Source organism: Pinus tabuliformis, chromosome 6, assembly GCF_031772625.1.
Source record: "Pinus tabuliformis cultivar Carrire ecotype Pingquan chromosome 6, CPIR1, whole genome shotgun sequence".
Classification (NCBI taxonomy): Eukaryota; Viridiplantae; Streptophyta; class Pinopsida; order Pinales; family Pinaceae; genus Pinus; species Pinus tabuliformis.
The window spans coordinates 1491118668-1491190756 of NC_142292.1; the positions used below are offsets into that span (position 1 = coordinate 1491118668).

The window sequence follows — 72089 nt, forward strand, 5'->3', positions numbered from 1 at the left end:
AACATACACCAAAACTGTTTTCATGCGCCCACCAAAATTTGCTCCACAATTTTCTCCTGCAAAATAATTCAAATACCTCTTACAAATATGGTTGTTGTTTAAGGTAGTGGTTGGGATTAATATTTCCAACATAGTTATGTGTATGTGTGTATGAAGATAGAACAGAGTATAGGCTTTCACATATCAATGTAATACTGTAGTCTCTACCTATTTTGCAATATCAATTGAGATGAAATATGGAATTTCAACCCTGCAATGTTTTGTGTTGCCAGGTTCACAAAGGCCTCAATGAAGCCAACGAATAGGCCAATCAAAAAGGCCAACGCCCATTTGAGGATTAGGTACTGAGATATTTCTACTTTTGTTCTGGATCTCCAATCTTGCCTGAATAAATCGTTTTCGATAATTCTGCGCGTTAATACAAAAGGTAAAAATTATAAATACACAAAGCAAAAGAATGCAATTTTGGATCAAATTCAAAGAGCAAAAAAATGGATTCTTACTCATAATCCAAACTCTCTAAGGGTGAGAGCTGTGCTCCAACTAGAGCTATCTGAGAACTGGGATATGCAGCAGACCCAATACGTCTCCCATCTCTTTGTTTCAGAAAAGGCTGGCCTAACCCTTCTTCCGGCATTGTAACCGTGTTTTTCTCATGCTTCAGAGTCCTATTGTATCTATTGCTCACTAAATAATATTTCTCAATGCACATAACAAATTCATGTAGGTTTAGTTCTCTGAGGCGGTCGTTGTAGAAGGTAACAGATACCACGAATACATTCTCCACAACTGTGTGGATTGCAACGCCTAGTGGATCGAACTTGAGATCTGAAGCCAAGAGTTTTCAGATGATCTGAAGATCGAATTTTATCTGCCCAATAATCGATGAGACGTTCTGGTGGGCTTTCCCATTGAGTTGATAAAGCAATAAAAGAGGACATGAATATAACTTTATGTTCAGCTTTCTGTTTACAGCATATATCCACTAATGCATTTCTTTATCGATGTCGATGTTACGACAGAAGCTACTTTCCAACACCTAACAGCAAGTATCTTGTAATTTTTCCCAGTGAACTCAGGTAGATTTCGCAAGAGATCTAACAACAACAGATCAAATTTTACAGCCTTTGTGGTCTTCTTATTTCTTCCGTTCTCAGTTTCACACCAGCCAATATATTTTGGGAATGATTTTACCTCATATTGAATCTGGAGAAGTCAAATCCTCTGCCTTCAAACATAAAAATCACGGATCACATTTTGTAAGGCATTCCCAGACCTAAGAGAACATAGGTCTCTGTCTGTCCACATACTTACCAGTATACAGTATACCGAAAAATACTTCGTATCAAAACTCTAAACACACCTTGAACTCTCACAGTTCCTAAATATAACGATATGTTAATATAACTTTAAATATTTACATAGTTGACATTTGAAAATTATATTACCGTTAATTTATCTAAAAGACAGAAAAACATGGTAGCGATTGCAATGAAAATTATATTACCGTTAGTTTATCTAAAAGACAGAAAAACATGGTAGCGATTGCAAGGAATGCTTTCTTTAGATGGCAAAGATGTCTTCCACAGATCAATGACGTTTTATTTGGTCAAGCTTCATTGAAAACAAAAAGGTCGAAGGATTGAATTATTCTTAGAGATAAAGCTGTAAATTTTTGTATAATTATTAAATCTACACTCTGCTTTTATTATCATCTGACGTGCTTTTACTAATTGTTGTGTATTTGGAAAAACCAGCGTAATATTAATTTAACAATATGTCAGAGTTCAATTTACCCAGTTTTCTTAAGTTAATGGTTAATCTAGTTGATCCAATTGCTTTATGCAAAATAAAATTCAAATCTTATTATATTTTCGATTCAGAATTACAAGCGAAATAATGTTAATGGTTAATCTAGTTGATCCCATTGCTTTATGCAAAATAAAATTCAAATCTTATTATATTTTCGATTCAGAATTTTTTTTTTCCGAAGGTGGCAAAACCTATCAAACTCAGTGTCAAACCAACAGTGAGGACAGCCATCTCTGGCTGCTATCCGCGAATGTCGGTTTGACTCATCACTGTTATCAAGGAAAACCACGCCAGCTGTAATAACCCGGTCCGTAAGGGAGCAGGCTTTCACTCCTGCCAGATGCCTCTGGGTCTTGGGCCGTTAACCTGTTTCCTTACGTCCGAGGAAGACGAGCTCTTAGCCAAACAGAAGCAGTTTTACGGCATACTCCAGGCCGATTTTCGATTCAGAATTACAAGCCAAAGAGTTGAAGCTTTTTATAATATATGGAATTTATCTTTTTGTTTTAATTATTTTTTTAATATCGATTTATTTTATATAAAAATGTATTAGTTGTTTCATACCATCAAGGTGAACTTATATTAATTATTTCATACAATTAAATTAGAGTTATTGCAAACATATAAAATGACGTTGGATGTTCTTTCTTTGGACATGTTTCTCTAAACAAGCTTCATATTTACACCATTGAAAATGCATTGCATTCTTAGAGTTATTGTGAATATATAAAATGACGTTGGATGTTCTTTCTTTGGACATGTTTCTCTAAACAAGCTTCATATTTACACCATTGAAAATGCATTGCATTCTTAGAGTTATTGTGAATATATATAATGACGTTGGATGTTCTTTCTTTGGACATGTTTCTCTAAAAAAAAAGCTACATATTTACACCATTGAAAATGCATTGCATTTTTTGATTTTAAGTACTAACCACAGTTCCAATAGGCAATGGGATCACTAAGAGCATAGTGAAATTATTTTAGGAGTTTTGAATAGAAAATCCAATTACATTAATATTTTTTTAATTTTAATGAGGAAAATGTCAATGTTTAATGTATTATTATTTTAAATTTAAATAATTAGTGTTATTTGTAAATTTCTGAAAATATTTCTAGAGTTTTTATTTGACTATATATGGAATATTATTATGTATATGAGGCAACAAAAATTTAATGAAATCTTCTCCTATAAAAATTCAGTGTTTTTTTAATTTTTAATAAGAGAGGTTCAATCCATTTTTGCTAAGTAGCTGTCATATAGGTGAAAAAAATCCACAAGAAATAATGCTTAAATATCTATGAATTTAAGAGATTGTTAAAGCTAGAGTAAGAGATAAGATCAGACTGCTAAAAACAAATTGCTAAGTAATTGTAAAATTATTTTAAAATTCTCATTGTTATAATTAATTGTAAAAAAATGATTACTTAAGTAATTGTAAAATTATTTTAAAATTCTCATTGTTATAATTAATTGTAAAAAAATGATTACTTAAAAGGCTAGGATGAAATTAATCAATAAATATTATTAGTGTTCTAATGTATTTTTATTTTCAATATAAATAACTAATATGATTTGTAAATCTATATAGACATTTTTATCATCTCAGTTGAATAGTTAGTTCCCATTACTTTATATGGGGGTATTCTTAGGCATTTGAGACAAGAGAGGATTTAATAAAATCTCTCTTTATGAATAGTTTTTAATTTGTAGAGGTTATGTGAGTGAAAATATTTCAAAAAAAATTCTTAAAGATCCATGAATTGATTTTTGTGATAAAAAAAATATTGAAGAGTTTGAAGAAATATTTTTTATTATGTTTATGGGAATATAAAAAATTTCGTAAGTGTAAAAATAAAACATATCTTAATTTTTAAGGGTATTTAGCTATGATTCTTTGTACGAGTTCCAAATGAGAATAAGAGTAAGCCCTTTCTGCACGAAGTAAAATAGTGTAAATCAATTTAAATTTTCGGAATGTGTCATATAATCCTCTCTTGTGGGCTCTTAGTTCCGGAGCTCAGGCTGGTGGCAATTATTACTCTATATCTTTTTATAACAGAATTTTTAATGTTCAATAAGGAGAAATTTCAACAGAAGTATTTATCGTCTTAAAGAATTGACTGGATCACCAGCAGCTCATGGCGAGACTGGAACTGTTAATCGCTTCAAGAGCTTATTAAAGGTAATCAACTTTGTCCATTATTTTGAAAACACACTAAGATAGAAGATGTCTGATTAGCAGTGAATACTTTTAGTAATAACCTCCTTCACATGAAATTCGCTGAGGTTTAATGAATTTCAATCTTAATTTCCTCTGCTCTTTTCGGGCTGGATGATCATATCCAAAACCCAACCATTTTGGAAGCAAATAATCTCTAATCAAATTCAGTTTTTCTTCAATGAAAACTGTAAAACAATCAGAATATCATTACAATGATGCACCTTCAAAAGATTTCTATGAATGAATGCCAGTGCCACTATGAAGAAACAGAGTTAACGTCAGCCTCGGGATGCTCTGTAAATCCCAGAACTTATGAAGAATAGATTATTATCAGTTTCCAGGAGTTAGGATCCAGGTGCCCAGATCCATCTGATGCAAGAGAAGAACGCCACATTTTAGACTGGCCAATTTCAAATTAGGGCCTATATATCAGCACTGCGCAATAACATGGAAAATATAAAATTTTATAGGCTAGTTATCTACCAATTGGCTATTTTCCATCAAATTCTCAAGAAAAATTTGTAAAATTAATGTTCAGACTGCTATACTTCAATAAAAAGCTTATTAATAAAATAATATTTCAAAACATTACACCAATTTTTGTTTTAGAAATTTGCCCTCTACTTAATTTTGTATTTAAAAGATTGACCAAATTGTTACATTGATTTAAGTACTACTTGAAGTTTTTTCTAGGTACATTTCAGCTGAATTGTATGCTTCTTTATGCGTTACATAAAAGATTGCAACATTTTCTAGAACAGTATTACAAGTTCTCTCTCTGAAAACCTATCACCTTAGCGAACTCAAGGCTTAAATTATGCAAAATGTATCCTCCAAAAAAGTTTTCGGTAATGATATTACATCTGACACAATTATCTCTTCACAGCTCTTCAATTATTTTAGCTAGAAGTCACTTGGCTGCTGTTTTAATAGAGATGGCTATGCTCCGAACCTCTTTGGTTTCCTTTCTTCAAGATAAGGATGAAGGCCAAAGATATGGGCAGGCATAAAGTCATGCCGAGTTAGTATCCCAACAATTGGAGATCTCTGCAAAAGAAAGGAAACAAGAATGAGTACACACTACGGAAAATTATTAAACTGTAATGGCATGGACAGAAATGAGGAATAGTTAATGAATTCCAACGCAAAGCTACCAGTGATGCTTACTGTATGTCATTAAGGGTGTTCTCCAAACAGATTTGTAGTTGTACTTAACATAGTTCTTTTGAAAGATCAGGATAGAATGTGTAAAAACATGTGATATTGTTGATAAGCTGAAAGAGTGACAAAGACTATAAAATGTCTGGTAATTCTATCAATAAACACTTACCCCTGATTCTTTAGGCACCACACAGAGATGCCGCAAGCCTAGATGCTGGAAAAGGGAAAATGCCTTTGTCAATGATGAGGTCTCCACAACAGCGTACGGTGAGGTATTGCAGAATGTTGGGTATACGAACAATGTCCCACATTGATTAGAAGTGATTGAAGTGGGAAGGATCATGGGTATATAAGGATGAACAAATATCTCCATTGGAATGAGGCCTTTTGGGGTAAAGCCCAAAAACAAACCCATAAGGGCTTAGGCCCAAATTGGACAATATCATACCATTGTGGAGATATGTGGTGTCCTGAGACCCAACAAGTGGTATCAGAGCCAAGTTCGAGGTTACCCAAGTGGATGAATCCTCGGAATGTCGAAACAAAGATGGTGAGCCCCCGTAAGCCTGTGGATGAGCTCGGTTAAACAGGCGGTGTGCTCCGGATTCTTCATGGACGTGTCTTGCCTACCAACACGGTGAAGAGGAGTTGACCTGGGATGGAGCAAGCTCTCGAGACCGGTGGTGCTACCATGTAAGGCGTGAGCCACCAACGCATTGGAGCGGAGAATCCTGGTTGGTAGAGAGGGGAGAATCCTGTGGATGGTTTGAGGGGAGGCTCGATGGTCCTTTGTTCGAGGGGAGGATTGTTGGGTATACGAAAAATGTCCCACATTGATTAGAAGTGATTGAAGTGGGAAGGATCATGGGTATATAAGGATGAACAAATATCTCCATTGGAATGAGGCCTTTTGGGGTAAAGCCCAAAAACAAACCCATAAGGGCTTAGGCCCAAATTGGACAATATCATACCATTGTGGAGATATGTGGTGTCCTGAGACCCAACACAGAATGGATGTAAATCAACATACATTTCCCGTTCCTCTTCACTTATTTCTATGTCTTCAATCTTCAGACCTCTGCCTGAACCCTGTTTCGCAAAGTCCACAAAAGAGAATTTCTCCATTAATTCTCCAGAAACAATAAACTGTGAAGGTTGAAACTCTTTCCTCTTCAGCAAAACCAACAAATGTGACCTGAGGGCAAGCCCATGGAAGACTGGCTTTTCTAATAGTGGAGGTTCATCTATGACTGGGAAGCCATTGTGTCGAGTATTCATCAAAATCTGGACAATGTTTCCAACTTTCTCTATTCCAGACAAGGTTACCAAAGGACCTCTAACAACATCACCAGCAGTTAGGTTTCTCATATATGGTTCAGGATGTCTTTCCAAGAATGGAAACCCCTTCAAGTGCACAATCTTGTCATACACACTGCTGTTGAAGGAATCGGCTATTGTCTTTGATATTAGTAGGACCAACATAATAAAAGGGAGTAATAAAAGATTATTTGTTAGCTCCAAAAGAATAACACACAGTGAGACTGTCATCCTCATTGAGCCCCCAAGAAAAGAAGCTGCACCAAGCACAGCATAAAGCCCCTGATCAATGTCTGTGAAGGATCCAATCAGCTCTCCAAGGGAACGCCCATATGCAGAACCCATTGAAATTATGGGTATGAAGAGACCCGCTGGAAGTGCAAGGCCATATGTGAAGAGTCCCAGTGAAAAAATAGTTACAAAGTAAAGCATGAGTGATGATTGATGAAACTCATCTCCTGTGTCAGAGCTGAAGATATTTTTAATAGCACCATCATTTGTGTTGAAAAGCAAGCTCGCAAGGTCATTGTAATGACCTGCTGGACAATGAAATGGCTTGAAGTTTCCTTTAATGTTAGTGCTAGGACATTCTCCGCTGATCATTTTCGCTGTCGGACAAGGCTTGCATTTTGCTAGCCATGGAAGTCCAAATAGGCAACAAGATGTAAGGATGGAAACACCACAGGCAAGAAGAACTTTGGATATAGGTCCTTTCCTGCATCAAAGACATATACCAATGCTATTCATGAACACTCTGCACAAAGTCCACAGATTTTGCAAATTGGAAACCAGCTCTAAGACACTAAAACAATCACAGTATCTAAATCTACGTACTGATTGATGAGGGCGTAGAGCCTCAGAGTCTTCTCAAGAATGTAGTTGAAGACAGCTCCCAATATTCCTCCCATAACTCCAAGTATGACTACAGGAAGCAGATCAATAAACCGATACTCGACCTTCACAGAGCTCACATCAAACAATATCAAGCCACCATTTCCAAAGAGGCCACAGTTACCACTTTCACAATAATTTATGAATGCCTTCAGCACCACAGCAACCACTGCTGTCGTGAGAAATGTCCGCCAAAGAAGAGCACTCCGCCTCCTGAGAAAGCATTCAAAATCAATATCTTTGTTAAAACATAATCTTTCCTGTAAATTGAGATAGTCTCGCAGTTACTTGTGAGTCTATTTTAGAAAGTTGTTAATCCTAGATATTTCTACAAAGTTGTTAGTCTTAGAGTTCTTTTAAATCCTAGATATTTCTACACAGTTGTTAGTCTTAGAGTTCTTTTTAAGAAAGTTGTTTATCCTAAGATTTTCAGTATTGAGAATCCCATGAGTTTCCAATTCTTTTTCATTCCTTGCTCTGTTTGTGATTTTAACATGATATTTAACAGACGTAAATTGTGAAGGAGATAGATCAGAGCATGAGGTCAAGGGAAAGGTGAGTTGTCCCTCTATTAGCAGATCTACTAAGCTGTCGTTAATAAATTCAAGCCATTCCTTTAGAAGAGCCAAGTTGCTACTTTGCAGAGTTGCTAGCTCACGAGCAGCTTTCAGTATCTGTAAAGCCGCTACAGGGAAGACGCCCATCCTTGAGCCAGAACCATTTGCTTTTACTTCCACTAACTGCAGCTGCCGCTGCCTTGAGCTGCCATTATTGTTTCATTCTAGAGCACAAGGATTTGGTAAATGCTCGTAAATATGAAGAGCTGTGAAGGTCAGGTCTGAAGATTTTTGTCTAAAAGGTATGTTATTAAATTCACCTAAATCGTTGGTTTAATTGGCCTCACATGGATCAGTGGATCATTACGAAATTAATTGGCCTCACATGGATCACTGGATTATTAGATATTCCCAGTATACATCATATTCCTCATATTACTTATTGAGAACTTTATTTGGGAGGTATTTTTAAAGTGGGTATTAATTATATTGACCTATTTTGAAGTTATATCCTTTGCATTATAAAGATTATTAATTGTGCACTCTTCATCAAAGGGCAGTGTTGATTCAACTCTAGTTTTAACTAGCAACGTCGTGTAATCATAGGTTTGGATTCTTGTGAATTTGTTTTCTTTTCATTCTTGATTTTAAAGTGAATTTTGGCATTCTGTAAATTTAAAAATGGTATGTATAAGTAATATAGGGCAACATGAACCGGTTTTTATTGGTAAAACTTTTGAGGTTTTGTTTAAGAAAATGAATATTTTTCTACCAGTACAAGAAGGTTGGGAACTAATGGAGAATGGGTTCTTAGAGCCTAATAGGTCATGTATAATTCCTAGAAAATTAAATTGTAGAAATAAGAGAAAAAAAATAACAAGGTCAAGGTCTCGATCTAGGGTTTAGTGAATAACTCAATTTTTCCCAAAGTAATGGGAGAATCTAGTACAAAGTAACCCTGAAATATTTTGGAGTTAGCATATCAGCGTAGTGACAAAGTGAAGAATGTGAAGCTTCACACTCTAGCGAGAGAGTTTGAAACATTGAAAATGAAGGAGGCATAGAACATAGACTAATCCATGACAAGAGTAACCGGAGTTGTAAATAAGCTCAGGACTCATAGAAAGATTATTGTAGACCATAAAAATGTCGAAAATGATCTCAGAGTCTACCTATGAAGTTTGAGATGGTTTTCATTGTCATAGAATAGTCCAAAGATCTATTATAACTAATAGTAAAAGAATTAATTAGATATATTTTATCCCATGAATCAAGAATAAACATAGAAGGAGTCTATAGGAATTGTCTTCAGAGATTGAAGAATCCATTGGTAGAGGTAGAGACAGAGATCAAAGAGGAAGAATTAATTATCAAGCAAAGGGAAGAACTACACTAGAAAATTTAGGACAATCAAATTAGCCTCATCACTCTCAGAATTAGAGAGGAAGAGGTAGAAGATGAATGAACAAGTTCAAGGTACAATGTTACTATTGCAAAATATATGGACACGATGAAAGTTAACGCAGAAAGAAACAATTAGGTTTGAACAAGGGTGAAATACTATCTTCAATAATGAAGAAGGGACATATGAGTCAATATTCATTTCATTTCAAATCACTGAAGAAGATCACAACAAGTATCTTCAATTGTTGGATAGTGGTTGCAACAATCACATAGAGACGACAAAAAAACATCTTTTAGTATTGATAGCTATGTTCAATTTTAAATTACATTAGGAGATGAGTACTATGTCAAAACCCATTAGGATAATTTTGAGGTATAAAATGGGCCTTCTAAGGAAAACAATAAAATAATATTAAAAATTAATAAAATAAAAGTTATGAATTAAAATACAAAATTATACTTTTTTATTGTATTTTCTACTTATCTCCTTTTAGGTCTACTCACATTTCAAGTGCGTGCGCTCGTTGGACGTGGAATTAGATTTTGCATCCAACGAGTACCCACTCTACATATTCTTTAGTAGATTAACACCAAGAAAAATTCAAAAACATGTTCTTGCATGTATTTTGATTTTTTCTTAGTGTTGATCTGCTAAAAAATATGCAAAGTGGGTACTCGATCGATGCAAAATCTAATTCCCCATCCAATGAGTGTACACATTCGAAATTTGAGTAAAGCTATGAGGAGATAAGTCAGAAATATGATTAAAAAAATAGTTTTCTTCTTTTCCCTCCAAAATATTCTCCCTTGGGGATGACATCATTATCTAGAATCCTATTGGTTTTCTTAATGTTGATTTTATTAGTACATTATTCATTTTAAGGCCCACTTTTTTACCTCAAAACACCTCTAATGATATGCAAAGATGTTCCGCTTGTTATGACTAAGAAAAGTGAATAGAAATATATTCTTAATGCCTTTTATGTACCAAATCTTTGACACAATTTGTTAAGTATTAGATAGTTGAATCAACATGGTTATGATGTTAGATTCAAAGACTCCACATACACAATCTTAGATAAGTCACCCAGTAGAAGACTTGTTGCAAAGGTCCAAGTGACAAAGAATACAGTTTTTTCATTGATTCTAAGAAGCGTAAATCTATCACAATCATATGCACAAATTTCTCAAGCATGTATGAAACTTGGTAGTGGCATTTTAGTCACATAGATTTTAGGAGTCTTAATTTCTTACCAAAATATTCAATGAACAAACCATCACTTGCGAAAGTTTCATTCCTAGAAAACATGAAAGGGGAAATTTTCCAAAGGCCTCATGAAAAACCAAAGAACATATGGAACTTTTCCACATAGATCTATGTGGACCCATAGAAACTAAGTTCATTTGTGGAAGCTTTATTTCTTACATTTATTGATAATTTTAGCAGGAAAATTTGGGTGCATTTCCTCAAATATAAATCATAGACATTCACAATGTTCAAAGAATTTAAAGGGTATAGAAGAAAAGAAAAATGGCAAATATGTCAAAGTGCTTACATGAGATGGAGGACAAGAATGTCACTAAAGCTGTTTGTAGGATTTTGTATACAAGAAGGAATTAGAAGACAATTCACCAACATATATACTCCAAAACAAGATGGAGTAGTTGAACAAAATAATCATATCATTATGAACATGGAAAGTAGTATGCTAAAAAATGTAGTGAATTGTTCAAAGCCTACAAGTTGTATAATCTAGTCATTGAGAAAAGTGTGGTGAGAAAATATGTAAAATCCTTGGAGGAAAAATCTTGGAGTGATCTAAGAGAATGAAGCAATGGGTAGTACAAATCCATCTCTCAAAATAAATGAATAGGTGGGAAGTTTAGGGTAGCAAGTCCCTCCACCAATATTTCCAAGATTGCAACAAGTCCCTCCACCAAGATTGTCAAGATTACAGGTGTAAAGAAAAGAAGATGGTTCTTCTTCGAGTAGAGAGTTAGTAAATTCAGTGGGAACTCAAATAAATAGTCTATTTTCTAGCAGTGAGTCAGTAAATTTAGTAAGAAATTAGAAAACAAGGAGCTTAAAGGAAATATATAAGCAATGTGATGACATGTATCAGTGAGTTCATTTTTCCTTATTATCCCATCAGCCTACTTATTTTTAAGATGTAGTGAAAGAAGAGCATTGGATATAAGCCATGAATGAAGATATTGAAGCTATTGAAAGGAATGAGATATGGGATCTTATTGATCTCCCAACTAATAAAACTCAAATTGGTGTTAAGTGTGTGTATAAGACAAAAATAGATGAGAAGAGAAATATAAGGCAAGACTAGTTTCCAAAGGATTTGCTAAGTAAAAAAGTATTGAGTATGGTGAAACCTTTGCTCCAGTAGAAAATGGTAATTTTACCAGATGGATGTAATGTTAAATTTCTTGAATGGAAATCTAGAAGAGGAGGTGTATGTAGATCAACCACTTGGATTTGAAATAAAAGTCCCAGAGTACAAAGTGCACAAGTTGAAAAATGCCTTGTATGGCTTGAAGAAAGCTCCATGAGATTGTTATAATCAAATTGAATCTATTTACTCAATAATGGATTCAAAAGAAGCAACAATAAACCTACTCCCTATACCAAATCAAATCAATGTAATATATTGATAACATGGTATATACAGAAAAATTGATGTTAGATGAATTCAAGGTTACTATGAAAATAGCACTTGAGATGACAAACCTTGGTCTCATAAAGTACTTTTTGGGAGTTGAAGTCAAACAATCTACTCAAGGATTTTTTCATATGTCAACAAAAGTATGCTATACATATATCAAAGAGGTTGATGATTGACAAATGGAAATTAATAGAGACACCAATTACAACATGAACAAAATTGGGCAAGCAAGATGATGGACCAGTAGTTGATTCAATATCGACAATGATTTTGCTGATAACATTGATAATAGGAAAAACATCTAGAGATGTGCTTTCCATTTGGGTACAAATTTGATTCTCCATAAAAAAAACGTGCTCAAAAGATTCTTAAAAGATCTTGCATATGTGAAGAAGGATCCAACTCCTATTTTTTGACAGCAAATCAACAATTACATTGCCAAAAAACCATGGGTTCACAAGAAAAACAAATACATTTACTGTTGTTATCACCTCATTCGTAATCTTGTCAACAATAATGACATGTCTCTTAAATTTTTGGGATTTAGAAATTAGGTAGCAAATATCATTAACAAACCATTGGGACTATTTGTTTTTTGAATTTCAAAAACAACACTTATGCTTATGCATTATCACAGCTAATAAATATAACAATTAAAAATAAGAAGGGCATTAAAATATATCTCTCTTGCTAATTAAATTACTTTGGTATTAGATATTTGTAGAAAAAAAATGTTTTAAATATTTTTTTAAAAACTATTAATATATATATATATATATATAAATGGTTAGTCGTAATATTTTCCAAAAAAATAGATCTTCTACTTACTAATGAAAAAGGTTAACTTACTAATGAAAAAGGTTAACCGTAACCGTAAATTTCTAATTATTTTTCATTCTATTTCTATTTTTTAATTTAACAATCTCACTTGTTGTTTTTCCTTTTGTTTTACTAATATAAAATCATAAGCTCGGCCTGGAGTATGCCGTAAAACTGCTTCTGTTTGGCTAAGAGCTCGTCTTCCTCGGACGTAAGGAAACAGGTTAACGGCCCAAGAGCCTGCTCCCGATTACGGACCACCAGCAGGGTTATGTCAGGTGGCGTGGTTTTCCTATTTAACAGTGATGAGTCATCCCAGCATTCGCGGATAGCAGCCAGAGATGGCTGTCCTCACTGTTGGTTTGACACCTGAGTTGATAGGTTTTACCACCTTCGGAAAAAAAAAAAATATAAAATCATAAGCTGCATATGCACTACCTTCACTATTCTGAGCCACAGTGCTTTTTGTCATAGACATTTCCATAGTTTAATACTACTTTATTATAGGTCGCATCCATACCTGGCATAGGTGCTTAAGCATACATCCAAAAACACTCAAATTGAATAGCAAAGTAAACGTTGCCATACCATGTTGATATTTCTTCGAGTGCAAAGACCACACCGCCAATTGGCGCACGGAATGCTGCGGCCACACCAGCAGCAGCACCACATGTGACAAGATCACGCCTATCTTGATCATTTTTGATGTACCTCAGCCATCTCCATGTTACATGATAACGTTTTGAGCCACCCTGACCCAGCAGAGATGCTATACAAGACCCAGTGTGTATCATGGGACCTTCCTTCCCCAACACCAATCCAGCGGACACAGCACATATACTTCCAAATACCTGCACACAGCCAAGATTTAATAACCATTTAAAAAAATTGAAACCCCAGAAACGTTAGATTCTGACTTTCACATATGCATCTACGCTTTTGGACATTTTCCACACTACCATTGAGTAAACACAAATGATCTTATACTTCAGCTGCATTTTTCATGGGGGCTTGAATAGAGAACTCGGCATCTTGTTTAACCATTCACAGACCTTAATGATTCATGGGAATTTAATTGTGCTTGATATGTACACACCTTAACAAAAAGGGTATTTGGACCTAGAAATCCTGGCAGATCCACCCCATTCAGGTAACCCTTGATTTCTGGCACACCGGCCCCTGCTGCTTTTGGTGCAATATAAGCAGTAAGCACTACTGCCAATAAAGTTAGTGCTAAATTAGCGCCTGTAAACACTGAAAAGGCTAACAGATACCTGCATTGAAACGTTTCAACCATTTGTCAAAGCAATAAAATTGAGCACTAGTATTATTGCAGTCAAGAACAACTCATCTAGTAGAAATTCAATATAAACAAACGAATTGATAGGTCAGCGAGGTTGGATTACTTCATTAGTTTTTGTTTCTCTCTGTGTAAGGTTGCATTGAATCTATATGATTTGGGTGCATGGTATATCCACATCATAATAGCAATATTAGGATATTATCTTGAATATAATGTGAAGGGAAAAAATATGCAAAGAAAAAATTTGGTTCGTTTGTCAATACTATTATGATCCACACTAACGCAATTATGTTTACTGTACTGAAAATTTGGTGTATTCACATTACGACTATGATCCACACATATTGATCACGATTCAACTTTTGTCTTGAACTTATTTTCATTACGGATTTCAACAATATTCTGGAATCAGACATATAGAAGAGAATTCTTCGAAAAGAGGAGTTGATTCAGTTCCAGGGGTCATTCACTATTCTGCTTACCATCATGACTTCAGGATTGATCCAGGCAGTATATTCGCTACTTAGATCCTGCTACCTTTGTTTTTCTCTTCAGATTTTGAAAACAGACATCTGTATTTTTGTTCCTTTATTCCACATTTTCAGTTTCTCTACACTGTCTATGATTGAATTATATCGGCTGAAGAATTGGCATTTTGATAGTATAAAGCAGTTTTTTTAAGGCTTATATTTGCAGAATTTTGATATGAATCAAGATTTACATGTATTTACATGGTACAACATGAACTGATTTGAAAAAAACTATGTAACCAATACTCACTTTTATATATAAAAGTTAACGTTTTTTTCTTCAGGAAAAAAAAAAAGATTCAATTACTCGACCTCAGTTCTATCTATCAAATTCTAGAATCTACCATCCAGATAGAAATGATAGTTCTCTTCCTAACTATGCACTAAGTTTATATAATTCTTGACCTCCATTAAATATTAAATACGGACGGTGTGGACTATAACACAGACCCATCTAAACCAGATAAAGATTCAGAACTTTGTGTTACATATCATACCCAAGTAGTTTAGATGGGTATGTGTGCGTAAAGATAAAACAGAATATAGGCTTTCAGATATAAATGTAAAGATAATTCATACTATAGTCTCTACCTGTTCTGCAATATCAATTGAGATGAAATATGGAATTTCAACCCTGCAATGTTTTGTATTGCCAGGTTCACAAAGGCCGCAATGAGGCCAACGAATAGGCCAATCAAAAATGCCAACGCCCATTTCAGGATTAGGTACTGAAATATTTCTACATTTGTTCTGGATCTCCAATCTTGCTTGAACAAATCGTTTTCGATAATTCTGCGCGTTTATACACACAAGGTAAAACTTATGAGTAGCCATAAATACACAAAGCAAAAGAATGCAATTTTGGATCAAATTCAAAAAGAAAAAAAATGGGTTGTTACTCATAATCCAAACTCTCTAGGGGTGAGAGCTGTGCTCCAACTAGAGCTGTCTGAGAACTGGGATATGCAGCAGACCCAATACGTCTCCCATCTCTTTGTTTCAGAAAAGGCTGGCCTAACCCTTCTTCCGGCATTGTAACTGTATTTTTCTCATGGTTGATATTCCTATTGGTATCCATTGCTCACTAAATAATCTTTGTCAATGCACATAACAAATTCATGTAGGTTTAGTGCTCTGGAGCGGTCGTTGTAGAAGGTAACAGATACCACTCATACATTCTCCACAACTGTTTGGATTGCAACACCGAGTGGATCGAACTTGAGAGTCTGAAGCCAAGAGTTTTCACTAGATCTGAAGATCGAATTCTATCTGCCCAAGAATCGATCAGACGTTGTGGTGGGCTTTTCGCATTGCGTTGATAAAGCAATAAAAGACGACAGGAATATAACTTTATGTTCGGCTTTCTGTTTACAGCATATATCCACTAATACATTTCTTTATCGACGTCGATGTTATGACAGAAGCTACTTTTCAACACCTAACAGCAAATATCTTGTAATTTTTCCGAGTGAACTCAGGTAGATTTCGCAAGAGATCTAACAACAACCGATCTAATTTTACAGCCTTTGTGGTCTTCTTATTTCTTCCGTTCTCAGTTTCACACCAGCCAATATATTTTGGGAATGAATTTACCTCATATTGAATCTGGAGAAGTCAGATCCTCTGCCTTCAAACATAAAAATCTTGGATCACATTTTGTAAGGCATTCCCAGACCTAAGAGAACATAGGTCTCTTTCTGTCTACATACTTACCAGTACACAGTATACAGAAAAATATTTCGTATCAAAACTCTAAACACACCTTGAACTCTCACAGTTGCTAAACAAACATGTAGGTATTCTCGTAGAACGATATGTTAATATAACTTTAAATATTTACATATTCACATAGTTGACATTTGAAAATTATATTACCGTTAATTTATCTAAATGATAGAATTTGAATAATTTTCTAATATTTAATGATACTATAATTTAGAGGTAATAATATTGTTAAGTTTTCTTCATTCCTTAAGGATTTTACAAACTTTGTCTCCTTATTTGACTCTACCTTGAGCCAGAAGGCGTGTTATTTGGCATGAGCAGAAATTTTAGGAAGTGTCTTTTCTTTTCTTTAATTTATTTTGTTATTGTATATTAGGTATTTAGTCATACTTATAGGATAAGGAGTATTATATTTAATTTTGTGATTATAAGTTATGAATTTGAGATATTGTAATCTTATTTTTCACAATTATGTAAGATAATAAGGGCATAAGGGCATGAAAGTTTTAAAGTGGAGATTTTTCTTATCCTATAGCTAAAAGTCCACTAACTTACAACTATTTTCAATTTTATTATAAGTTTTCCACCCTTCATGTATCTTTTTGTCAATGCTATATTTATAGTTAAGCTTGAGATAAAAATTGATTTTGAGATTTTTGTAGGAAGTAGCTTTCTCCAAGTTGCTTTTGTTATACAAAAAATTAGCATAAGTGATCATTTTCTATTGAAGATCATATCCTTCATTTAGTTAGAGTTAAAAGACATACTCATATTAGAGCAAAATCATTGATGATTTTAATTGTTTTTCAAGATTATCGAGAGTGTTCACTATAAAAACAATGTCAACAATATAAAGTAGAGGCATGATAACTATACTAGAGAGATTTAATCCCACAAACCTTGGTTCTTCCAAAATACATTCTAACTTGTGTACGAATCTGTCAAAAAGAGTAAGGAACAAGAGCAACCTTGCTTAACTTTTATGCTACAATTTATTTCTTCCAACTAGCCCTTAGTGTTCCTAAACTTAGCATTAAATTTTTGTATAATATTGTGACACTAGCTGTCAAGTAGAGATGAACTTTTAACTCTTATAACATATTCAAAAGGTTAATCTTGAGCACCATGTCAAATTCTTTTTCAAAGTGAAGAAAAAAAAATAAAAGGTTGGTTTCGTTAGGTTTCATTATTGTGACACTCCTCCATAATGATTCTGACCATAACAAAGTGGTCTAAAATTGAATCACAATTCCTAAATTTAACTTAATCTTTTGCTCTTTATAACTTTCTAAACATACATTAATTTATTTTCAAAACAATTCCAATCATAATGAATCGCAATTCCTAAATTTAACTTAATCTTTTGCTCTTTATAACTTTCTAAACATACATTAATTTATTTTCAAAACAATTCCAATCATAATAGTACTATAGTTAACTGTTTTTATCTTCAATTTTAAAAATAAGTACAATAAAACTTTGAGTCTAAGATTTACAAAAGTCTTGCTTAAATACTAAATTGAAAAATAAAACTTTGAGTCTAGGATTTAGAAAAGTCTTGCTTAAATACAAAATTGAAAAATTTATAAATATGTGAAACTAAAATAAGTTCCAACATTTTAAATGTTTTACTGGGGATCAATCTCGGATGGAGGCGGTAACGGCGTTTCGGAAAGGATTAGGCTAAAGCCGCAGGAGCGCAGCTGCAGGACCACTGTTTTGGTTAACGGTTTGGGGAACAGGAAAACGACATGGTGACAGATCAACCGCGGAGAGTGACAGGGGAGCGGGAATCTACCGTTATGGAAGGTCAGCTGGTAACGGACCTCGTGGACTTCACTGAGGACCCGTTAGAGGGACAACAAATCTTCGAAAACCCTAGACTAGCTGCGCCGGCATTCACTCCGCCATTCGCTGAAGGGTCTTGCGCTCAGGATATCTCACCGGTAGTTTCACTGCCGGATCCCTCATCTTCTGCTAACGGTTTGGAGGCACCGCCTCTCTCCCCAGGTACCGCTCATATTCTTTCCTCGCTATCATCTGATGCCCTAGTATTTGGTCCTATCTCCCCTCAGCTTCCGGTTTCGCCTGAAGTTCACGGGACCCAAGAGACAATTCCACAAAACCCTAGCCCGATCATTGGGGTAAAATCCTCTGGTTTCTTTGGTACTCCCACGGTTAATGTAAACCCTCCGAATCATCCATCCCAGACCAAGGACTCAAACCCGCTGGTCGATCATCCGTCTGCTCCTCGCTCGAAGAAACGGAAGTCAAAATGTGTTAGGGCAACTTCAAAGGACATCACTGTAGATTTTGGCAACCCAATGGATTTCGAAGAAACCCTGATGATGGCGCGCACGGTGTTGGTTGGACATGTGCGAGGTCGCACATACTCGACGGACAGGCTGAAGAGGTGGGTCAAGGAAATATGGGGTGGCATGCTCCCACAATTGCCTGCTGTCGAGGTCTTCCAAAGAGGATGGTTTTCCCTTAAATTCGCACAAGAAGGTCACACGGAGGCGGTCCTTGAGAAATTTTGGCACATAGAATCTGCACCGGTGCTATTGAAACGATGGAGTCCGCTCTTTGATCCCGAGCGAGAACAAACTGCAGCAGAGCCATTATGGGTAAGGTTGCCAGGTCTACCGCTGCAATACTGGAGAGATACAGCTTTTACCAAAATCAGCAATGCATTAGGTACATACCTGGATCACGATCGATCCTATTTGGACTCAGGGAAGAAGTCGGTGGCTCGGATCCTGGTGCATCTAGATACCAGAGAAGGTTTGGAAGAGAAAATTACCCTTAAATTGGGTAAGTACAGGCGTTCGCAGATTCTAGATTATGAAGGAGTTCCTTTCCGCTGCAACCGATGTCATCAAGTGGGACACCTATACAAGGAATGCCCTTTGAATAATAGCTCTGCAAACTCTTCAAAGGTCTCTCCTATCCCTTCAAAGAGGATCTCTCCACTCATCCCTCAAGCGGAACAGAAGATTGCAGATCCTGCTAGAGACATGGTGGGGCCGGAGCAGAACAAGATGGATGTGCCCTCTCCTCCTATGACTCGGGCTCGGGCTGCAGCTGCTGCTGCACTGGCATCGGGATCTGATCTTATCTCTAACCCTAACTCAAAGGAGATTCCAATTGAATTTTTAAATTCAGTTTCTAGTTCCATGATGCATTGCATTGATCCCACAGTTTCCCTTGACTCACAAGAGCAATCATATGATCTCGTAAATTCTGTCTCATGTTCCAAGGCACATTGCAGCATTCCTCCCCCTCCTTTGGTAACCTCCACTGCCCCTCCCTCCTTGACTCGATCTCCCTCCCCCCCTTCCGATTCATCTCCTAGACATCCTCCTCCCCATCCATACTCCCTTTGCCCTCGGACCTCACTTGCAGAACACTCTGATTCTCAGATTGGACTAGGTATTGTCACCACGGGGCTGGGTTCTATTGCCACAAGAGGAAGGAAATCAGATCTCAATAAAGCTATAAAACTAGCCGGTGCTGAAGTCGCCTCTGGGCGACAGGCCACCATTGATGGGGTCCTTAGAGCTTCAAAACCCCCAAAGAGGGGTCCCTCATGAAGTTTCTCTCTTTCAACTGCAGGGGTTTGGCCAGCTCCCCCAAAAAACTAGCCATTAAACGACTTTTTGAGGTCGAAAATCCCGACATCATTCTTCTTCAAGAGACTCTGGGATCAGCGGAGAATATCTCACACTCTCTCTGTCACATCTCGCCTCATTGGAACTACATAGCCCTGGACGCAATTGGTAGATCAGGGGGTTTGGCGATTGGTATCAACCCAAAAACCATCCGTGTGGATTCATCCTGGGGTGGACCGGGTTTCTTGGGGATTGATATCTTCTCCGCTGAACTAGGGCAAAATTTGCGCATTGTCAATGTTTACGGGCCTTGTCAACAGAGGGAAACATTTTGGAGACAGCTCCTCAGCAGCAGATTGATGGCCCTAGACCGCATTATATTGGGAGGGGATCTAAATTTTTCACTGGGCTTTCGGGAATCATGGGGCTCTAGGGCTCAGATCGATCCCATCACGGACTACATGAGGGCCCTACTGGAGCATCATGAATACATTGACATCCCTATGCAGAAAGCCCTCCCAACGTGGAGGAATAGAAGGATTGGACCAGCTGCACTTGCCCGCAGGCTTGATCGATTTCTGCTGAAAGAACCACTAATCCACCATCTTCATAGGTATAAGCAATGGGTGGGTCAAGGAGGGATCTCAGATCACTCCCCAATCTTAATGGAGCTCTTGGGGCCTCTCCCAAAGCCAAAAGCACCATTCAAATTTAATCATCTTTGGTTACAGGACCAAAGCTTCACAAATCTTGTGTCGGAGTTCTGGAAATCCCACCCTATTGACCGGGAAGCTTCGATGGCTAGGGGCTTTGTCAAAAATCTGACAGAACTTAAGCACATGGTTATCGAATGGGCAAAAGCAAAGAAGAAAAGGGAGGATGAAAATCTCATCAGAATTGAAGAGGAGCTCAAAGACCTGCAGGATGACAGAAATTTGGCTTTTGGTTCTATGGAGGATAAGACTCGACTCATTGATTTAGAGAACCAAAAGCTGAACATTCTTAAGCTCAGGGAGGAATCTCTTAGGCTCCGGAGCAGGGCAATCTGGCTCAAAGCTGGGGATGAGAACTCTAGATTCTTTCACAACTTTGCAAAGGGTAGGAAAATGGCCAACACTATTTGGAATATTCCTCTACCCGATGGAGGACTGGCAGACACTTTCAACAAGCTCTCTCATCTAGGTACTTCACACTTCAGAGGCATATAAAAAAGTCCTGCGGGCACAAATCTGGCTGAAATCATCAGGGTGGCTGCACACTTTCCCAGATTTGTGAATGAGGAGGATATTGATCCGCTTACTGATCCTGTCACCATGGAAGAACTGGAGCACACCATAAAGTGGTTTCAGAAGGAAAAGAGTCCTGGACCAGATGGATGGACTATTGAGTTCTATACAGCTTTCTTTGACATCATAGGCGGAGATATTTTGAAAGTGGTTGAGGAGAGCAGAACTACGGGCCAGATCTATCATGCTATAAACTCCACTTTCATTGCTCTGATCCCCAAAACTGATTCCCCATCATCTTTCGATGACTTCCGGCCCATCTCACTATGTAATGTCCTATACAAAATCATCTCCAAAATCATCGCAAATCGGATCAGGCCCATTCTGTCAAAACATATTGCCCCCCAGCAGTTTGCCTTTCTGGAAGACAGACAGATTCATGAAGCAATTGGATCAGCCCAGGAAGCAATTCACTCTATCTGGACTAAGCGGCTCAAAAGCATTCTCCTCAAGATTGACCTATCAAAGGCATTTGATCGCGTTAGCTGGCTCTATATCAAGATGATTCTCATTCATCTGGGATTTCCCCTCCCCTTCATCAACTGGATCATGGCTTGCATTACCTCCCCTACTTACAGCATTCTTATAAACGGCGCTGCATCCCATTTTTTCCACTCCGAAAGAGGACTCCGCCAAGGCTGCCCTTTGTCACCTCTTCTCTTCCTGCTAGTTATGGAAGCTCTGAGTCGATTGATTATCTCGGCTAAAAGGGAAGGATCCATTAGGGGTTTAAGAATATCTGAGGCATGTTATCTTACCCATCTGTTGTTCATTGATGATGTACTAATCATGCTTGATGGTAGTGTTCGGGATACTTCCACTTTTAACAGAATTATGAAGCTATTTGCACAGGCTACAGGAATGGAGATAAATCGGACAAAATCATCCATCACGATGGTTGGCACCTCAGTAAATGAATCATACTCTGCAGGCCAAGCATTTCCCTTCACAAACCAGCCACTGGACAGAGGGCTAAAATACATGGGTTTCTGGCTAAAACCCACCTCACAAAAGATTGCAGACTGGGTATGGCTGGTTGCAAAGATTGAAAAAAGGATCACATGCTGGAGCTTTTGTTACCTATCAAGGGCTGGCAGACTAACATTGATCAAATCAGTGTTGGAGGCAACCCCTGTATTTTGGATGGCGCTCGCGTGGATACCTCGAAATATTTTAGCAAAGCTGCAGAGGCTCTGCATCAGATATCTATGGGCAGGCAAACAAGAGAAGCGCACCTTCGCATGGGTTGGTTGGAAATCGATTGCTCTCCCAAAGAAATGGGACGGGTGGGGGCTTAAGGACCTCCCCACCTTTGCATGTGCTCTGGCTGCCAAGATGGGCTGGGCATTGATGACTTCACAGAGCCTATGGACCTCCATTGTATTCCATAAATACATTTGGCCTCAAAATGTCATGGACTGGCTCAGACAGCCTAATTGGAACAGGGTTGGTATCTCGTCAATTTGGAAGGCTCTGTTACATGCCCTCCCACTCATCAGGGACAATATTGTATGGAGAATCAAAAGCGGGGACAGAGCACGTATTGGCATTGACCCCTGGAGTGGCAGCGGAGGTCGACACCTACTCCCGCAAGAATTGGTGGATCTCCTCTCTGCCCAGGGTATACATTCAATTGCGCATATTGCAGATCAGGAACACTCTGATATTTTTCATCAAGCTTGGAAGTCTGCTGTACACCTAAATCTACCTCCGAGATGGCACACACAATGGCAAGATTTCTGTGCGGCCCTGATGGAATCCCATATTAGAATTACTGAGGGCCCTGATGAGCTGATTTGGTATCAGGCCGAAAGTGGGATGTACTCTCCAAAGGATGGTTATGTGCATCTAATCAATCAAAAGAAGGCTGAGGTACTTGACAGATGGTGGCAGAATATATGGAAACTTACAGCCTCACCCCGTTCAAAACTTTTTACTTGGTGTGTCCTCCGGAACAGGGTACCCACGGGTGAAATGCTTATGCGACGAGCCATTCATGGACCGACGAGATGCACACTATGTAAAGCCGAGTCCGAATCCTCTGTACATCTTTTTTTGAATTGCATCACTGTACAACAAGTTTGGATCAACATAAAGGCTTTCATTCCATACAACGGGGATTGGAATGGCCCAGATTTGATCAGCGCATGGAATGACTGGATTAACCGACACAAGGGCAAGAAAGAGCAAAATCTTCCTATCATTGTAAATTGGATCATCTGGAAAGTTAGGAACAGTGTGATTTTTGATGACAAGGTCCCTGTCTGGCCTCACATTGAAGCCGGCATAATCACAGCTTACAAAGAATTGCCTGAGCCGCCTCCCCCAAAGACCAGACGACCAAATCCACCTCCCATCATCGACCCAAGCTCCCCTTGGGCATTTTTCGATGGAGCTGTAAATGCTCTCAGCTGTGGGGGAGGTTTCATCCTCCACAAAACCTCCACTTATTCCTACCACATCAAAGCTGGACTGGGGGCTGGCACTAACAATTATGCAGAACTCATTACATTACATCACCTCCTTCATTTTGCTCTTAGTCATCAATGCACTAGTATCAACATATTTGGAGACTCTCAGATCATTACAAACTGGTTCAATGAGGTTTCTTCATGTCACGTGCACACACTCAGAGTTATTTATGATGAAGTTCAGCAGCTCAAAGAGGCATTCAATCATGTCACTGTTGCTCATATTTACAGGGAACATAATATGGAGGCTGACAAATTGTCCAAGGAGGCCACGCTGATGGATCGTGGATTATGGGAGATCATCGAAAACTTGGACCAGCAAGAACGAAAATACTACCATCGGCCTTACATAGACCCGGGATACCCTACAGCGGGTCTACCCACCACTTAATATATTGGACTCGGCAGCAGCACTACAGATCACAGCATACAGTGCAGTTTTTTGGTTTTATTCATTTTTGATCAGACTGAAGGTTGCTGACAGGCAACAAAACTATTTTATAGACAAAACAGAATACAAAATGTTCATATCAGACATATGAAAATGTAAATTTTTTGTAAATTTTGTACAGATCCACAGCGATCATGGCATATGCAAACAACATCTACATATGTAATCTTTTCATATTAATGAAAACTTTACGGATTTTTCCAGGGGAAAAAAAATAAAAATGTTTTACTTAATAAATTTTTATATCTTTAATTTTTTTTTTTTAAGAATCACTAACCGTGATCAAAATAAAATTAATAATAATTAGCTTTCCCATATATTCTTAATATTACTATTTATAAAGAAGTTTTATAAAAATGTTTGAAGACTATCATATTAATTTGTTTACATCCTCTCTTATCTACTAGAATAATATGCTTACGTATTTTCTATCCATTTAATTTTGAAACTGACACATTATTAAAAATTAATAATGATCTTTATTTATTTAATTCTATTTTCATAATAATTAAAAAAACTAATATAATATTGAAAAATAATAACAAAATTAATAATGATTTTTATTTATTTAATTCTATTTTCATAATAATAAAAAAACTAACATAATAACAATATTTATCTATTAAATTACATAACAAAATTTTTGGCCGATTCATTTTGAACCAATGAGTGTGGTTAATCATTTAGTTCTGATGATGAACTATACTGGTTGGTTTGAACCAATGAGTGTAGTTAATCATTTAGTTCTGATAATGAACTATACTAGTTGGTTTGAAATGCTTCGGCCAAAAATTTTGTTATATGAGTTTTATCATAAAACTTTTCATAAGTTATTATAAATCACTGAATTCAAAAAATATTTATCTATTTAATTCTATTTCCATAATAATAAAATATAAAAAATTACATCCACCTTTAACTTATATATATATATATATATATATATAAATTACATATTACATTTGGTTACATATTTATTTTAATGTTTTATACACCATGGTTATTAGAATACATAACTTACTTTAACACCTTCCTATTCTTCATTAATTATAATGCATTTAAATATATTTTATAGGCCGTGGTTGTTAAAATGCATAACTTACTTTAACACTTTCCCATTCTTCGTACATAATAATAATAAATGCATAACTTACTTTAACACTTTCCAATTCTCCGTACATAATAATGCATTATTATTAGGTTTTATGGTTTTTTTCCCTCAAGTTTTCCATGATTCAAATTTTATTATATTTTAATTATAAATATAAGAGTTTTTAAAGTCACGAGAGGTTGGAAAATTATATCTAAAACTATATCTTATTTTAAGAAATGCAAACTAAACATTACAAGGATTTATCGCTTAATGACATTTGTGAGAATTCTTACTTTATGAAGGCACTGGTCATAATCTTCCACTCTTCCCATAAAGTCAAAAAGTTCATACAACAATTGGCCATCCAATTCATTAGATCTTAATACAAGTAAGCATGCCTGCAACACACTAGTAATGGAAACCACTTTAAGCATAAATGATTAGACTACAAAGATGTCTGGCTCATTACAACAATGGCTATGAAAATACTTTTGAGGAGGATCTCACATTGTGTTAATTTTCAAATGTGATTGCAATGAAGTGTGAAGTAGTTTTAATCTCTAATTTTCAACGGGAATATTAATTTCTGTTAAATTTGAAAGAGGAAATATTAATTTCTGTTAAATTTAAAAGAGTGTGATAAATGAAAGCATAAAAATAATTTAAAAGAGAGATTGTAAATATTTTATATAAATTATGGAAAATTTTAAGGATGAAAATTTATCTTAAAGTTTAAAAACCTTGGCAAATATTGTCAGTCCCTAATAACATAAATTGTAAAATGATTGGTGATATTTTTGTAAAAAAAATCAAATTTCAAATGATTTTATATAATCTCTATAATTTTTTGGAAAATTCTAAGATAAATTAATTTTTAATCATTTTTAGAAAAAATAGAAATTGGTGATTTTGTTTTGGAAAAAACATGGAAAATTATCCCATTTGCAAATATTAACCCCTAAAATATTCCTTCATAAAAATGAAAATAGAGACATGAACTAAGAATTCACTAAGGTATCTCTTAGCATTGATTGATAGTTACATAGTCAGACTATGAGTCCATAAACAATCACAATTTGAGAATAGATTTTTCATTCTTATCTTGATGAGGTGTTTTGATGATCCACTAGTGAGTTGTTAGTGTGATCTAGATCTAGATCTAGAAGATCTGGAATGTCCATTGATGTATTATAAATTCATATTTTGAGATCAATACCAAACAACATAAGGGCTTTAAGCCTTTTTTGCTAGTTTACTAAGCTTGTCTCATTCATGGCCAATTATTAACACATAAAGCACATGAAATAAAGGATGCAATTTAATGAAGCAAAACAACAATAATTGAATAGAAACAAAAATAATTGATTTTACAATCAAAGTACTTATGGAATTCAAAGAAAATGGATTGGAAACTAATTATACTTATCCATACTAAATTGAGGAACTAAATTGCAACATTGGCTAAGTTGAGGCACTCTCCTAATTAGCTTCACCTTACATGTGAACTATAGCACTAAGGAACGATCATGCCTACACATATTTTTCTTAGAACATGAGCTTGGTCTCTCTTTTATTGATGGAATTAAAGTTCAACAATACAACAATCAAATGATATGATGGCGATTTGATACTATATTCCCCTCTCTCCTCCTTCTCTATGTTCTTTGTCCATGTATTTCTATAGAGAGGAAATGGGGTGAATTGAAACCAATTCACCCAAATCAAAACTATCAAACTATGAACAACTTACAAGATATTTTTTATTCCACTTTTGGTGGATCTTGGTTGAAGAGACAACTCAAGATCTGATTACAAATTATTTCTATAACATAAAACCATCTAGAAATAACTTGATTTTATCTCCTTGATAATTGGGTGCTTTGTTTGAGATGTGTTTTGGAATATGATTGCAACAGAGAAAATATCATTTGAACAAATGTCCATAACTCCCAAATCACACATTTTCTAGGAAATCTACTTGTACGTCACATAATTGGGCACATTTTGCACAAAACCCCTGTCAGAGAATCCCTGAATTCATCCTCATAAATCCAAAAGTCATGTGTGAATATCGTTACTCATTTATGCTTGGCATAATTTGAGTGAGACACTTTTTGTGAGCTAGAGGCTTGTAGGAATGACCTGGATTCTGAACAACAAGGATCCATATTCTGGAGTCATAAACAATATATGTGTTCTAGAGTTTCACCTAAAGTTGTGTAGATATGACAACCTTAGAGGTTGTTTACCATAAGTGGATAAGAGCTACATGAATTAAATTAAGCATAACCATCATTAGTGGTATTAGTTCAAACCTGTCTTACTCATCAAAAACAAAGGAAATTATGATATTAAACAATTTTATACCTCTATAAGCCTATGATGATACTTAGCGTCACAAGTATAAGAAAATGTGATCAGAGGTATAGTAAACATGTATAGGAATGGGATGAAAAGTCAACAAGAGGGCCAGTTGATAGATCTCCCCCATGCATGTACTCTTGCATGTCCTAATGCACAAAATGTAGAACTGACCATTGAGCCTTTTATCTATGCTTGGGGGATTAGTATACTTATATAACAATCAAGTGAATCAAATATAAGTATAGTAAGTTCAATGTGCCAAGTTACAGAAAACCTATGTTCAACTAGCTGAGTGTTCTTCTTTGTTGACTCTACCTTGAATTCTTATGTCTGCATGTTTGTATAAAATAGTTTTTTGAACAAAATGCATTATAGACTCTATTTTCACCATTCTCTAGCAAGTTTGGAATAATAAACTAACAATTTTCATATTGCACAAATCCAAATAATAGCATTTATTTGTAGTTGCTTCTTTTTCAAATCCTTTTCCAATGCCCTTGGAATGAACTTCAAAATAAGCATCCATGCTTTTTGATGGAGAAAATTTGGAAGATTTCATGTAGATTCTAGTTGTTTAAGAGTATATTTAGTCTTCAAGAGCACCTTGAAAGAAGGGCCAGGGTAATCATGGATTCTCATTGTGTTCAATTTGCTTAGAATAGTCTCCTCCTTGAGAGCTTATTTTTAACTAGCTTCTTAGATACCTCATCATTGTTTTTAGCTTTAGACTTCTTATCAACCTCAACCTCTTCATTCCTTCCTGAAAAATTATTTGTTTTCTTAGATTTTTTTCTTCATGGTTGTCCAACGTGACCATTTCATTCGTAGCAAAATTCAATTGCTTTATATTGCTATGTAGCTTCAATATAAGTGTCAGTCGCCATTTCACTTCATTATCATCCTCTTTCAGTTCCTCATTTTCATTGACATGGGTTCTAGGGGGGCAGGAAGATTCTTTGTCACTAACATATCATGACCATAACTAGCCTCATGGAAAGCTAAAGTATGTAGGTTGTTGCTCTCTGAAGAGCCGAGCAAGGCATTCTAGGTTGCCACTATCACCAATAGCTATATACATTAGAGTTTATTTATCTTTCTCAAGTTTACATGCTGCATTTGTAATGGTATATTTTACATTGGAGATTCTATAAGATCATTTCCATGCATGATCATGGCCTACAAAAATAATGTTGAATTCATATTTTATGAACAAAAGCTCAAACAAAATTTTCATACTCTCTCCTCGCATCTATTGAAACCATTACTATTGTAAAAGCGGAGCATGCATAAGAATAAGAATCCAAGGTGTTTTCTCTCCATCAACATGTCCTAAGTTACTCCTTATCCATACGAAGTAAGGAGTATATTTTACAAATGGTGATTCGTATTTATGAATGAACGAAATGAAATACAAATTATAAAAAAAAAAACAAAGAGATATAGCAAAATGGAACTTCAATTAATACATAACAAATATTGAAAATTGTTTATATGTAGAATCAAAGCAGATTGTTATTTATTATGTTATATTGTTTTTAGTTTATGCTGATTTTTTTTAGGTTCTATTAAAACTAAAAAAATATTATAAAATTTTCATATATTTCTTACAAATTTATATTAAAACAATTTTTTTGAAATAAAAAAATAAATTATATTTTTTTTACAAACAAATTATATAATTTTTTATTGGTGATGAATATGTATAATCAATCTCAAATAACCTCAAAATTGGATTCACTACTCTCGATCTTCATATTTCATCAAAGCTATATAGTGATTGCTAAAAATTAAATCCTGTATTCAAATTTCATTAATGAAAAATGTGTATTGACTTGGAATTAATGGAGAAATAGATTATTATGGTTGGTTTAATGTGAGATAGTCAATGATTAAATTAAATTGATAATTTCTCTATCAACCATAATCGTTAGTGAATTAATTCCTACGATTTGAATTGATTTATTCTCTGTAAATTTATGGCCGTTGGAATTTCTAATCATAATACAGAAAGTATCTCTGCCACAAGTATGCTCAAGTTTTATTGATATTTGAGAATTCATTATGTATGTTTTCTATAAATTTAAGCCATAGTTTAATGAGACTGTTTTTTGTCTTGAAAGTCATGGAAATTCCAACGATATTTTGAGAAAATATGGCAGTGATTTTTGTAAATCCAAATTACAATTGTTAAACTTTAAAATTTTAAGTGCCCCAAAAGTTTAAAATTTTAGGCGCCCCAGAAGTTTTTGATGATGCTGAATCTATTTTCACCATCAAAAACATGATTCACACACTGCCTCTACAAGATTTTTTGAATTTTTTTTTGGTTTGATGACTTTTGGCCATCCAATTCCCCTGCCTCTGTAAAGGACTCCTGAATTTAATAAATAAAAAATTACCAATGGTATTTTCTTCTATATTAGTGTTCCAAGTGGGGAGAATGGATATGTGCATTAAATCACTCTTATGTTCCTTTATGTGTAAGAGTGTATTAGAGTAAACATTAAACAATTTCCTTATATTAAATGTGCCCTTGTGGAAATTATCAGCTAATTATAAGGTACTTGATCGATCTTGTGTTCAATTTTTTCCAAGGCCTTTGTAGTCCTGTATAATGGATTTCAAAGGATTCTTGTGACCATTAAACATTTTCCTTACATTAAGTGCCTTTGTGGAAATTATCAGGTACTTGATCAATCTTATGTTCAATTTTTTCCAAGGCCTCTGTAGTTCTGTATAATTGATTTCAAGGGATTCTTGTGACCTTACAACTTTTTGGGGATTATAAGATTAGTTTTTTTTCAACATGAATTGATAGAGAGAATAACCCAACAAGGTTCTTCCCAATCATTTCAAAGGTAATGCAAATTTGAGAAAGCTTTACAACTTTTCAACTCACACATTACACTAACAGTATATAGAAAGGGATGAATGGAACTTGTGAACAAGTACTACAATATTGAAGTTTTAAATTTCTTTTATGTATAATTATTTAAATTTATTTTATGTATAATTATTTCATAAATATTTAAAGAAAAATGTTAATGATGATATTTTGAATTATGATAGGTTTCTATAATATTAAAAAAAAAGAGTTAATGAAAGAGTGTAGTTAATATAATTTTTTCCTAGATATAGTTAACGGAGTATTAAGTAATACAATTATATAAATTAAATTATGTGTAGATATTGATAAATATCAAAACATTTATAATACATTTTACATTGTTAAGGTTAAGAAAAAATAAAATTCAACTTGATTTTAAATTATTATTATTATGAATTAAAAAAAAAAAATAATATAGGAATCAAACTTATATATGTAACAATATTCTTAACCTTGGAAATTTACCTTGACTTTGCCACGGTGACTTTTTTTTTTTTTTTGTAAGCTCAGGTATTACTCATTCTATTACTGAAAATTTTTCAAGAAGATACATCGTCCAAACCATAGAAGCCCGCCCTCAAGGGGAAACCGGGTCAAAAACCATCTGTAATTTTTCAGTCCAGCCCAGAAGTAATAGGCTCTCAGTCTAACCAAAGTAGCTAACACAGCATAGCAATTTTGAAACTTACAGCAAACCCTATTCGTGACTATATTTCTGTTCCTACTATTCATCTATAAAGACACGAAACAAAATCAGAACAAAACAGAGAAACAGTATTCAACATATCTCCCGTCATGCATTTTCCTTTTCCACTGGCCGGCTGGCTCCTTGCGCAGGATTCGGCTGGCTGTCTCCTTGAACAGGATCCTGACGATCACTCTTCAGAAGGTGAAGAATCTCATCCATTTTATCCTCCTGTCTTGACAAGGCTGTACGAATATAGCCTAGCTCCTTGCTCATATCCGGTTTCTTCTGAAGTAAATCAGCCATTTCTTTGGCAACCTGTTCCAAGGCCTTCGCCATCAAGCCTTTCATTACCCAATACATGTGAAGGGACTGCTTGAACAGAGTTCTACGACCACGAGTGTGGCCTGGGTCGTGGAGGATTGTTGCCCATTCTTCCATCTCGTCTGACGATTGCTCCTGAATGGCCTCCTCTTCAAGATATTGCATTAACCTACGAATATCAGGGTCAGCATTGTTTTGAAAGGCCTTTTCCGCCTCTCGAATTTGGTGCATCACTGTTCTTTTAGGCTTCGCAGATTGCTGCTGTCGCTTTCCAGAATTTTCCCCTTCCTCGTGCTCTGTCGTGCTCTGGTTCCTATCCCCCTTCTGCGTTTTGCTTTGACCACTGCTCAGTGGACGACCCCTCTTGCGAAGCCCCGAGCGTCTATCATCAGAGGCATTCAGCATAGGCGAATTTGTCTCCGGCTGGGGCGTGCTACCTTTCAAGCTCCTCTTTTGCATTTCCTTAAATCTTTTCCCAGAGACTCCAACGTCTTCCTCTTCTGAATCATCATCTATATCCCAAATTATGAATGGGGAGTCTCGTTCTATGGGGCTTTTGCCCTTCCCTTGCTCCCGATCTTCATCAATTGCATTCCACCCCCCTACACCACGGCCTCTCTGTCGAGTTTCCATACCACCTGCAGTCCTGTCGCTCTTCCTTCTCTGCTTATTTCCCCCCTTTGAATGCCTCTGCTGGAGACTATGGAAATGTTTCCGAATTATCCCGCAAGGGTAGTTGTTTCTCGGTCTCTGTTTCTCTTGACTTCGGAGATTAATAATACGGTGAACATAGGATGAGGCTCGAATTTTAATTCCCGGCTGCTTCCCATCCGGATCCGGTACCCCACTACCGTCGGCCGTTCCATCTGTAATCACGTCCACTGCAATGTATCCTGTCGCCTCGTTAATCTCCCCTCTCAGCTGATGCCTATTAATTATCGCATCAAATGTGTAATCTTTGGTACTCATCCCCTCTGCCGCTATAATACCTCCTTTTAATTCCTGCTTCATCATTGTGTGGATTTGCATGCCACTTAGCACCTTATTCAATCGAACCTTGGCCATGGTTCGATCGTGCCTCTGCCAATTAATAATCCCTTTCATTGATTGAAGTGTGATCCCCGATAGCACCATCATGATCAACCTTAATGAGCGTAATCAGATCTTTCCACTCTCTATTTGCCTCCGCATTCCTCCACTGACTATCTATCCTGCTTTGCTGGCCACGGCTGCCCCAGTTGGCAAGCCAGTCCGCAGTTTTATTGCCATTTCTTCTAACATGATTAAAGATACAGTAGTCTATTCTTTTAATCATATCCGCTATCTCCTGTACGATACCTGCTGTGCGCCATCTCTTAGTCACCTTTTCCCACCCCTTGCCATTCCTGAGTTTCTTTACCATTTCAATGGCAATTTGGGAGTCGCCCGTAATTTCCAAGTTGGAGTACCCATTTCTGATAGCAATTCTCAATCCAGTATGGAGAGCCCAGAACTCGGCCTCATTGTTGGTCATCTTCCCTCCCCAGTCGGCATATATCCATCTTACTTGTCTGTTGCTGTCACGGAATATACCCCCGAACCCTGCATCCCCAGGGTTGCCCTTAGAGGCTCCATCGAAATTTAGTTTTATAAATTGTCCCCTAGGATAGGTAAACTTGTCTGGGCTTTTAATCCTCATGTCCTGCTCTCTCCTTAATTGATAATGCACCATTTCAAATTTAAGGTTGAGTCTGTTCAAAATTTCTTGCTCCCTTGGATCTGCTTTCCAATCCTCGTCCTGCCATCTCTCTACCAGAATGGTTTCTCTCATCGCCTCTACCACCCGCTCCCAGATTACCTCAGGCTCCTTATTGATACTTTTGAAAATTCTAGCATTGCGTTCCTTCCATGTCATCCATATTACAAAACCTGATATAAGATTCCAGGCTCGCTGTATGACTTTGCAGTGGAAAGTTTCTTCCCTCCAATGGAAAACCATTTCGAGAAAATCTCTAACCTCCACCCCAGGTTTATTAAAGGTGCGCTTGGTATTAGACCAGAGTTGATTAATAAACGGGCATTGGATCATGATATGATCTCTGTTTTCTTCGTGTTTTCTGCACAGATAGCAGCTCGAAGGTCCCGAGAAACCCCGTTTCTGGATGCGGTCCCAAGTTAAGATTTTGTTTTTCGAAGCTAACCAAGTGAAAGTGGTCACTTTGGGCCACCAATTTAGATCCCAAATTTTCCTCCAATCCTGCTGGCCTTCATTGTTATTGTGAGAATTTACCAAATAATAAGCTTCCTTAGCTGAGAAAAGGCCTCTCATGGTATTACCCCAGCGTAGGATATATTTTCCGTCTCTTACTCTGATTTTCCTTGAGTTCATTTCCTTTTTGAAAGCCGTCTACATGTCAAGACTAAGATTCTGATCCCACTCTAACGGGTCCTTCCAGGATCTCCACCAGTCATCCATGCTGGCAGGTTTCCAATAATCCTTGACACTTGTTCTATTCCCCTCAATTCTTCCTCTGATTTGATGAAGATTCTGCATATTGTTCAGTCTTTCTCTTTGCTGCCATTTGTCGTCCCAGAAGTGAGCCTCATTCCCTCCTCTGATTTCCCAGAACGCATGCTGCTCGACAATGTTTCTATTTTGGCTGGCCAATTCCCATACAGCGGATCCGCGAGGCGTTTCTTCTTGTCTTAGAATGTCTACCTGTGAGTCTGGCATTCGATATTTTGTTCTCCATATTGATTTCCAGAGGTCATTTCCCCCTTGCAACCACCTCCACCAAAGTTTAGCTCCCATTGTTTGATTGAGTAATTCTGGGTCTCTTAATCCTAACCCACCTCTCTCTTTCCTCTCTGTAAGCTGATTCCAGGCCACTAAGGCCCATTTCTTCTTTTCCTCCGACCCTCTCCAAATGAAATTTCTGATAATTTCTCTAATCTTCCCATAAACTCCTCTCGGGCCGCCATAATTGAAAGGGGATAAATAGGTATAGCCTGAAGAACCGATTTGGCTAAAACAATTCTGCCAGCAATATTCAGGGCCCTAAAGGCCCAGCTCGAGACTTTTTTCCTCATTCTATCTAAGATTCCCTGCCAATTCTTTAATCTTTTTGATGTGAAGTCCAGCATGTTACCCAGATACTTGGTAGGTAGTTCACCCGTTTTGAAGCCCAGAATTCTAATAAGGTGAGTCTTCACTTGATCCACCGTGTTGAAGATAAAAACACACGATTTATCCCGGTTAATTTCAAGTCCCGATGCCTCAGCAAACAGGTCTAGAATTTTCTTTAGATGTTTGACTTCCTTAACAGTTGGCTCTCCAAAGAGCATTATATCATCAACAAATTGTTGATGCGTTAGAGGAAGTCTATCTCCCCATAAGCGAAGTCCTTTTAATCTGTGAGCTGCTCTTTCCTGAGTAATATACCTTCCTAGACCCTCTGCTGCTAAGATGAACAAGAAAGGGGACAATGGATCAACCTGACGTATACCTCTGGAGGCATTAAACGTGTTCGAAGGGTTTCCATTGACTAAGATTGAAAAGTTAGGGGAAGAAATGAGATTGTGGATCCAAGTAATCCATCTCTTGTGAAAACCGAAACATTCCAGAACTCTTTCCAGGTACCTCCAGTTAAGCCTATCGTAAGCCTTGGATAAATCAAGCTTGATCATCATTCCCTTTCGTTTTTTATCTTTGAGTGAGTGAATAACTTCTTGAGAGACAACTAAGCCATCCAAGATCTGCCTCCCCTCCACAAAACCAGTTTGCTCCGCCGATATTAAACTTTCCAGCAAGGGTTTTAATCTTCTAGCAATTAGAGAGGTTATGATCTTATACACTACATTACAGAGAGCTATCGGCCTAAAGCCATTAGCATCCTCCATATTTTCTCCTTTAGGAATTAGAGTAAAGAAGGTTGAGTTAAGAGCCGGCCATACCTTCTGCTGCACCCTTGACTCTTCTACCAAATCCAGTATGTCTTTTCCAAGAAAATGCCAGCCAGCCTGGTAGAAATCTACTGTAAAGCCGTCCGGGCCCGGTGCTGTGCCCTTCCTCATTGCTTTCACTGTATCTTCCAGCTCTTCCAAAGTAACCGCCCTCATTAAGGCTTTGTTCTGGTCCTCCGTAACTAGTCTAGGTATAGCAGTACAGATCTCCTGGATAGCTCTCACTCGATCTACCTGAGGTTCAGAAAGGATTCCTCTATGATGATCCACTAGTGTTTGCTCAATTTCCTTTTGCTCCACCAACCTTATACCATTATTCCCTTTAATGGAGAGAATTTTGTTTCCCTGTCTATGCTTAACCATTGCCTGATGAAAAAATTTTGTATTTCTTTCCCCTTCCCGAAGCCATTTAATTCTAGATTTTTGTCGCCATAGAATTTCCTCTTGCTTTCGTCTTTCTTCCATTCTTCCCAGCAGAATCCCTTCTTTGGTGATGCTTTCCTCAGCCCTGCCTTCCAAAATTATTTTCTGTTGGAGATCCTCCATTTCCTTTTCTAGTTTTTGCTTATCTTCCAAGATGTTGCCAAATTCCTCTTTGTTCCACTTCTTAATCTTCATCTTCAATTCTTTCAATTTTAAATGAAACGTGTGCATCTTTCCTCTACCCTGCACTCTACTTTGATTCCACCATTCTTCTACCTTTTTTATGAAATTCGGATCCCGTAACCAGAATGCTTCAAACCGAAATGGCTTCTTACCCTGGATTTTTTTAATGTCGATTTCCAATCGGATTGGCCAATGGTCCGAGCCCAAGGAGGGGATAATCTTGGCCTCAACAAAGATATCCTTGTTCAAGATGTCTTCAGATATTAAAAATCTGTCCAGTTTGGAGGCAATTTGGTTCTTGCCTCCTCTTCGATTATTCCATGTATAGACTCCATTGATGGTTTTAAGATCTACTACTCTTAGGTCCTCTATCATCTCATTAAATTTATCCATGAACTGATCCAGCCTTCTAACCCCACCTTTTTTCTCTTCCAAGGATCTGATTAAGTTGAAGTCTCCTCCAATGATCCAAGGTTGCCCAGAAAAAAGTTGTCGGATAGTTCTTAAACTTCTGATGAAGTTTTCTTTTTCTCCAGGGTTTGTGGGTCCATAAACACCTGTAATGACCACCTTTTCCTTGGTCCCCACTATCCTGCCCAGCCCGGTCAAGATTCCATGCATGCTAGTCCAATTATCTAGAAGGATTTCATTCGGGTTCCACAATATTGCTATTCCCCCAGCAACTCCTATGGCATCCTGTCCCATAACTTTGTAATTCAATCTATTTTTTTCAATGATTTCTTCTAACTGGTGTACCCCAATTTTAGTCTCCTGCAGTATCAAAATGCTAGGTTTTTCTTTTTTGAGTTTATCTCTCAAATATCTTTGCTTTCCCTTACTATGCAAGCCCCTAATATTCCAGCTGACAATAATCATTTAAAACTTTTGGAAGGAAGGAAAAAATACCTCTGACAGAGGTATCACTTTACCAGAGTTGATCAATGTTTCGCCCACCGATTGGATAGTTTCATTTAACGTTCTCCGACCTCTTTTTCTGCTACTTTTGCCAGCATTGCCCATTTCCAGCATTTCTTTCTGCTGCTCACCAACCTCCGTTATTTGTTTTTCCAAGTTTTCCCCTTTCCGTTCCTTGTATTTCTGGAAAGCTTCCTTGAATAACTGTTTTTGTTTTTCTGGTATAAATCTATTATCCAGATACTTCCACTCCTGGAGTAGTCTCTTCATTAACTTTTCCTCTTCGGCCTCATTTTCCATTTGGTTTTCAATTTCCATATGCGATTCCACTGTTTCTTCCGCCTCTTTTTCCTCTGTTTGTTCCTTGTTTGGTTTGTTTGGGCTTTTTGCTTTCTCTTTCTCTTCTCGGGAAATCTCCATGGGCGAGTTCTCTGGATCCTCATCATCATTCAAATTTATTTCATACCCTTCCGTGTCATCTTGCAGCGCCTGGAACTTATTTTGACTTTTTATTGTATTGGATGTTTCTTGCGATTTGGGTTTCAGGTTTTCCTTATTTTGCCGTTTCTTTCTATAGACTTGCTGGAAGCCTTCCTCTTTGTCTGCTGCCCTATCTTTATCTGACTTCCCCCTTCCTCCTTATTCAATGGGCATTGCCTATATAGGTGGCCGTACTCATGACATTTCCGGCATCGAAAGGGGATGTGTTCATAATCAATCGGCTGCGTCCAGACCTCATCATGGTATTCCAATTCGATATTTTCCGGGAGTGGTTCAGCCAAGTTCATGAAAACACAAATTCTGGCAAAGGCATTATACTTTCCTCTTCTGGTGGCCTCTGCAGTCTTGACAAAGCTACCTATTGAGTTTCCTATTCCTTCCAAGATTTCCGGATCCCAAAACTCATCGGGTAACCCAAACAGCCTAACCCACACCGGGGCATCCATTAGTTTTTCTTTGTCAGGGTTATACCGTTCTTCCCAATGCTTCATAAACAGACCTGCATTGTTCAGGAAGTACGGCCCTTCCTCAAAAATTCTATTCTTGTCTTCCAGGTTCGTAAAAATAGCAGTGAAGAAACCCTGCGCTCCCAGTTTAAGATCTATATGACCCCGGGGTTTCCATCGCTGTTCTATCCATCTATTTAACTCCTTTTCTGAAGGCCAATAGCCGATAAATTTGCAGATTAATGCATGATCCTTCATATAGCTATTGTATTCCTCCAGTTTATTGAAGGGAATGACATACCTGGGTTTTTTCTGAGCTCGAGGAAGGCATTTTCCTTTCATTCGTTTCTGCCATAAGTTGCCCATTACCGGGGCCAGGTTTTCCTTGTTTCCGTTTGGAATCCCTTCTGAACTGGTTTCTCCCATCACTATATTTTTGAAGGAGGGGTTTGCACCCCCCCCCCCCCCTTGTCTCGTCCATCCCGTTCAGTACTGCCGGCTAGGTTTTAACCCTAGTTCTCTTTTAAAAACAACGAAACTGCAAAAAATCATTTCAGCCGAAAGAGCCGCAGACCTTATCTGAGGATTCCGTCCCCCGACTGAGGAACCGTCCTCTGGCTGCGGATTCCTCTGTCAATCCTGCGCACCTGCGTAAACCCTAACCAGAGGCGCCCGCCCTGCGTTCCAGCTCTAATTCTTATTGCACATTATGAAAACTGCCACGGTGACTTTTCACTTGTACATAGGCTTTGTTATAATATTAGGGGTCAATACAACAGATTATCAATATCACATATCTAAAAATAAACACAACTCATTTGAGTCAAAATATTTTATAAACATTTTATTTTATAATTATGGATTGAGGTGTTTATCTTTTATTAACTGGTGTTTATCTTTTATTAACTTTATTACGAAGTTGTGAAGAGATAATGTTTTATAGAAAAATTTAAATCGATTAGTGCAGAATTTGTACCTTCTTCCTAACTATTTATAAAAAACTATTTATACAAACCAACTAAATAATATATAAATTTAAAAGTTTAATCAATATATCATTTAGCTTTGTGAATAAGATAATTTATTGAGTTTACATAGCAATACTTCTATCTCAATAACTCCATTAAAATATCATCATATTACATAACAATTAAATTTTGATTTATTTTATTACATTATAATGATTATTATTTATATTATAATATTTAAAAATAAATATACTAAGTTAAAATATCATCATATTACATAACAATTAAATTTTGATTTATTTTATTACATTATAATGATTATTATTTATATTATAATATTTAAAAATAAATATACTAAAATCATGTAGTTAAATTTATAGATAAAATAATATTTTTAGAGTATTTTTTATAATTAATTTTAATTAATATCAATTTTTTTTAATTTTTAATATACATTTTTTAATAATAAAAAATTACAATTTTTCTCAAAATTATATAATTTTGAATATTTTAATATGTAAATTAAAATATACCTAAGAAACTATTTTACATCATTCTTATTTTTAAAAATAATAATATTTTATTATTACAATTAATAAATAATTATAGATAACTTTTTCTTTTATAATAATTTATTTTATATTACTTTTGTACTAAAAACAGCAACGCTTTATATTACGCTGGACCCTGGTTAATCTTTTGAAATGAATTTTATACATTAAAACTCGGTAACCATCATTCGCTCGATTTCCGGTTCTAGGTTTCATCATGTCTTTTCTGGAACAAGTACTCAGCAACACACAACACCAGAGTACTAGGGCCTAATGTGTGAATGGTTACTTTGTAATCCACATGTTAGTGTGCAAGGCATTTAATGTTATACCTGGTGCCAAGTGTTGGTATTTTGGTGGGTAACCGTGGCAGACGAGGTGACAAGAGAAAGTCGGCACTTCGTTCATCATTGCGGTCCAGTCTTATCCACGGCCACCACTAAGCCTTATGTATGTCTTCTAGGGGTGAAGAGTGTGCAGTCTTACCCACGACCACCAATATTTCCAACCCTATAAGCGCATTAATACACTAGGGAATTAAGTAGGTCTATGTTTTCAGGGGGTGAAGAGTAACAGCGGCGCTGAACACAGGAAGTTCGTAAATCGCGAGAAAGAATATGGAACCATTGACTATTTAGATAGGATGGTTCCATGGCACATGTTCTGTGGTCTCCCGTAGATAGCCGTGTCTTAAATTTACAACCAAATTAATTGATAATATTATTTTCTATCATTTTTTTCAACCCGAAATTTTCGGGGTTTGAGTGTCATTTCTGAATAATATTCCCTTTGAACTTTTCCAGGGTTAAATTTACAACCAAATTAATTGATAATATTATTTTCTATCATTCTTTTCAACTTGAAATTTTTGGGGTTTCAGTGTCATTTCGGAATAAAATGAACGATGGCATAATGTTGTCGAGTGGGTCATTTTTTCCTCCTTAAAAAAAAGTGGAACAAAGCACTCTTGAATGATCAGTGAATCTTCCAACTTTCGTTTTTCGTGGCAACTGCCTGACATTTTTAAAGCTTAAGAGATTTCATTTGACACAAATATCTCTCTTTTATTGCAGTTTTAGATACTTTATAACTTGCTTTTTATAATTTGTCTTTATTACTGATCACATGGTTAAACGACTTCTAGCGAAATGCCTTGTTCTTGAAAATTTAACAATGACAGGTTGTTATCCGCTAAATTGTTTAAAGACTTCTGCTAAAAATCTCAAATATTTGTATTTTACAAGAATTACATCATTGACAGTGACCTGCCTACAGCTACCTTGGAGATCAAGGCACTTCAAAATAATCGTGCTTTATGAGGTCACTACCAATGTCACTTCTCTCACAGTTTTTAGTGATTTCTACTGCCCTGAAGAACTCCCATAGAAAAACTCCTATAGAAAGTAATAATGAGGTAAATACTTGTGTGGCCTTTATAGCAAGGTAAATACTTACATTTTCTCTTTATTATGGAGGAGATTGACGAGGGCAGACTTAGAGGTGGCAAACTCGATCCTTCCCTTAGACCACGTCAAAGTGGTGTATGTAAAAGTTTCAAGATTTAAAAAGCAGGAAATTGCTCTGTTGGGTTTCCTTTTCAGAAGTTCGCTCTCTCTCTGCAAACCATTACACTCAGTCTACCCATATCCCCTTAATATATCCATAAGGAAATCTTTTTAAAACGACTTCTCAGCTTGGAAAGATCTTCTGGAAAAACATAACAGAAAAACATGGTAGCCATTGCAAGGAATGCTTTCTTTAGATCAATGACGTTTTACTTGGTCAAGCTTCATTGAAACATTTAACAAAAAGATTTCATGGTTTGAAATATTCTTAGAGATAAAGCTATCAATTTTTGCATAATTATTAAATTTACACTCTGCTTTTATTATTATATGACGTGGTTTTACTAATTGTTCTGGGTTTGGAAAAACCGTGATATTAATTTAACAATATGTTAGAGTTAAATTTACCGAGTTTTGTTAAGTTAATGGTTAATCTAGTTGATCCAATTGCTTTATGCAAAATAAAATTCAAATTTTATTATATTTTCGATTCAGAATTACGAGCGGAAGGGTTGAAGCTTTTTATAATATATGGAATTCAAACTTTTTCGTCTTAATTATATTTTTAATATCGATTTATTTTATATAAAAATATATTAGTTGTTTCATATCATCAAAAGGAACTTATATTAATTATTCATACAATTAAAGGAGAGTTATTGCCAACCTATAAAATGATGTTGGACTAACGTTCTTTCTTTGGACTTGTTTTTCTAAACAAGCCTCATATTTACACCATTGAAAATGCATTACATTTTTTTATTTTAAAGAACTAACCACCATTCTAATAGGCAATGGAATCAGTAATAACCTAGTGAATTTATTTTAGCGGTTTTGGATAAACAATGCAATTATATTAATATTTTTTTAATTTGTTGTTATTATTGATAGTAAAGAATTGGTTAGACAGATTTAATAGTAAATTTAGTGAGGAAAATGTCAATGTTCTAATGTATTATTATTTTAAATTTAAATAGTTAGTGTTATTTGTAAATTTCTGTAAATATTTTTAGAGTTTTTATTTGATTATATATAGAATATTATTATGTATATGAGGCAACAAAAATTTAATGAAATCTCTCTCATAAAAATTTATAGTGTTTTTTTAATTCTTAATAAGAAAGAGACGTTCAATCCATTTTTACTAGCTAGTTGTCATATGTATGAAAAAAATCTACAAGAAATAACGCTTAAAATATCCATGAATTGGCTGAAAAAAATCCACAAGAAATAATGATTAAATATCCATGAATTTAAGAGATTGTTAAAGCTAGAGTAAGAAATAAGATCAGAATGCTAAAAACAAATTGCTAAATAATTATAAAATTATTTTAAAATTCTCAATGTTATAATTAATTGTAAAAAATTGATTACTTAAAAAGCTAAGATGAAATTAATCAATAAATATTAGTGTTCTAATGCATTATTATTTTCAACATAAATAATTAATGTGAATTGTAAATTTATATAGACATTTTTATCATCCTAGTTGAATAGTTAGCTACTCTATATGGGGGCTTTATTATGCATTTGAGGTAAGAGATGATTTAATAAAATCTCTCTTTTATGAATTGTTTTTAATTTGTGTTCTTGATTTCTAGTGAGAAAGAATTCGTCCATTGATTTTTGCCAAAAAGACGTAATATAAGTGAAAATATTCTTAAAAAAAAATTCTTAAAGATCCATGAATTGATTTTTTTATGATATATCTTTAATAAATGATTAAATAAAATTATGAAAATAAAAAAATATTGAGAAGTGGAAAAGATATTTTTTATTAGGTTTACGAGAAAAGAACATTCTAAATATTAAAAAAAAAACTTATCTTAATCATTTCATTTTAGAGTATTTAGCTATGATGCTTTGTACGTGTTCCAAATGAAATGAGAATAAGAGTAAGCCCTTTCTGCACTAAGTAAAATAGTGTAAGTGAATTTGAATTTGCGGAATGTGTCATATAATCCTCTCTTGTGGGCTCTTAGTTCCGGAGCTCAGGCTGGTGGCACTTAGTACTCTACATCTTTTTATGACAGAATTTTTAATGTTCAATAAGGAGAATTTTCAACAGAAGTATTTATCATCTTAAAGAATTGACTGGATCACCAGCAGCCCATGGCCAGACCGGAGCTGTTAATCACCTCAAGAGCTTATTAAAGGTAACCAACTTTGTCCACTGTTTTGAAAACACACTGAGATAGAAGATGTATGATTAGCAGTGAATACTTTTAGTAATAACCTCCTTCACATGAAATTCGCTGAGGTTTAATGAATTTCAATCTTAATTTCCTGTGCTTTTATCAGGCTGGATGATCATATCCAAAACCCAACCATTTTGAAAGCAAATAATCTCTAATCAACTTCAGTTTTTCTTCAATGAAAACTGTAAAACAACCAGAATATCACTACGATGATGCACATTCAAAAGATTTCTATGAATGGCAGTGCCACTATGAAGAAACAGAGTTAACGTCAGCCTCGGGATGCTCTGTAAATCCCAGAACTTATGAAGAATAGATTATTATCAGTTTCCAGGAGTTAGGATCCAGGTGCCCAGATCCATCTGATGCAAGAGAAGAACGCCACATTTTAGACTGGCCAATTTCAAACTAGGGCCTATATATCAGCACTGCGCAATAACATGGAAAATATAAAATTTTATAGGCTAGTTATCTACCAATTGGCTATTTTCCATCAAATTCTCAAGAAAAAATTGTAAAATTAATGTTCAGACTGCTATACTTCAATAAAAAGCTTATTAATAAAATAATATTTCAAAACATTACACCAATTTTTGTTTTAGAAATTTGCCCTCTACTTAATTTTGTATTTAAAAGATTGACCAAATTGTTACATTGATTTAAGTACTACTTGAAGTTTTTTCTAGGTACATTTCAGCTGAATTGTATGCTTCTTTATGCGTTACATAAAAGATTGCAACATTTTCTAGAACAGTATTACAAGTTCTCTCTCTGAAAACCTATCACCTTAGCGAACTCAAGGCTTAAATTATGCAAAATGTATCCTCCAAAAAAGTTTTCGGTAATGATATTACATCTGACACAATTATCTCTTCACAGCTCTTCAATTATTTTAGCTAGAAGTCACTTGGCTGCTGTTTTAATAGAGATGGCTATGATCCGAACCTCTTTGGTTTCCTTTCTTCAAGATAAGGATGAAGGCCAAAGATATGGGCAGGCATAAAGTCATGCCGAGTTAGTATCCCAACAACTGGAGATCTCTGCAAAAGAAAGGAAACAAGAATGAGTACACACTACGGAAAATTATTAAACTGTAATGGCATGGACAGAAATGAGGAATAGTTAATGAATTCCAACGCAAAGCTACCAGTGATGCTTACTGTATGTCATTAAGGGTGTTCTCCAAACAGATTTGTAGTTGTACTTAACATAGTTCTTTTGAAAGATCAGGATAGAATGTGTAAAAACATGTGATATTGTTGATAAGCTGAAAGAGTGACAAAGACTATAAAATGTCTGGTAATTCTATCAATAAACACTTACCCCTGATTCTTTAGGCACCACACAGAGATGCCGCAAGCCTAGATGCTGGAAAAGGGAAAATGCCTTTGTCAATGATGAGGTCTCCACAACAGCGTACGGTGAGGTATTGCAGAATGGATGTAAATCAACATACATTTCCCGTTCCTCTTCACTTATTTCTATGTCTTCAATCTTCAGACCTCTGCCTGAACCCTGTTTCGCAAAGTCCACAAAAAAGAATTTCTCCATTAATTCTCCAGAAACAATAAACTGTGAAGGTTGAAACTCTTTCCTCTTCAGCAAAACCAACAAATGTGACCTGAGGGCAAGGCCATGGAAGACTGGCTTTTCTAATAGTGGAGGTTCATCTATGACTGGGAATCCATTGTGTCGAGTATTCATCAAAATCTGGACAATGTTTCCAACTTTCTCTATTCCAGACAAGGTTACCAAAGGACCTCTAACAACATCACCAGCAGTTAGGTTTCTCATATATGGTTCAGGATGTCTTTCCAAGAATGGAAACCCCTTCAAGTGCACAATCTTGTCATACACACTGCTGTTGAAGGAATCGGCTATTGTCTTTGATATTAGTAGGACCAACATAATAAAAGGGAGTAATAAAAGATTATTTGTTAGCTCCAAAAGAATAACACACAGTGAAACTGTCATCCTCATTGAGCCCCCAAGAAAAGAAGCTGCACCAAGCACAGCATAAAGCCCCTGATCAATGTCTGTGAAGGATCCAATCAGCTCTCCAAGGGAACGCCCATATGCAGAACCCATTGAGATTATGGGTATGAAGAGACCCGCTGGAATTGCAAGGCCATATGTGAAGAGTCCCAGTGAAAAAATAGTTACAAAGTAAAGCATGAGTGATGATTGATGAAACTCATCTCCTGTGTCAGAGCTGAAGATATTTTTAATAGCACCATCATTTGTGTTGAAAAGCAAGCTCGCAAGGTCATTGTAATGACCTGCTGGACAATGAAATGGCTTGAAGTTTCCTTTAATGTTAGTGCTAGGACATTCTCCGCTGATCATTTTCGCTGTCGGACAAGGCTTGCATTTTGCTAGCCATGGAAGTCCAAATAGCCAACAAGATGTAAAGATGGAAACACCACAGGCAAGAAGAACTTTGGATATAGGTCCTTTCGTGCATCAAAGACATATACCAATGCTATTCATGAACACTCTACACAAAGTCCACAGATTTTGCAAATTGGAAACCAGCTCTAAGACACTAAAACAATCACAGTATCTAAATCTACGTACTAATTGATGAGGGCGTAGAGCCTCAGAGTCTTCTCAAGAATGTAGTTGAAGACAGCTCCCAATATTCCTCCCATAACTCCAAGTATCACTACAGGAAGCAGATCAATAAACCGATACTGTTGGAATTTAATTCCAACTGCAACAATGAACAGCTGGATTTGCAGTAAATACTCCAGCGTGTTCGATGCCTTAAAGTCAAGCCCGATATTTTTGCACATTAATATGCATTAAAGTTTCAATTGAATTTCCCTGCAGACAGCCGACTTGTTTTTTGATAGAAGCATCACCGCCTTGCTGCAATAAATTCAGAGATAGGCATTAGAAGATATTTTGTAATACTTTATTATCTAAATTAGATATGTTTTTACATATAAATGCATCACACAGCAGTTCAGTTTAAAAGGTTAGCAGCAGATTGATAGAGAGCAGAGGAGAGCACGCAGCAGCGTGAAGAAAATACTTGCCAGATAGTGAAACGCACAGCAGTGCACAGTAGGAGTAGATGCAACAGCGCAATAGAGAGCAGAAAGGGAAAAACGCATAACAATGCAGATATTTGAATGAAATTTGTTTAACAGATGTTTATCTATGTGGAACAGAAGCGTTCCTTAGTGAATCCCTGAGGAAGATATTCAGCAATAGATGTTGTGAAATTCCTGTAACAGTTAGTTTATTTTTAATAAATACAAGTTTTTTTTTTCTGTTGCTGTTACACCGTCACCGTTGCTGTTACACCAGTTACAGCGTTGCTGCAACACCAAACTACGTTGCTGCAACACCATTTCCAGAGAACGAATTTTTCTGTTTTCTGAGTTAAAAACAGAGTATTTTTCTGTGTCAAAAACAGAGTGTTATTCACCGTTGCTGCAACACCAATCTACGTTGCTGCAACACCATTTCCAGAAAACAATTTTCAGTTTTTCTGTGCAAAAAGCAGAGTGCAAAAACAGAGCAATTTTTTGTCTGTCTGTTATGGAATTTATCAGAAAATTCCAACATGGTATCAGAGCTGGTCTAGGCACTCAGTGAGTCAAAAACAGAGCTTGTTTTTCACTGTAGGAGCTGTAAGAAGCTTGTTGAGCAGAATTTTTTCCAGCAGAGAAAGTTTTTGCTTGTTTTCATTTTACAGTCAGTATCTCTTCTTTACCAATACTGGTTAAGATGGCAGATGCTGGAACAGGTTTGACAAATTCCCAACTGCCACAGTTTAATGGGAAAAATCACAGTTATTGGTCCATAACAATGAAAGCATTGTTTGCTTCTCAAGGAATATGGGAGCTGGTTGAAACTGGCTATGCTGAACCTACAGATGCAACAACACTGGCTGCTTTGACAGTAGCAGAAAGAGACCAGTTGAAGGGCGACAGAAAGAAGGATGCCAAAGCCCTCTTTTTCCTCTTCCAATCAGTACATGAAAGTGTTTTTCCGCGGATTGCAGCAGCAACAAAATCTAAGGAGGCATGGGATATTCTCAAGACTGCCTATCAAGGCATGGAGAAGGTGAAGACTGCAAAGTTGCAGATGTTGAGGAGAGACTTTGAAAATCTCAGCATGAAGGAATCTGATACAATAGATTCATTCTTCACTTAGGTTATTGGCTTGATAACCTAGATAAGATCTCATGGTGAGATTCTTGAAGATAGAAGGATTGTAGAGAAAATCTTGAGATGTTTACCCTCAAGGTTTGAATCTATTGTGGTAGCAATAGAAGAAACAAAAGATCTCTCACAGTTCACAGTAGATGAGCTGAGTGCTTCTCTGTTGTCTCATGAACACAGACTGAGTAGAGGAATAGATTCCTCGTTTGAGCAAGCATTCAAGACTCAGATGTCTTTTGGCCAAAGAAGAGGTCGAGGCAGAGCAAATAACAGAGGTCGTGGAAGAAGCCAAAACAGAGGCAGAAATTATCCTGCTAGCACAAGCGGAAGGAGCTGCAATCAGAACCAAGCTGAAGGTTCAAGCAAACAGCAAGCTCATGGACAAAGGTATGACAAATCCCAAGTCCAATGTCATTATTGTAAAAAATTTGGGCACTACGCCAATGAATGCAAGAAAAAACAAAATGACATGAATAATAGGCAGAATGCTAATTTTGCAAATGAAGAGGATAAGAACCCAAAGAACATGTTGTTAACATGTAACATAGCACAAGACAAACAAGAAGATTTTTGGTTCTTAGACTCAGGTTGTAGTAATCACATGACTGGAAATATTGCAATGTTTGCCAATCTGGATGAAAATGTGAAATCTGAGGTAACAACAGGGACTGATGATAAGATATCTGTCAAGGGTAAGGGCAGAGTCAGTATTCGAGCAAAAAATGGAGAACAGATGATTGTGCCAGAGGTATACTATGTACCTGGTCTGAAATGTAATCTTTTGAGCATTGGACAGCTCATAAACAAAGGTTACAACGTGTTCTTCAAAGATGATTTGTGTACTATCAGAGACATACCTCCAAGTAAGAAGATCATTGCACAGGTGCAGATGACCAGCAATAGAATGTTTCCTCTCAAACTCAGGGCAGATTTGAAGGAAGGCAGAACTATTGTGGCTGTAACACAAGAAGTCTTTCAGGAACAAGTGAAAGATGTGAATTGGTTGTGGCATTTGAGATTTGGACATCTCAATTTTGGAGGCCTGAATTTGTTGCACAAAAAGGGAATGGTAAAGGGATTTCCGTTGATTGAGAAACCGGACAGCCTTTGTGAAGGCTGCATCTTGGGCAAGCAACACAAAGAAAGCTTTCCAGTAGGAAAGAGTATAAGGGCAAAAGCACCCTTGGAAATTGTTCACTCTGATGTGTGTGGACCGATGCAAATACCATCATTTGCTGGAAATAAATATGTTTTAACTTTTATTGATGATTACACCAGAAAGACATGGGTGTATATGCTGAAACAGAAGAATGAAGTGTTTGAGAAATTCTGCCACTTCAAAACTCTTGTTGAAAAGCAGTGTGGGCATTATATCAAAGTGCTCAGAACAGATAGAGGAGGAGAGTACATCTCCCAAGACTTTCTGCGTTTTTGCAGAGAGAATGGCATACAAAAGCAGTTCACCACAAGGTATACACCTCAGCAAAACGGTGTTGTTGAAAGAAAGAATAGGACCATTCTTGACATGGTCAGAAGTATGCTGAAGGCAAAACATTTGCCGCATGAGTATTGGGCAGAAGCTGTTACTTGCGCAGTTTATATCTTGAATAGATGCCCAACTAAAGCTGTCATGAACAGAATACCAGAAGAGGCATGGAGTGGTAAAAAACAAACTGTCACTCACATGAGAGTATTTGGTTGTGTTGCATATGCACATGTACCGGATCAGCTAAGGCAAAAGCTTGATAGTAAGGGGGAGAAGTGTGTCTTTATTGGCTATTGTGATGAGTCAAAAGCATACAAACTCTATAATCCATCCACCAAGAAATTAATAGTAAGCAGAGATGTGCAGTTCATTGAAGATGAAGCTTGGGATGGAAGCTTGGAAAAAACAGTGAATGTGAAGACAATTGTGTCTCATGAAGAACAAGAGGAAGGGACAGTAGCAAATAATCCTTCCTTGGTGGCTCCTCCTCCACCACAGCAAGTACAACAAACCACACCACAAGCTAGAATTCGAACAGCCTTGAGAAGTCAAGGAAGAACAGTTGCTGTTACACCACAAACAACTGTTGCTGAAACACCACAGGGATCAGATATACCCTCAAGTTCGGATGGAACTCCAAGCACACCAAGAAGACCAAGATTCAGAAATCTAAATGAGATTTATGAACAAGGAGAGGTAAGTAACAATACCGGTATGAATTCATTATTCGCTTTGTATTGTCATATTGATGACCCAATCCATTTTGAAGATGCTGTAAATGAAGATAAATGGATTGAAGCAATGAATGAAGAAATTGGTGCAATTGAGAAGAGTAAAACATGGGAGTTAGTGGACCTCCCTGAAGGCAAAGATGCCATTGGAGTTAAGTGGGTCTATAAGACCAAAAGTAATGCTGAAGGTAAGATTGACAGGCACAAAGCAAGGCTTGTTGTGAAAGGCTACAAGCAGCAGCAAGGCAAAGACTATGATGAAACCTTTGCACCAGTAGCAAGGATGGAAACAGTGAGAACAGTGTTGTCTATTGCAGCACAACACAAATGGAAGATTTATCAGATGGATGTTAAATCTGCATTCCTGAATGGAGTGTTAAAAGAAGAGGTTTATGTTGATCAACCTCCGGGCTATGAAGTTGAAGGCCAAGAGCATAAAGTTTGTAAACTGAAGAAGGCTCTTTATGGGCTGAAGCAAGCTCCAAGAGCATGGTACAGTAGAATTGATGCTTATCTGATTGAGAATGGGTTTGATAAGTGTGATGGTGAACCCACACTCTACATAAAACAGAATGACAGTAAGATTATTATTGTTGTTTTATATGTAGATGATTTGATTTTTACTAGCAATGATGCTTCTCTCATTGCTGATTTTAAAGCAGTCATGAAGAGTGAATTTGAAATGACTGACTTGGGCTTCTTAAGATATTTTCTTGGAATTGAAGTAGACCAAAGTGAAAATGGTGTTTTCATTTCTCAAGATAAATATGTAGAAGCAGTGTTGAAGAGATTTAACATGCAGAACAGCAAAGCAGCTGTGACTCCAACTGTAGTGGGGTTGAAATTGACCAAAGAAGATAGCAGCAAATATTTTGATCCAAAACTGTACAAGAGCATAGTTGGCAGCCTTATGTACTTGACTGCAACTAGGCCGGACATTATGCACGCTGTGAGTTTAATTTCCAGATTTATGGAAAGACCGAAAGAGACTCATTGGCAGGGAGCCAAGAGGATTCTAAGGTATGTGAATGGAATGAAGGGGTATGGTATTTTATACTCCTCTTCTGAAAGTTTCATGTTGACAGGTTACACTGACAGTGATTGGGCTGGAAGTGTTGATGATAGGAAAAGCACATCGGGATATGTGTTTCATATGGGATCGGGAGCCATCTCATGGGCTTCCAAGAAGCAACCAGTTGTGTCTTTGTCAACAGTAGAGGCAGAGTATGTGGCAGCAACAGCAGCAACATGCCAAGCAGTATGGCTGAGAAGAGTTCTCAGAGATTTGTGTCATGAACAAGAAAAGGGCACAACCATTTACTGTGACAATAGCTCAGCAATAACATTGTCTAAAAACTCTATTTTTCATAAAAGAACAAAGCACATAGACACCAAATTTCACTTCATACGTGAATTGGTTAACAATGGTGAGATTGTTTTGCAGCACTGCAAAATAGAGGATCAGCTTGCTGACATCTTGATAAAACCATTAGCAAAGAAAGGTTTTGATCATTTCAGGAAATGTCTAGGTATGCAGCAGTTGAAATTAAGGGGGAGTGTTGGAATTTAATTCCAACTGCAACAATGAACAGCTGGATTTGCAGTAAATACTCAAGCGTGTTCGATGCCTTAAAGTCAAGCCCGATATTTTTGCACATTAATATGCATTAAAGTTTCAATTGAATTCCCTTGCAGACAGCCGACTTGTTTTTTGATAGAAGCATCACCGCCTTGCTGCAATAAATTCAGAGATAGGCATTAGAAGATATTTTGTAATAATTTATTATCTAAATTAGATATGTTTTTACATATAAATGCATCACACAGCAGTTCAGTTTAAAAGGTTAGCAGCAGATTGATAAAGAGCAGAGGAGAGCATGCAGCAACGTGAAGAAAATACTTGCCAGATAGTGAAACGCACAGCAGTGCACAGCAGGAGTAGATGCAACAGCGCAACAGAGAGCAGAAAGGGAAAAATGCACAACAGTGCAGATATTTGAATGAAATTTGTTTAACAGATGTTTATCTGTGTGGAACAGAAGCGTTCCTTAGTGAATCCCTGAGGAAGATATTCAGCAATAGATGTTGTGAAATTCCTGTAACAGTTAGTTTATTTTTAATAAATACAAGTTTTTTTTTTCTGTTGTTGTTACACCAGTTACAGCGTTGCTGCAACACCAAACTACGTTGCTGCAACACCATTTCCAGAGAACGAATTTTTCTGTTTTCTGAGTTAAAAACAGAGTATTTTTCTGTGTCAAAAACAGAGTGTTATTCACCATTGCTGCAACACCAATCTACGTTGCTGCAACACCAAACTGTGTTGCTGCAACACCATTTCCAGAAAACAATTTTCAGTTTTTCTGTGCAAAAGACAGAGTGCAAAAACAGAGCAATTTTTTGTTTGTCTGTTATGGAATTTATCAGAAAATTCCAACATACTCGACCTTCACAGAGCTCACATCAAACAATATCAAGCCACCATTTCCAAAGAGGCCACAGTTACCACTTTCACAATAATTTATAAACGCCTTCAGCACCACAGCAACCACTGTTGTCGTGAGAAATGTCCTTCAAAGAAGAGCACTCCGCCACCTGAGAAAGCATTCAAAATCAATATCTTTGTTAAAATATAATCTTTCCTGTAAATTGAGATAGTCTCGCAGTTACTTGTGAGTCTATTTTAGAAAGTTGTTAATCCTAGATATTTCTACAAAGTTGTTGGTCTTAGAGTTCTTTTAAATCCTAGATATTTCTACAAAGTTGTTAGTCGTAGAGTTCCTTTTAAGAAAGTTGTTTATCCTAAGATTTTCAGTATTAAGAATCCCATGAGTTTCCAATTCTTTTTCATTCCTTGCTCTGTTTGTGATTTTAACATGATATTTAACAGACGTAAATTGTGAAGGAGATAGATCAGAGCATGAGGTCAAGGGAAAAGTGAGTTGTCCTTGATTAGCAGATCTACTAAGCTGTCGTTAATAGATTCAAGCCATTCCTTTAGAAGAGCCAAGTTGCTACTTTGCAGAGTTGCTAGCTCACGAGCAGCTTTCACTATCTATAAAGCCGCTACAGGGAAGACGCCCATCCTTGAGCCAGAACCATTTGCTTTTACTTCCACTAACTGCAGCTGCCGCTGCCTTGAGCTGCCACTATTGTTTCATTCTAGAGCACAAGGATTTGGTAAATGCTGGTAAATATGAAGAGCTGTGAAGGTCAGGTCTGAAGATTTTTTTCTAAAAGGTATGTTATTAAATTCACCTAAATCATTGGTTTAATTGGCCTCACATGGATCAGTGGATCATTACAAAATTAATTGGCCTCACATGGATCACTGGATTATTAGATATTCCCAGTATACATCATATTCCTCATATTACTTATTGAGAACTTTATTTGGGAGGTATTTTTAAAGTGGGTTTTAATTATATTGACCTATTTTGAAGTTATATCCTTTGCATTATTAAGATTATTAATTGTGCACTCTTCATCAAAGGGCAGTGTTGATTCAACTATAGTTTTAAGTAGCAACGTCGTGTAATCATAGGTTTTGATTCTTGTGAATTTGTTTTGTTTTCATTCTTGATTTTAAAGTGAATTTTGGCATTCTGTAAATTTAAAAATGGTATGTATAAGTAATATAGGGCAACATGAACCGGTTTTTATTGGTAAAACTTTTGAGGTTTTGATTAAGAAAATGAACATTTTTCTACCAGTACAAGAAGGTTGGGAACTAATGGAGAATGGTTTCTTAGAGCCCAATAGGTCATGTATAATTCCTAGAAAATTAAATTGTAGAAATAAGAGGAAAAAAATAACAAGGTCAAGGTCTGGATCCAGGGTTCAGTAAATAACTCAATTTTTCCCAAGGTAATGGGAGAATCTAGTACAAAGTAACCCTGAAATATTTTGGAGTTAGCATATCAGCATAATGACAAAGTGAAGAATGTGAAGCTTCACACTCTAGCCAGAGAGTTTGAAACATTGAAAATGAAGGAGGCATAGAACATGGACTAATCCATGACAAGAGTAACCGGAGTTGTAAATAAGCTCAGGACTCATAGAAAGATTATTGTAGACCATAAAAATGTCAAAAATGATCTCAGAGTCTACCTATGAAGTTTGAGATGGTTTTCGTTGTCATAGAATAGTCCAAAGATCTATTATAACTAATAGTAAAAGAATTAATTAGATATATTTTATCCCATGAATCAAGAATAAACATAGAAGGAGTCTTTAGGAATTGTCTTCAGAGACTGAAGAATCCAATGGTAGATGTAGAGACAGAGGTCAAAGAGGAAGAATTAGTCATCAAGCAAAAGGAAGAACTACACTAGAAAATTTAGGACAATCAAATTAGCCTCATCACTCTCAGAATTGGAGAGGAAGAGGTAGAAGATAAACGAACAAGTTTAGGGTACAATGTTATTATTGCAAAATATATGGACACGATGAAAGTTAATGCAGAAAGAAACAATTAGGTTTGAACAAGGGTGAAACTACTATCTTCAATAATGAAGAAGGGACATATGAGTCAATATTCATTTCATGTCAAATCACTGAAGAAGATCACAAGAAGTATCTTCGATTGTTGGATAGTGGTTGCAACAATCACATAGAGATGACAAAAAAACATCTTTTAGTATTGATAGCTATGTTCAATTTTAAATTACATTAGGAGATGAGTATCATGTCAAAACCCATTAGGATAATTTTGAGGTATAAAATGGGCCTTCTAAGGAAAACAATAAAATAATATTAAAAATTAATAAAATAAAAGTTATGAATTAAAATACAAAATTATACTTTTTTATTGTATTTTCTACTTATCTCCTTTTAGGTCTACTCACATTTCAAGTGCGTGCGCTTGTTGGATGTGGAATTAGATTTTGCATCCAACGAGTACCCACTCTGCATATTCTTTAGTAGATTAACACCAAGAAAAATTCAAAAACATGTTCTTGCATGTATTTTGAATTTTTCTTGGTGTTGATCTGCTAAAAAATATGCAGAGTGGGTACTCGATCGATGCAAAATCTAATTCCCCATCTAATGAGTGTACACATTCGAAATTTGAGTAAAGCTACGAGGAGATAAGACAAGAATATGATTAAAAAAATAGTTTTCTTCTTTTCCCTCCAAAATATTCTCCCTTGGTGATGACATCATTATCTAGAATCCTATTGGTTTTCTTAATGTTGATTTTATTAGTACATTATTCATTTTAAGGCCCACTTTTTTACCTCAAAACACCTCTAATGATATGCAAAGATGTTCCGCTTGTTATGACTAAGAAAAGTGAATAGAAATATATTCTTAATGCCTTTTATGTAACAAATCTTTGACACAGTTTGTTAAGTATTAGATAGTTGAATCAACATGGTTATGATGTTAGATTCAAAGACTCCACATACACAATCTTAGATAAGTCACCCAGTAGAAGACTTGTTGCAAAGGTCCAAGTGACAAAGAATACACATTTTTCATTGATTCTAAGAAGCGTAAATCCATCACAATCATATGCACAAATTTCTCAAGCATGTATGAAACTTGGTAGTGGCATTTTAGTCACATAGATTTTAGGAGTCTTAATTTCTTACAAAAATATTCAATGAACAAACCATCACTTGCGAAAGTTTCATTCCTAGAAAACATCAAAGGGGAAATTTTCCAAAGGCCTCATGAAAAACCAAAGAACATCTGGAACTTGTCCACATAGATCTATGTGGACCCATAGAAACTAAGTTTATTTGTGGAAGTTTTATTTCTTATTGATAATTTTAGCAGGAAAATTTGGGTGCATTTCCTCAAAAATAAATCATAGACATTCACAATGTTCAAAGAATTTAAAGGGTATAGAAGAAAAGAAAAATGGCAAATATGTCAAAGTGCTTACATGAGATGGAGGACAAGAATGTCACTAAAGATGTTTGTAGGATTTTGTATACAAGAAGGAATTAGAAGACAATTCACCAACATATATACTCCAAAACAAGATGGAGTAGTTGAACAAAATAATCATATCATTATGAACATGGAAAGTAGTATGCTAAAAAATGTAGTGAATTGTTCAAACCCTACAAGTTGTATAATCTAGTCACTGAGAAAAGTGTGCTGAGAAAATATGTAAAATCCTTGGAGGAAAACTCTTGGAGTGATCTAAGAGAATGAAGCAATGGGTAGTACAAATCCATCTCTCAAAATAAATGAATAGGTGGGAAGTTTAGGGTAGCAAGTCTCTCCACCAATATTTCCAAGATTGCAACAAGTCCCTCCACCAAGATTGTCAAGATTACAGGTGCAAAGAAAAGAAGAGTAAATTCAGTGGGAACTCAAATAAATAGTCTATTTTCTAGCAGTGAGTCGATAACTTTAGTAAGAAATTAGAAAACAAGGAGCTTAAAGGAAATATATAAGCAATGTGATGACATGTATCAGCGAGTTCATTTTTCCTTATTATCCCATCAGCCTACTTATTTCGAAGATGTAGTGAAGGAAGAGCATTGGATATAAGCCATGAATGAAGATATTGAAGCTATTGAAAGGAATGAGATATGGGATCTTATTGATCTCCCAACTAATAAAACTCAAATTGGTGTTAAGTGTGTATATAAGACAAAAATAGATGAGAAGAGAAATATAAGGCAAGACTAGTTTCCAAAGGATTTGCTAAGTAAAAAAGTATTGAGTATGGTGAAACCTTTGCTCCAGTAGAAAATGGCAATTTTACCAGATGGGTGTAATGTTAAATTTTTTGAATGGAAATCTAGAAGAGGAGGTGTATGTAGATCAACCACTTGGATTTGAAATAAAAGGCCAAGAGTACAAAGTGTACAAGTTGAAAAAGGCCTTGTATGGCTTGAAGAAAGCTCCATGAGCTTGTTATAATCAAATTGAATCTATTTACTCAATAATGGATTCAAAAGAAGCAACAATAAACCTACTCCCTATACCAAATCAAATCAATGTAATATATTGATAACATGGTATATACAGAAAAATTGATGTTAGATGAATTCAAGGTTACTATGAAAATAGCATTTGAGATGACAAACCTTGGTCTCGTAAAGTACTTTTTGGGAGTTGAAGTCAGACAATCTACTCAAGGATTTTTTCATATGTCAACAAATATATGCCATACATATATCAAAGAGGTTGATGATCGACAAATGGAAATTAACAGAGACACCAATTACAACATGAACAAAATTGGGCAAGCAAGATGATGGACCAGTAGTTGATTCAATATCGACAATGATTTTGCTGATAACATTGATAATAGGAAAAACATCTGGAGATGTGCTTTCCATTTGGGTACAAATTTGATCTCATGAGATTTTAAGAAAAAACCTGATGTCTCAATATCTTCTCCATAAAAAAAACGTGCTCAAAAGATTCTTGAAAGATCTTGCATATGTGAAGAAGGATCCAACTCCTATTTTTTGACAACAAATCAACAATTACATTGCCAAAAAAACCATGGATTCACAAGAAAAACAAATACATTTACTGTTGTTATCACCTCATTCGTAATCTTGTCAACCATAATGACATATCTCTTAAATTTTTTGGATTTAGAAATTAGGTAGCAAATATCATTAACAAACCATTGGGACTATTTGTTTTTTGAATTTCCAAAACAACACTTATACTTATGCATTATCACGGCTAATAAATATAACAATTAAAAATAAGAAGGGCATTAAAATATATCTCTCCTGCTAATTAAATTACTTTGGTATTAGATATTTGTAAATTACTTTGGTATTAGATATTTGTAGAAAAAAAAATGTTTTAAATATTATATATATATATATATGGTTAGTTGTAATATTTTCAAAAAAATAGATCTTCTACTTAATAATGAAAAAGGTTAACCATAACCGTAAATTTCTAATTATTTTTCATTCTATTTCTATTTTTTAATTTAACAATCTCACTCGTTTTTTTTCCTTTTGTTTTACTCATATAAAATCATAAGCTGCATATGCACTAACGTCACTATTCTGTGCCACAGTGCTTTTTGTCATAGACATTTCCATAGTTTAATACTACTTTATTATAGGTCACATCCATACCTGGCATAGCTGCTTAAGCATACAGCCAAAAACACTTAAATTGAATAGCAAAGTAAACGTTGCCATACCATGTTGATATTTCTTCTAGTGCAAAGACCACACTGCCAATTGGCGCACGGAATGCTGCGGCCACACCAGCAGCAGCACCACATGTGACAAGATCAGGCCTATCTTGATCATTTTTGATGTACCTCAGCCATCTCCATGTTACATGATAACGTTTTGAGCCACCCTGACCCAGCAGAGATGCTATACAAGACCCAGTGTGTATCATGGGACCTTCCTTCCCCAACACCAATCCAGCGGACACAGCCAATATACTTCCAAATACCTGCACACACCCAAGATTTAATAACCATTTAAAAAAATTGAAATCCGAGAAACGTTAGATTCTGACTTTCACATATGCATCTACGCTTTTGGACATTTTCCACAATACCATTGAGTAAACACAAATGATCTTATACTTCAGCTGCATTTTTCATGGGGGCTTGAATAGAGAACTCGGCATCTTGTTTAACCATTCACAGACCTTAATGATTCATGGGAATTTAATTGTGCTTGATATGTACACACCTTAACAAAAAGGGTATTTGGACCTAGAAATCCTGGCAGATCCACCCCATTCAGGTAACCCTTGATTTCTGGCACACCGGCCCCTGCTGCTGTTGGTGCAATATAAGCAGTAAGCACTACTGCCAATAAAGTCAGTGCTAAATTAGCGCCTGTAAACACTGAAAAGGCTAACAGATACCTGCATTGAAACGTTTCAACCATTTGTCAAAGCAATAAAATTGAGCACTAGTATTATTGCAGTCAAGAACAACTCATCTAGTAGAAATTCAATATAAACAAACGAATTGATAGGTCAGCGAGGTTGGATTACTTCATTAGTTTTTGTTTCTCTCTGTGTAAGGTTGCATTGAATCTATATGGTTTGGGTGCATGGTATATCCACATCATAATAGCAATATTAGGATATTAACTTGAATATAATGGTTTGGGTGCATGGTATATCCACATCATAATAGCAATATTAGGATATTAACTTGAATATAATCTGAAGGGAAAAAATTTGGTTCGTTTGTCAATACTACTATGATCCACACTAACGCAATTATGTTTACTGTACTGAAAATTTGGTGTATTCACATTACGACTATGATCCACACTAACACATATTGATCACGATTCAACTTTTGTCTTGAACTTATTTTCATTACGGATTTCAACAATATTATGGAATCAGACATGTAGAAGAGAATTCTTTGAAAAGAGGAGTTGATTCAGTTCCAGGGGTCATTCACTATTCTGCTTACCATCATGACTTCAGGATTGATTCAGGCAGTATATTCGCTACTTAGATCCTGCTACCTTTGTTTTTCCCTTCAGATTTTGAAAACAGACATCTGTATTTTTGTTCCTTTATTCCACATTTTCAGTTTCTCTACACTGTCTATGATTGAATTATATCGGCTGAAGAATTGGCATTTTGATAGTATAAAGCAGTTTTTTTAAGGCTTATATTTGCAGAATTTTGATATAAATCAAGATTTACATGTATTTACTTGGTACAACATGAACTGATTTGAAAAAAACTATGTAACCAATACTCACTTTTATATATAAAAGTTAACGTTTTTTTCTTCAGGAAAAAAAAAGAAAGATTCAATTACTCGACCTCAGTTCTATCTATCAAATTCTAGAATCTACCATCCAGATAGAAATGATAGTTCTCTTCCTAACTATGCACTAAGTTTATATAATTCATGACCTCCATTAAATATTAAATACGGACGGTGTGGACTATAACACAAACCCATCTAAACCAGATGAAGATTCAGAACTTTGTGTTACATATCATACCCAAGTAGTTTAGATGGGTATGTGTGCGTAAAGATAAAACAGAATATAGGCTTTCAGATATAAATGTAAAGATAATTCATACTATAGTCTCTACCTGTTCTGCAATATCAATTGAGATGAAATATGGAATTTCAACCCTGCAATGTTTTGTATTGCCAGGTTCACAAAGGCCGCAATGAGGCCAACGAATAGGCCAATCAAAAATGCCAACGCCCATTTCAGGATTAGGTACTGAAATATTTCTACATTTGTTCTGGATCTCCAATCTTGTTTGAACAAATTGTTTTCGATAATTCTGCGCGTTTATACACACAAGGTAAAACTTATGAGTAGCCATAAATACACAAAGCAAAAGAATGCAATTTTGGGTCAAATTCAAAAAGAAAAAAATGGGTTGTTACTCATAATCCAAACTCTCTAGGGGTGAGAGCTGTGCTCCAACTAGAGCTGTCTGAGAACTAGGATATGCATCAGACCCAATACGTCTCCCATCTCTTTGTTTCAGAAAAGGCTGGCCTAACCCTTCTTCCGGCATTGTAACTGTATTTTTGTAAGATTTTTGAGATACACAGATCTAGATCTGCAAAACAATAAACAAGCTTGCAAGAGAAGGAAGGAAGCGAGAAAGAATTGAGAAAAGAATAAAAATTGATTCTACAATATTAGTTTTAGAATAAATACATAAAAGCAACTAAGTTAAGCTTAGTTGTACATGCAATAACTAAAGCTAACTAAAGCTAAGTGTGCTTTATCTTATGTTAATGTGTACATGTGCCACATGCAAGCAATAAGTTAACTGGAGCTAATCTAGGTGCATGTACACCAACACAGCTAGTCGAAGTGCATGTACACCAACACAGCTAGTCTAAGTGCATGTACACCAACACCCCCCCTTAAGCATAACTTAGGTGAGTGTGATGCAAAATGAATGAGTCCCAGCAACACGGCCATTTTAGGTACCCATATACAATGCATAGAAAGGAGGAAAGAGGGAAAACCCAGTGGGAAGAAAACCCCCCCTCAAAATATAATGCAAAAGTAGAGACAAGACAACTGCTAGGCAGTCGTGTCCTTGACCCTGAGACGATCTCGCAGGAATCGAAACTTCTGCTCAATGAAAGTCTTGGTGAAGATGTCAGCAATCTTCTTGGAACTAGGACAGTACTGAAGATCGATGATCCCATCATGAATGAGTTCTCTAATGAAGTGCATGTGGATCTCGATGTGTTTGGTTCGCTGCCGCTGCACTAGATCTCTGCAAAACTTTAGCGTACTTTGATTATCGCACCAGATGACAGTTGGATGATGGACACTAATCCCAAGCTCAGATAGGAAATGTTGTAGCCAAATTGCCTGAATAGTGGCATTGACTGCTCCTCTATACTCGGCCTCTGTTGATGATAAAGCAATGGCAGCCTGCTTCTTACTTGACCAACAAATTGGGCTGGATCCCAAACTAAGTACATAACCGGAAGTAGACTTGCGATCAATGGTGTCGCCAGCCCAGTCTGAATCTGTGAACCCGATGAGATTCAAAAAACAATTGGTTGCATAATGAATCCCATAGGTGATTCTCCCCTGGACATATCGAAGGATGCGCTTTGCAGCATTCCAGTGTAACTCATGTGGCTCCTGCATGTATCTGGAAACTGCTCCGACAGCATAGGAGAGATCAGGACGGGAGTGAGTGAGATAAAGAAGACTTCCCACAAGCTGGCGATACAATGTGCAATCAACCAATGGTGTGTCTTTGCCATTCTCAAGCTTTATCCCTGATAAGAAAGGTGTGGCTGCTGGCTTGCAGTCACTCATGTGAAATCGTGCCAAAAGATCTCTGGCATATTTTGGTTGAGAAATGGTAATCCCAGAACCACACTGATTGATCTCTAGTCCAAGGAAGAAATTTAGCAAGCCCATGTCTATCATAGAAAACCACTTATGCAATGCAGTTTTGATGTTAGTAATGACAGAAGCTGAACTACCCGTTATCAAAAGATCATCTACGTAGAGTACTATGATCAACAAGGAGTCAATTTTCTTCAGAAAATAAACATTGGAATCAGATTTGCAGCATACAAAATTTTGAGATAACAAATAAGAATCCATCTTTGCATACCATGCTCTAGGTTCTTGCTTGAGGCCATAGAGAGACTTCTTTAGTTTGCATACCAGAGATGAATTCTGCATGTATCCCGATGGCCGCTCCATGTAGATTTCCTCCTCGAGATCACCATGAAGAAAGGCATTCTTCACATCCATATGATGCACCTCCCATCCTCTTGCTGCTGCAATGGAGAGAGCTAGCCGAATGGAATCCATTTTTGCCACTGGAGCAAAAGTCTCATCATAGTCAACACCATGTACTTGCTGAAAACCTTTTGCTACCAATCGTGCCTTATATCGACTAACTTGGCCATTTGATGCTTTCTTGGTCCGGTAAACCCACTTGCATCTCACAAGTTTGCGATTTGAAGGTAGCGGAACCAAATCCCAAGTCTGGTTCTCAATGAGAGAGTTATATTCCTCATCCATGGCGGCTTCCCATTCAGGATGCCCATTTGCTTCTGCATAAGTTTGTGGATCAGATCCATGCATCATATAAACATGCATGGGCATGGATGGCTCCATAGCTAAGAGTGCTTGCGGATCTTCCTCAAACAGAGGGATAGAGGCAGGATCATCAAGGATATCACTCATGCTGTGCCATTTTTGTGTTGAAGGTGGTCGAGAATCTTCCGAACTACATGCAGAAGTATGATCTCGATGTTCAACAACTGGTGGTCTAACAGGGGTTACAGGAAAAGACTCATCTTCATCAGAATGCTGGTCTGAAGTTTTATCTGCATACTCATCAATGAGTGGTGATGAAAATTTGGTAACAAGTTCATCTACTGGTGCATGCGAAATATCTTTGTCAAACTTTACACTCCTTTCAATAAAGAGCTCTTCAGTGTGGATATCAAGCAATCTGTACCCTTTGACTTCATCAGAATATCCAACAAACATGCATGCTTTGCTTTGAGGCTCCAAAGCCTTTCTCTTCTCTGGAGGAATGCGGGCCCATGCTCGAGATCCAAAAATGCGGAAATGACTAACTTCAGGTTGCATGCCAGTCCAAGCCTCAAAAGGTGTTTTTTCAGTAACAGATTTATGAGGAGATCTGTTCTGGATGTATGAGGCACAATTAATAGCTTCGGCCCACAATTTCGATGGAAGAGATCTTGTATGCAACATGCAATTAGCCATCTCTTTCAAAGATCGATTTTTCCTTTCAGCCACGCCATTTCGCTGTGGAGTGTAAGGAACTGTATGCTACAACTGTATGCCTGCTTCATCACAAAGATTCTTGATATTTTTGTTGACATATTCCGTCCCATTATCTGTGCGGAGTATTTTGATGCGTTTTCCAGACTGATTTTCCGCATGCGCTTTGAAAATCTTTAGATGTTGAAAAACTTCAGACTTGAGTTTCAAGAAGTAAACCCAAGTGAATCTCGTGTAATCATCTATAAATGACAACACATATCTTCATGGAAAATTTTAGGGGCTAATGTTTGCCCAGTGGGCTAATTTTCCATTATTTTTCCACAAAAAAGATTCGCCAATTTCCAATTTTATAAAAGACGATTCGCCCAAATTTTAGAATATAAAATTATTTTACCTTAAAAATCGCCAACATTATATAGAGACTATATATAAAATAATTATAAATTTGAATAATTTTACAAATATATCAATAAACATTTATAATTTGCATATTAGGGATTAGTGAGATTCGCCAATGTTTTAAACTTCAAGAAAATTTTCCATCCTTAAAATTTTCCTTGCATATCTTGCTTTGCTCATTGAAAGCACCGGAAATGGACCCATGAGATCACTGTGTACAAGTTCCAAAGGTGAAGAGGCTCTCCATGCATGCCCCTTCTCGAATTTTTCTTGTGGATGCTTTCCAAGAGCACATCCATTACAAACACCATCTGAAAATTCAATGGTTGGCAATCCTTTGACCATCCCTTGCTCACTAAGCTGTTGCATATATCTGAAATTTAAGTGCCCAAATCTCTCGTGCCAAATCCTACTTTCTTCATTTGCATGCGTAAGTAGCAAAATAGAATCTGATTGAGGAACAAAATCAGAAAATGTATACACATGAGATTGATCATTTACCTTGCCAGATGCAATCTTCAAATTGGTTTGCATGTCATAAATGCTCACGGAATCTGGGGTAAATTCCACTTTCCTTCCGCTACCTGTGTGTGTCATCTGATACACTGAGAGAAGATTCACAGAAAGCCTTGGAATATGCAAGACATTTTCAAAACATCCATCTTCGAATTGCACTCTTCCTTGTCCAGTTGCTGCAACTGCAGAATTATCCCCCATGAGAATGGGAGGACCTGAGTATGCATGTAGAGAAGAAAATGATTCCTTTGAAGAAGCCATATGATGTGAAGCTCCTGAATCGATGATCCATTCTTGTGGTGTAGAATGAAGAGCAATCAAAGCATGCCCTTTACCTCTTGGATCTGGTGCTTTTTCTCCAGACTTCTTCTTAGCATTCTCAGGAATGTGATCTCCAAGAATGTGTTGCTGGAGTGTCTGCGCCATAAGATCTATAGTCTTCTTCATGCATGCAGATTCAGGATGAAAACCTCAGTGGCAATAATTGCACATTGATTGCCCTTTCGTTCCTTTCCTTTCCTTTCCTTTGAGCCAGATGATCCATCAGGGGGTTTGGGATGTCCTCCCTTTCTTGGATCAGGATCCTTCTTCCCTTTTCCTTTCTGATGGTCTTTGGAATTTGCCTTTCCTTTTGCATGCACAGTAAGTGCATGCGCTTTGGAATTTTTAAGTGTGCCCATTTTGATGAGCTTATCTTGCTCATGCATCAAAGACTGAATAAAAGAATCCAGTGAGGGCATCTTCCAAGTTGCACCAGTTGCAGATCTGACTATGTGGAATGTAGAGACGAATACTGCATACTCTGGACCAAGTTTTGATAAAATGGAAAGAATCAACTGATTTTCTTGCTTGGATTTGTCGATCCCGCATCCTTTCAGCTGAACCAACAAGGCTTTATACCTTGTGAAAAAATCTTGAATGTTCTCAAAGTTTCTCGGATCTAATGAGTTTAACTCATTTTCGAGAATGTGACCTTGCATTTCATCCTATTTTCCAAACAATCCTTCCAAATTTTTCCATACTTCATTTGGAGTTGAACATGATTCAACATGAAATAGTAGTTCCGGAGAAACAGATAAACATAGGATGCCGAAGGCCTCGTCCATGCGATTGAAATATCTTGTTTTCTCCATTGCCGATGTTGGTTCAACTTCCGTTTCCATGGTTATTCGAAATAAGCCTCTACTTCTGAGATGAAGTTGAATATTTGGCTTCCATTCGAAATAATTATATGGAGTGAGAATTGCCGATTGTGGAAACTCCAATTTAGACTCCATTCTTTGTTGTTGCTTCAATCTTCTGAACCTGCAAATAAAATTGCTTGTGCACTGATTACAAATCCCTGTGCTCTGATACCATGTAAGATTTTTGAGATACACAGATCTAGATCTGCAAAACAATAAACAAGCTTGCAAGAGAAGGAAGGAAGCGAGCAAGAATTGAGAAAAGAATAAAAATTGATTCTACAATATTAGTTTTAGAATAAATACATAAAAGCAACTAAGTTAAGCTTAGTTGTACATGCAATAACTAAAGCTAACTAAAGCTAAGTGTACTTTATCTTATGTTAATGTGTACATGTGCCACATGCAAGCAATAAGTTAACTGGAGCTAATCTAGGTGCATGTACACCAACACAGCTAGTCGAAGTGCATGTACACCAACACAACTAGTCTAAGTGCATGTACACCAACAATTTTTCTCATGATTGATATTCCTATTGGTATCCATTGCTCACTAAATAATCTTTGTCAATGCACATAACAAATTCATGTAAGTTTAGTGCTCTGGAGCGATCGTTGTAGAAGGTAACAGATACCACTCATACATTCTCCACAACTGTGTGGATTGCAACACCGAGTGGATCGAACTTAAGATCTGAGGCCAAGAGTTTTCACTAGATCTGAAGATCGAATTCTATCTGCCCAAGAATCGATCAGACGTTGTGGTGGGCTTTTCGCATTGGGTTGATAAAGCAATAAAAGACGACAGGAATATAACTTTATGTTCAGCTTTCTGTTTACAGCATATATCCACTAATGCATTTCTTCATCGACGTCCATGTTATGACAGAAGCTACATTTCAACACCTAACAGCAAATATCTTGTAATTTTTCCGAGTGAACTCAGGTAGATTTCGCAAGAGATCTAACAACAACCGATCTAATTTTACAGCCTTTGTGGTCTTCTTATTTCTTCCGCTCTCAGTTTCACACCAGCCAATATATTTTGGGAATGAATTTACCTCATATTGAATCTGGAGAAGTCAAATCCTCTGCCTTCAAACATAAAAATCTTGGATCACATTTTGTAAGGCACTCCCAGACCTAAGAGAACATAGGTCTCTTTCTGTCTACATACTTACCAGTACACAGTATACAGAAAAATACTTCGTATCAAAACTCTAAACACACCTTGAACTCTCAAAGTTGCTAAACAAACATGTATGTATTCTCGTAGAACGATATGTTAATATAACTTTAAATATTTACATATTCACATAGTTGACATATGAAAATTATGTTACCGTTAATTTATCTAAATGATAGAATTTGAATAATTTTCGAATAATTTTCTAATATTTAATGACACTATAATTTAGAGGTAATAATATTGTTAAGTTTTCTTCATTCCTTAAGGATTTTACAAACTTTGTATCCTTATTTGACTCTACCTTGAGCCAGAAGGCGTGTTATTTGGAATTAGCAGAAATTTTAAGAAGTGTCTTTTCTTTTCTTTAATTTATTTTGTTATTGTATATTAGGTATTTAGTCATAATTTATTTTGTTAGTGTATGTTAGGTATTTAGTCATAGTTATAGGATAAGGAGTATTATATTTAATTTTGTGATTATAAGTTATGAATTTGAGATATTGTAATCTTATTTTTCACAATTATATAAGATAATAAGAGCATAAAAGTTTTAAAGTGAAGATTTTTCTTATCCTATAGCTAAAAGTCCACTAACTTACAACTATTTTCAATTTTATTATAAGTTTTCCACCCTTCATGTATCTTTTTGTCAATGCTATATTTATAGTTAAGCTTGAGATAAAAATTGATTTTGAGATTTTTGTAGGAAGTAGCTTCCTCCAAGTTGCTTTTGTTATACAAAAAATTAGCATAAGTGATCATTTTCTGTTGAATATCATATCCTTCATTTAGTTAGAGTTAAAAGACATACTCATATTAGAGCAAAATCATTGATGATTTTAATTGTTTTTCAAGATTATCGAGAGTGTTCACTATAAAAACAATGTCAACAATATAAAGTAGAGGCATGATAACTATACTAGAGAGATTTAATCCCACAAACCTTGGTTCTTCCAAAATACATTCTAACTTGTGTACGAATCTGTCAAAAAGAGTAAGGAACAAGAGCAACCTTGCTTAACTTTTATGCTACAATTTATTTCTTCCAACTAGCCCTTAGTGTTCCTAAACTTAGCATTAAATTTTTGTATAATATTGTGACACTAGCTGTCAAGTAGAGATGAACTTTTAACTCTTATAACATATTCAAAAGGTTAATCTTGAGCACCATGTCAAATTTTTTTTCAAAGTGAAGAAAAAAAAATAAAAGGTTGGTTTCGTTAGGTTTCATTATTGTGACACTCCTCCATAATGATTCTGACCATAACAAAGTGGTCTAAAATTGAATCACAATTCCTAAATTTAACTTAATCTTTTGCTCTTTATAACTTTCTAAACATACATTAATTTATTTTCAAAACAATTCCAATCATAATGAATCGCAATTCGTAAATTTAACTTAATCTTTTGCTCTTTATAACTTTCTAAACATACATTAATTTATTTTCAAAACAATTCCAATCATAATAGTACTATAGTTAACTGTTTTTATCTTCAATTTTAAAAATAAGTACAATAAAACTTTGAGTCTAAGATTTACAAAAGTCTTGCTTAAATACTAAATTGAAAAATAAAACTTTGAGTCTAGGATTTAGAAAAGTCTTGCTTAAATACAAAATTGAAAAATTTATAAATATGTGAAACTAAAATAAGTTCCAACATTTTAAATGTTTTACTTAATAAATTTTTATATCTTTAATTTTTTTTTTAAGAATCACTAACCGTGATCAAAATAAAATTAATAATAATTAGCTTTCCCATATATTCTTAATATTACTATTTATAAAGAAGTTTTATAAAAATGTTTGAAGACTATCATATTAATTTGTTTACATCCTCTCTTATCTACTAGAATAATATGCTTACGTATTTTTTATCCATTTAATTTTGAAACTGACACATTATTAAAAATTAATAATGATCTTTATTTATTTAATTCTATTTTCATAATAATTAAAAAAACTAATATAATATTGAAAAATAATAACAAAATTAATAATGATTTTTATTTATTTAATTCTATTTTCATAATAATAAAAAAACTAACATAATAACAATATTTATCTATTAAATTACATAACAAAATTTTTGGCCGATTCATTTTGAACCAATGAGTGTGGTTAATCATTTAGTTCTGATGATGAACTATACTGGTTGGTTTGAACCAATGAGTGTAGTTAATCATTTAGTTCTGATAATGAACTATACTAGTTGGTTTGAAATGCTTCGGCCAAAAATTTTGTTATATGAGTTTTATCATAAAACTTTTCATAAGTTATTATAAATCACTGAATTCAAAAAATATTTATCTATTTAATTCTATTTCCATAATAATAAAATATAAAAAATTACATCCACCTTTAACGTATTTTATTATATATATATATATATATATATATTACATATTACATTTGGTTACATATTTATTTTAATGTTTTATACACCATGGTTATTAGAATACATAACTTACTTTAACACCTTCCTATTCTTCATTAATTATAATGCATTTAAATATATTTTATAGGCCGTGGTTGTTAAAATGCATAACTTACTTTAACACTTTCCCATTCTTCGTACATAATAATAATAAATGCATAACTTACTTTAACACTTTCCAATTCTCCGTACATAATAATGCATTATTATTAGGTTTTATGGTTTTTTTCCCTCAAGTTTTCTATGATTCAAATTTTATTATATTTTAATTATAAATATAAGAGTTTTTAAAGTCACGAGAGGTTGGAAAATTATATCTAAAACTATATCTTATTTTAAGAAATGCAAACTAAACATTACAAGGATTTATCGCTTAATGACATTTGTGAGAATTCTTACTTTATGAAGGCACTGGTCATAATCTTCCACTCTTCCCATAAAGTCAAAAAGTTCATACAACAATTGGCCATCCAATTCATTAGATCTTAATACAAGTAAGCATGCCTGCAACACACTAGTAATGGAAACCACTTTAAGCATAAATGATTAGACTACAAAGATGTCTGGCTCATTAGAACAATGGCTATGAAAATACTTTTGAGGAGGATCTCACATTGTGTTAATTTTCAAATGTGATTCACACAATAGTGCATTTGTGTTCATTTTCAAATGTGATTGCAATGAAGTGTGAAGTAGTTTTAATCTCTAATTTTCAACGGGAATATTAATTTCTGTTAAATTTGAAAGAGGAAATATTAATTTCTGTTAAATTTAAAAGAGTGTGATAAATGAAAGCATAAAAATAATTTAAAAGAGAGATTGTAAATATTTTATATAAATTATGGAAAATTTTAAGGATGAAAATTTATCTTAAAGTTTAAAAACCTTGGCAAATATTGTCAGTCCCTAATAACATAAATTGTAAAATGATTGGTGATATTTTTGTAAAAAAAATCAAATTTCAAATGATTTTATATAATCTCTATAATTTTTTGGAAAATTCTAAGATAAATTAATTTTTAATCATTTTTAGAAAAAATAGAAATTGGTGATTTTGTTTTGGAAAAAACATGGAAAATTATCCCATTAGCAAATATTAACCCCTAAAATATTCCTTCATAAAAATGAAAATAGAGACATGAACTAAGAATTCACTAAGGTATCTCTTAGCATTGATTGATAGTTACATAGTCAGACTATGAGTCCATAAACAATCACAATTTGAGAATAGATTTTTCATTCTTATCTTGATGAGGTGTTTTGATGATCCACTAGTGAGTTGTTAGTGTGATCTAGATCTAGATCTAGAAGATCTGGAATGTCCATTGATGTATTATAAATTCATATTTTGAGATCAATACCAAACAACATAAGGGCTTTAAGCCTTTTTTGCTAGTTTACTAAGCTTGTCTCATTCATGGCCAATTATTAACACATAAAGCACATGAAATAAAGGATGCAATTTAATGAAGCAAAACAACAATAATTGAATAGAAACAAAAACAATTGATTTTACAATCAAAGTACTTATGGAATTCAAAGAAAATGGATTGGAAACTAATTATACTTATCCATACTAAATTGAGGAACTAAATTGCAACATTGGCTAAGTTGAGGCACTCTCTTAATTAGCTTCACCTTACATGTGAACTATAGCACTAAGGAACGATCATGCCTACACATATTTTTCTTAGAACATGAGCTTGGTCTCTCTTTTATTGATGGAATTAAAGTTCAACAATACAACAATCAAATGATATGATGGCGATTTGATACTATCTTCCCCTCTCTCCTCCTTCTCTATGTTCTTTGTCCATGTATTTCTATAGAGAGGAAATGGGGTGAATTGAAACCAATTCACCCAAATAAAAACTATCAAACTATGAACAACTTACAAGATATTTTTTATTCCACTTTTGGTGGATCTTGGTTGAAGAGACAACTCAAGATCTGATTACAAATTATTTCTATAACATAAAACCATCTAGAAATAACTTGATTTTATCTCCTTGATAATTGGGTGCTTTGTTTGAGATGTGTTTTGGAATATGATTGCAACAGAGAAAATATCATTTGAACAAATGTCCATAACTCCCAAATCACACATTTTCTAGGAAATCTACTTGTACGTCACATAATTGGGCACATTCTGCACAAAACCCCTATCAGAGAATCCCTGAATTCATCCTCATAAATCCAAAAGTCATGTGTGAATATCGTTACTCATTTATGCTTGGCATAATTTGAGTGAGACACTTTTTGTGAGCTAGAGGCTTGTAGGAATGACCTGGATTCTGAACAACAAGGATCCATATTCTGGAGTCATAAACAATATATGTGTTCTAGAGTTTCACCTAAAGTTGTGTAGATATGACAACCTTAGAGGTTGGTTACCATAAGTGGATAAGAGCTACATGAATTAAATTAAGCATAACCATCATTAGTGGTATTAGTTCAAACCTGTCTTACTCATCAAAAACAAAGGAAATTATGATAGTAAACAATTTTATACCTCTATAAGCCTATGATGATACTTAGTGTCACAAGTATAAGAAAATGTGATAAGAGGTATAGTAAACATGTATAGGAATGGGATGAAAAGTCAACAAGAGGGCCAGTTGATAGATCTCCCCCATGCATGTACTCTTGCATGTCCTAATGCACAAAATGTAGAATTGACCATTGAGCCTTTTATCTATGCTTGGGGGATTAGTATACTTATATAACAATCAAGTGAATCAAATATAAGTATAGTAAGTTCAATGTGCCAAGTTACAGAAAACCTATGTTCAACTAGCTGAGTGTTCTTCTTTGTTGACTCTACCTTGAATTCTTATGTCTGCATGTTTGTATAAAATAGTTTTTTGAACAAAATGCATTATAGACTCTATTTTCACCATTCTCTAGCAAGTTTGGAAGAATAAACTAACAATTTTCATATTGCACAAATCCAAATAATAGCATTTATTTGTAGTTGCTTCTTTTTCAAATCCTTTTCCAATGCCCTTGGAATGAACTTCAAAATAAGCATCCATGCTTTTTGATGGAGAAAATTTGGAAGATTTCATGTAGATTCTAGTTGTTTAAGAGTATATTTAGTCTTCAAGAGCACCTTGAAAGAAGGGCCAGGGTAATCATGGATTCTCATTGTGTTCAATTTGCTTAGAATAGTCTCCTCCTTGAGAGCTTATTTTTAACTAGCTTCTTAGATACCTCATCATTGTTTTTAGCTTTAGACTTCTTATCAACCTCAACCTCTTCATTCCTTCCTGAAAAATTATTTGTTTTCTTAGATTTTTTTCTTCATGGTTGTCCAACGTGACCATTTCATTCGTAGCAAAATTCAATTTCTTTATATTGCTATGTAGCTTCAATAGAAGTGTCAGTCGCCATTTCACTTCATTATCATCCTCTTTCAGTTCCTCATTTTCATTGACATGGGTTCTAGGGGGGCAGGAAGATTCTTTGTCACTAACATATCA

At 35.6% G+C, this 72089-nt stretch overlaps 3 protein-coding genes and 1 pseudogene across 3 annotated transcripts; 1 reads left to right on the forward strand and 3 right to left on the reverse strand.

The window, feature by feature from the left end:
- Positions 1 to 3529: 3529 nt before the first annotated feature.
- LOC149264300 (putative chloride channel-like protein CLC-g) lies at positions 3530 to 15727 on the reverse strand. The gene is made up of 9 exons (XM_089398106.1): positions 15594 to 15727; positions 15286 to 15486; positions 13958 to 14135; positions 13450 to 13712; positions 7350 to 7619; positions 6211 to 7230; positions 5368 to 5482; positions 4990 to 5084; positions 3530 to 3560 (listed from the first exon to the last, which is right to left on the reverse strand). Exons 1-9 carry the CDS (start codon positions 15725 to 15727, stop codon positions 3530 to 3532), a joined length of 2307 nt encoding a protein of 768 aa, XP_089254232.1.
- Positions 15728 to 18170: 2443 nt separating this feature from the next.
- LOC149264301 (uncharacterized) lies at positions 18171 to 21238 on the forward strand. Its single transcript, XM_089398111.1, has 2 exons — positions 18171 to 19970; positions 20084 to 21238. Exons 1-2 carry the CDS (start codon positions 18171 to 18173, stop codon positions 21236 to 21238), a joined length of 2955 nt encoding a protein of 984 aa, XP_089254237.1.
- A 16358-nt stretch (positions 21239 to 37596) lies between these two features.
- Positions 37597 to 38427, reverse strand: LOC149264302 (uncharacterized). Its single transcript, XM_089398124.1, has one exon. The coding sequence runs from the start codon at positions 38425 to 38427 to the stop codon at positions 37597 to 37599; it is 831 nt and encodes a 276-aa protein (XP_089254250.1).
- Positions 38428 to 44215: 5788 nt separating this feature from the next.
- Positions 44216 to 60151, reverse strand: LOC149264303 (putative chloride channel-like protein CLC-g; annotated as a pseudogene).
- Between the last annotated feature and the right edge of the window lie 11938 nt (positions 60152 to 72089).

Coding starts and splice junctions, on each gene's coding strand:
- LOC149264300 (XM_089398106.1), bottom strand. CDS start 15,727: ATGCCGGAAGAAGGGTTAGGCCAGCCTTTTCTGAAACAAAGAGATGGG. Junction 13,713..13,957: donor CAAATACCCTTTTTGTTAAG/GTGTGTACATAT, acceptor GGCTGTGTGCAG/GTATTTGGAAGTATATGTGC. Junction 5,085..5,367: donor TGGTGCCTAAAGAATCAGGG/GTAAGTGTTTAT, acceptor TTTCTTTTGCAG/AGATCTCCAATTGTTGGGAT.
- LOC149264301 (XM_089398111.1), top strand. CDS start 18,171: ATGGTGACAGATCAACCGCGGAGAGTGACAGGGGAGCGGGAATCTACC. Junction 19,971..20,083: donor GACAGGCCACCATTGATGGG/GTCCTTAGAGCT, acceptor CGACTTTTTGAG/GTCGAAAATCCCGACATCAT.
- LOC149264302 (XM_089398124.1), bottom strand. CDS start 38,427: ATGGGAGAAACCAGTTCAGAAGGGATTCCAAACGGAAACAAGGAAAAC.